This window comes from Hermetia illucens, chromosome 2, assembly GCF_905115235.1.
Source record: "Hermetia illucens chromosome 2, iHerIll2.2.curated.20191125, whole genome shotgun sequence".
Taxonomy (NCBI): Eukaryota; Metazoa; Arthropoda; class Insecta; order Diptera; family Stratiomyidae; genus Hermetia; species Hermetia illucens.
The window spans coordinates 80,262,464-80,324,926 of NC_051850.1; the positions used below are offsets into that span (position 1 = coordinate 80,262,464).

Genomic DNA, 62,463 nt, shown 5'->3' on the forward strand with positions numbered 1-62,463 from the left:
AAGGCTGCAATCATGTGTTGTGAAGAAAACCCGCGTTGGGTTGATGTTTTGTCTTTGGTTTTACTCGATCTTCGCACCAGTGTAGAAGAGGAGTTAAACGCTGCTTTCGTCAACATTTTATTCGGTACCTCCCTAAGGTTTCCGGGCGTGCGGTTCCTGGATGACAATAACGATAGCAATCCGCAAGCGTTTCTCAACCAATCGCGACTTCATCTGAGGGAAATTCGACTCAGGTCGTGTACACACGTATTCGTGAGAATGGAATCTGTTAAGAGGCCGTGTTCATAACTATCCACAGGACCTCACCGTGTAATCAAACGGATCTCAGCCACAGTATACAGAGTTGATCTGAATGGTCGAGAAATCAACATTTCGACGGAAAGACTGAAACCAACCTTTTTAGAAATCGATCCTGGCAATCCAGGACAGCATCAACCATCTCCGTCACCGTTTGAACGACTGCTTGACGTTGCTGATGTGTCACTTAAGGTTTATCCTACGCAAGCCCAACAAGACCATCGTCAACCGATGTTTCTATTGGGGGTTCTCAACACATAGGGTGGCACTACCAAGTTCTAATCCAGCGACCAATATTCTGCCCCCGTTGAATCCTCGTCTTCAACACGTACGGCATGTTTACCCTCCGAAACGTCGACGTGACAATTTTTAATTGTTACACACCATTTAAGGGGGAGTATTGTACCCGAACCACTATACATCGCTATTCAACATTCAGCCAACGATGCTGAGCAAAGCATATTAATGCGAAACGAACTTCTCCCCAGACGCGCAGTTCGTTAGTCCTTGTGATCATTATAATGCCTTAGTAAAATATAATAGTTACTCAAAATGTGCTGCTTTTATTAGCCTTCGACATTAAAAACACAACGAGAAAACCGCCACGACATACAGTACAACATGATGATGACGTCACACGGCTTAGAGTACAATGAATTCACATAGAATACTGAACTTTGGCCTTCTATAACTTTGACGGACAGACAGACAGACAGACGGACAAACAGTAAACCGATTTTAATAAGGTTTTGTGTTTACGCAAACGTCACTCAAGTTTCAGAACATTTCTCAGCCCCAAAACGTCTATGCTAATGTTTACATAATTCATAAGAAAATCGCAAAGCCCTTCAAATGCAATGCGCTTACTTTCCAGTCATAGCCAATCGTTAATTATCAATGAAAACTGCTGAATAATTCGTTAGTTAACTGGTTTTTCAATTAATTGATTTCAATGCAAATAACCCAATCAATCAATCAAATTATTTGCACATTTTCGAATAACAATTGAATTAATTCGTTAGTCATTAATCGCAACCAACTTTTGCACAACACTGGCCGCCTCGTACCCAACATCCAGTCATGATAACAAATCCCTCTGCCATCAGTGAGATTTGCACCGCGACCATCCGCTACGACCGCCCAGCGCTCTAACCACTTCAGCCATTCGAACACAAGTATAGTTTGCTTGGTTTTATTTTGACTTCTCACAATGTTTGCTCCGTGCTTCTTTTAATTCTTTCATATTTCAACTACTCCACCGCATAAGCAGCCCTAATTTTACAGTAATATAAAGCCTCCTTGTTTTACATTTTATTTTAGGAGGTTCCGTTTTAATGCATCAAATCATTTACAGCCCTGTTTGGTGTTACCAATAATTTTATTCATGAACTTCTTAAATTAATGCTACAATACAAATTGCTATAAATAATATAACAATAACAGTCCAATATCCTGAAAAAAAGTATGATTAATACCATAGAAAACATTATTTTAAAGAACGTACCCCAAGTTTTATCTTGTCGACTAACCAGCCCGACGTTCCGAGTTTCACTGCTGACACGAGTATTGGTATTCTCCATCGAATCAGCTAAAGTGTCAATGATATCTAGATGGAAAACAATAGCAAGTACGTTAAGCGACGAATTGATAATGTTTACTTTGGATTTGATATTTTGCAAATACTGTATTTTTTATTCTAACCCAAATTGCAAGATACTGTGGAGCCCGTTTAAATGCAATCAATTGTAGCTTCAAAATCTTTTGTATTTAACAGGGCTGTACATTTAGCCCGAACTCGGATTAATGCAATATTGTTCAATTAACCATCCTCTATATATGTAAAATATTGAGTTTGTCCGTTAAGGGTTGGATTTAAAAAAAATCGCTTAAAAATTAATGAATTTATTTTATTAGACAACGAAAACAAAATATATATTTCAGTCATCATTTATAAAATGAACAACGTAAATTATTCATAGAAATAGGGCGACAATAATAAACGAAAATGGGATCACTTAAGAAATTCATTGATCTTTGATTGTGTAAAATGTAAATTGATTGATCTTTTTAAAATGACTTCCTCAATCAAATGATGATGAGCATTTTCATTATTATGAAAATAATTCTGTTGTACAGAAAGTAGAGATAATGCTTCACCATATGTAGGTATTTTTTTTATATTTGGAAATTTTTCGCCTTCGTTATCGCCTTCATTTATTTCGCTGGCTGAATTAAGCTAATTGTATTTGGAGGCAAAAAACTGTTCTAAAATTGATAAAAGTTCTGTTTATCTGGTGGCAGTTTGCATTGTCCAGTGAGATCGGAGGAACTCGCAAGAGCCCTTCGGAAAAGGTACATTGATATCTGCGCTTTGCAAGAAACCCGATGGTCTGGTGCCAAGAGCTGCGACATTGAAGGCGAACGCGGTAAAAATGGCTATAAACTTCTCTATTTTAGTAGCCCACACACTCAATACGGTGTTGGCATTGTCATCTCAGAGGGCTTCCGTGATTCCATTAAAGAAGTCGAACGATTTGAGGATCGGCCGGTGAAGCTCACCATTATATCAGCTAATTGCACTTTTCACTTGTTCACCGCGTACGCACCACAGACAGGTCGACTGGATGCCCAGAAAGATGCCTTCTGGCAACTTATCGATGAAAAGACTTGTCACGTGCCTGCCGACGGCTATATCATCATTGCCGGCGGCCTTAATGGTCATGTGGGTGAAAATACAGGCGGTAATAGATGCCATGGGGGAAAGGAGATCGGAGAGAGAGTGGCGAGCGTATAATCGATGTACTTATGAATACATGGTTCGTCAAACGATTGTGTCATCTCCCTACATTTTATAGTGGGAACAGTAAAACGCAAATCGACTATTGTCATAAGACCCGACATTTTACCACTGTCACTGATTGCAAAGTCGTTCCCTATGAGACCATCGCACCTCAACATCGGCCGTTGATCGCCGTCCTCCGACATAAAAATATGTGTATCATTTTTATCTCAGGGAAATGATAGTTCCGATATGCTAGTGTTCCTCGAATAAGTGTTATGGATGCAGCTACTTTCATATTCTGAGTTTAAGAAGAGCCAACAATCCCCAATCAATTATTATCAACTTGCTACTTTCCCGCTCGCTTTATGAAAAGAAACTTTTCTGCGGACTGGAAATCTATAAAGCCACCCAGAAATTGCGTCGAAGTCATCAACGTTAAACATTTGACTGAAATTTATGGTAATTTCAATTAACATTAGGCTTTTGAAAATAGAGGGGTGTGCACGGTTACCCACAAATTAATACGAAGATTTTAATAAGTATTTGGTTCTCAAAATTATTATCAAAACAGAGACGAAATCAGAAAAACAATAAAAAATCTGTAAATAAATAAAAAAAGGTATGTATGATACATGTGTGTGGCATGGGACTGCTATCTTTTGTCTAACGAAATAACTTGAGTTTGCATTTAACCGTATCTAAATACACGCGTGCCCGTAACTCGCCTAAATTTCTTTTGCACTTATAAGATAAATTTATATACCTGGTGCACCAGGTTAACGCAGAGCTGCAAGCGACCAGGCGCGTGTCATGGGTTGCGGATGACATGGCCTACCGGGTGAGCTACGAATATCGCAAGTTAATCTTGTAAATATGTAGCTGCGGACAAACAGAACGTTCCTGCTTGTGTTCGTCTTTCCTTACCTGTTCTTTCCTTCAGGGGATGAAGGAATCGACGCGCCTATCGGATGAATTGCAGTGCACTGTGTTTCAGCGGCTCCCCTTCAAATACCTTCCCTATCTTTGGAGGTAACCATGGGGCATTGAAACATTGGGGCTCTGTTGCAAGGTTGACTGCCTCCCCAATACTTGGGGGAACAAAATTGGGGATAATATTTCAATTTCTTTTGATGGGACCCCAGGGACACGATGACAGTACCCAACACGGTTAAGGGTCGCTCAACAACATCAGAGCGACTCTTCGCCCTTGGATGTTTTGGCAGTTATGCCGTCAACGACCAGGGAGGAAAGACCTAGGCGTCGTATGGTTTGGACGAACCAATTCAATGACTCCGCGTCCGCGTCGTCCGCAGCTATTACCGTGTCACGGATTTGAAACGGAATCCATCGGGGTACAGACACCGACTACATGACGCGTCCATAACCCGATTTCCGGAACAGAACGTCGTCAACCAGTACCGGGTGATAGTGAATAACAACCATAATCAACATCTTGGAGCGAATAACAGAGATATGCGAAGAAGAACTTTACCGTTCTGGGTATTTCGACTCAACAAAGGAGTCAAAAAGTTGAGAAAGGAGAGCACTCCTTGGAAATCCATCACCAAGAGTGCACAGATGCGTTGCGAACATCATTGGAAACTACCATCTCTCCAATGATGGGCCAATCGAAGAAATCCTCGAGATGCTGAAGCAGAAACTTGCGGTATGCTTCAATCGCATCCGTAAACTCGATCTGGATCAGGCAGAAGACTTCTGGAGAAGTGTTTGGAGCGAATCCACTCGTTGCAATTTAGAAGCAGCGTGGTTCCCACACCTTATGCGTTCATGCGAGGCCCTCCCCGAAATTGCCATGCCTGACGTAACTGAAGTCGACGTAGAAACAGCACAAGGAAGGTAATTGGAAAGCGCCAAGAGTTGATAAGATTCACAACTTCTGGCTGAAGCGATTCAAGAGTATTCACAGGGTATTGGCAAATCATTTTAATCAGATGATTGTCGATCCGAAATTAGTTCCAGAATTTTTCACCAAGGGATAACTTTTCTCATCCCCAAGGAACAGGGTGCCTCTTGCCCTTCAAAATGTCGACCAATTACTTGTCTTCCTACCATCTACCAGGTCTTTTTATAGTTTTGTGCGCGAACATCTCAAAACATTTCGATGTTCATAAATTGATAGCTGAGGAGCAAAACGGATGCGCAAAAGGCTCCCGAGGCTGCAAAGAACAGCTTGTATTCGATACGGTCGCTGTAAGGCAGGCTGTCCACCAAAAACGAAATATCTCGACAGCATACATCGATTATAAATCAGCCTTTGACTTCATATCACATTTGCGGTTACTACAAGTGCTACGCTTGTATAAAATCGACCCGAATGTCGTCCTTCTTCTGAGAACAGTAATGAAGAATTGGAGCACGAAGCTATCGGTATCCTCACAAACGTGGCATTTTCAAAGGCCCACTGTCGTTTTGTTTGGCTTTGAATCCACTGTCCCATTTTTTGCATGAAAGCAAATATGGGTTCCAAATCAAACATGGCATATTGTCGAAATGTACATTAAGCCATTTAACGTACATTAATAATAATAATAATCGTTGGCGCAACAATCCATATTGGATCAGGGCCTTGAAGTGTGTTAGAGCACTTCATTCAAGACCGTAACGATACACTACAGAATAGCCTATAGGAGGCAATGTGGCCAGTATTGCGACCGAGAATATTATCCTGATTTGACTCAGGTTTTCGTTCACAGCTGAGTCGACTGGTATCCGACGGCAAATCACGATACAAATTCCACTGTCACCAGTGAGACTTGAACCGCGACCTTCCGTGTGCTCTAACTACTCAGCTATCCGGACAACTATGTACATTGACGACATCAAGTTGTATGCCAAAGACGAGAACCAACTTCGCTCCTTGCTGGATATCACCATCCAGTTCAGCACGGGTATCGGCATGCAGTTGGGTTTGGAGAAAGGTCGCATAAAAACAATTGTTCGGGCAAAACACACTCACAACGAAGGATACAGCCAAAATAACATACAAATTGACGACGTGTACAAATACCTCGGCATATTGCAAGCAACCACACCCGCTGTGGCAATAATCAAATCTAAGTTGCTGGGAGAATTTGAACGACATCTGAATCTTGTCCTTAAAACTGAGCTGTACGGGAAAAATAAAATTATGGCATTCGGTGTGATAAAGTGGAGTAATACGGATTGCACAATAGAGCTGCCGAAAAATTGAGGATCACTATCCCACGTCATCAGGGAGGAAGGGGGGTACTTGACTTAAAAACGTTGCACCACAATCAAGTGCATTTTCTTCGTGAGTTTTTCTATGAGAAACAATCCTCTAGCCAACTACATCAGGTTACCGTCATGGCAGATAATAAATTATCTCCTTTGAACTTGAGAACCAGAGAATGGGATCCCATGTCGAATGTTACTTCAGTCCAACAGAAGATCGACATGTGGAAAGGGAAACCCATTCACGGAGGTCATATAGAGAATTGGTTGTTGCCAGGCATTGACATCGAAGCCTCCAACAAATGGTTGACTAATGGTGTACTTTTCTATAAGACCGAAGCATTCCTAACTTCAATTCAGGATGCTTCGCTCCCAACAAAAAATTGTAAACGGTACATTCTTCACGACTCCTCAATCACCAACTCCAGTTGTAGGTTAACTGTGAAGAGGAGACCATCCAGTATCGAGTACACCAATCGTCATAACTCCGTCTGCAAGATTCTCCATCAAAATCTTGCGTTGAAGTATAACTTAATTGCAAGCTACCATGCTACCATCCTTATTATAAATATACTCCGCAGAGAATATTGGAAAATGATCGGGTCAAACTACTATGAGATCACACTATTGCCACTGACCACAGTGTTAATCATTACAGACCCGATCTAGTTCTGGTTCTGAAGGAAGAACGAGCGTGCTTCATAATCGATGTAGCCGTACCGTTGGACCGGAACATTGTTGAAAAACAGCACGAGAAAATCCGGTCGGCCTACATTAAGTTTGGTCTCGCCGTCTCTAGAAATAATGCTATTCAGATATATAAAATGTTCGACGACCAATCATACTAACAATCTTGTTTGTTGATATTTATCTACAGTTCGTTTCTGCTAGCATTCTTCTCCAAATTTGCAGCCGCTTTGCCAAGGTCCGTGACTCGCGAGAGAGAAGGCAAATGTCGTCAGTGGAGTTGATGTCTGAGGAAAAATAATATCGCCCATTGAATCCCTCTACTTCCACCAGCCAATTCAGTATAAGGGTCTAGTTATAGTCTCGTCATTAATTTGAAGGAAATTTTGAAATTTAGAAAAAGGTAGATTAAGTTCCCTATATTTTTTCGGATAGCCAATTGAGCTTGTCGATCGGAAAACCACAATCCCGTCAGAAAGCGCATCAGGAGAATTTGCCTGATGCTTTTCACAGACATCTTATCAGCGGAACGTTAGGGAATAAAACACGCAAAGATAATCTACTATTCAAGTAAATTGTTTTCAGGTCAGGGGGAAATTTAAATTGATTTACTAGACTACTTCCGATATGTTTGTAAACTTTTTTGGTCGGAATCGTTCAATTAAAACATTTTGATTCCATTTTATAAGAGTGATTTGGTTAGATTTATCTTTTAGAACGTATCAGAAAACTCAATGATCATTTTTCTGAGAGTAGCGGTGAGAAAATGAAACCCTGGGGAACCCCACTTCCATCTTCAAATTCCTCTGACAATTTAACTCGACATTTTACGCTGTCATGTCGCTTTGATAATCACTATTAATTTCTCTCATTCGTAAAGCACTCCAAGTGCACTCCCTGTTGACGCTTTTGAAAGCCTTTTCGAAATCGAAAAAGAGCATAAGGAGCAGTTTTCCTTAATGCGTTCTCGGATGATTTTACTTGGTATCTTCGCGACAGTTAGAAGAACTCATCTACCCAACCACTTAAGTTACATCGGTTGTTCTTTCTCGTATTCATAATTATCATTAAATCCTCGCTGATTTTGAAAGATCTTAGACTTGCAGAGGCTGCAAGGAGTAGTTCTAGGAGAGGGCATCAAGTTCGGCGCCTTTGTCTGATAACAAACATAATTTCGTTTGTATTTGGAGGAGCAATCGGTATCCGTTCCTTCCATCTCTTCAGTTACGCATCATGGTGAATGAGAAGAGTAAAGACTTACCACCACTTGAAAACTCTTTCGTGGTATGGTATATGGTAGCGCGATCATTGCTTGAGGACGCTTTTTGTTTCCCTCACCATCGCTTCTTATATTTTTCCACGGTAACAAAGCTCCAGAATTTTGCTGGCACCCCACTAGCAACCATTAAGAGAGCTCTCAACCACGCTTTAGGACTGGAGTGAAGGAATCGATGTACCTATCCGATAAATTGCCGTGATATTTCATTGTATTTCAGGGTCTCTCTTCCAGATACCTTCATTCAACGGACTCGCATTTAATTATACGGCAGATATAGTCATGATATTAGAATGTCATACGTTTTAGGTGATGTGGGGAAAAATCTCCCAAGCAGAATACTAATCTAAACTTCTTTAATGGTTACTTGAGACAGTCCCCAACTCAATTGGGAATCTCTTAACATTAGAGTGTCTTTTCGCCTTTGGCTCTTTTATCACCAAGGATGGAAGACATAGGCGTTATATGCTTTGGACGAATAACTCAATGAGTTTATAACTCGCACTTATTACCGTGCCATCGATTTAGAACTAGAATTTGCATGGTACAGATATTTCGTTTTGAGAATTGACTTCATGACCCATTCATATCATATGTCCCTCAGCTAAGCTCATGTTCTGGAATCTTCCTCCAAAATCAAAGAGAATTTTATAAAAAAATGCAAATTAGAAATAGCATAGCTTTCACACGGAAAAGTACTATCCTAAGTCATCAAGAAGGTATATGGATGCTTGATTTGAAAACATTTCACTACAATAGAGTGCATTCTCTTCGTTAATTTTTCTATGAAAAGCAATTCTCTTGCCAATTACGTCATGGGAGATAATTTGTTATCCCTTTTGAATTTGAAAAGCAAAGTAAACTTCGCCCCAGCAACAGGATCAACATGTGGAAAGAGAAAGTCAGTTATGAAGGACACCTAAAAGAAGGTTGCTGTCAGGCATTGGCATCGAAGTCTCTAACAAGTGATTGAAAAATGATCAACGAGTAGGCTTGATGAGCAGAAGCATGCTTTGCTAGATTTTAACACCACATATGCACATGCAAGATGGTGTACCGAGTACAGCAGCCCTCATAACTCAGTGTGAAAGACTCTCCATCAGAACCCCGAGATCCACATAAGCCGTTGATGATTCTTGATGAAAGAACCGCACTATAACTCCAGATGGAAATTGCTGTCATCCTGGCACCTTCGAAGAGTTCTGTGTTGTTACAGTCTGGCTAAATGGTCTATGTTTTCAATCTGCAATATGTACTGTTTAGAATATACCTTCCAACCGTTTCTTTAGTTTTGAACCGCCCTGTCAGTGCCTAAAGTTTTTTCGAAAATCGGCGTTTAACAATGAACTTTCACATGGCCGCATACCCAGCGCTAAAACGTATGATGTGGGCTTTTGAATGTTGTGGAAGAAATTGAACGATCTGCAAGTTAACACTTAGCCAGACTGACGAGTAACAGCACAATGGCTAAGAGAGCTTTATCTTACAAGAAATTTAAGAGACTGAAAAAGGCTTACCCCTTGATCTCAGAAAGGTGTTTGCACTAGCAACGATTTGAAAATTCTATCCGTTCTACACAATTAAATGAGCATTGGTCACGACTTAGTCTCTTATGAAAATTTGAAAAAAAAAATACATTAATGCTAATACAGAAATATCTCAGCATGGGATTGTGTAAAGCATATACTACTAAATATTAATTCAGAAAAAAAGTGTATTAAGGAAAAATGTTTCGCGATTTACCGTTTTGCTGTTCAACTTCCCCATTTAGTTGAGAGGCCAATTGTTTTTGACGCGCAATGCTGTGTGACAATGTTTCCAGACCCCTATCTTGATCTTCAATAATTCTGACCTGTGTTCGTCGCAAATCATCTACAGTTTGGGTATTCGGATCAATGATAGCCACATCGTCATCTTCTTCCCACAATCTTGACGATCCAGAAGAAAGGAGTGCATTTCTATCTGCTTGTCCTGTTGCTTTGAACTTGTTTTGCAGTTGATTCAATTTGGACTGTACTCCCTCAAGTTGTCGCTGACGTCTCTCGAGTTCTTCGAAAGTTCTGAAAATGGTAAAAAAAAATAACAAATTTCCACAATTTTAACAAATATATTATTCTTGAACTTACAGCGTCGATTTCTGCGATGAGAAGTCTAACTTTGCTTTAAGTTGACCTAATTCAGTCGAAAACTGTTTCAGTTGGATACGTATCTTCCCTGAAATTCTATAATACTCTTCTGATAGCTTCGGCTGGTTATCACGTTGTACAAGTTGCGACTGAATGGAGTGACTAAGACGCTCGCAGGCCTCATATTCCGTGAGCCTATAATTTTTATATTTATAAGAGAACTTTAAGGTATAGTACCTACGACTTTTTGAAGAGTAAAAGTACGGCAAAGTTGTCTGCTTCCAAAAAAAAAAAGTGTAAGAGCAAAGGTTGTACTGTTTGGTGCATTTATGTCAGTTAGGATAAAACACTACCATTTAATAGCAAAGAATAAGATTGATGGGTGTTTGCATTAAAATGGCACGCCAATCCCAGAACCCATTATGTAAACTTACGGTAATTCATTTATTATTATTAATTTAATTAACCGAGCTTTTTATCAAAAGCAAAGAAAAAATTTGAATTTGAAAATTAGATTTACAAGTGTTTATATAAGCACATTTGAATGGTCATTTGTCTCCTTTGTACTTAGCTCGTAATGTTAATACATATAGTTTATGAGACAATTCACTTTAGTATGATAATGACAATCAAAGTTTTAGAATTTGCAATGAAGCCACAACTTTGACCTATTATAACTTTGTTATTGATTGTTCCACCAAACTTGGTAGGATCATGCTCTATAGCCTATTCTAGGATAAAACAGGCAATTTCTAAGAAATACAGTTATAATAAATATGGTAGTATACTATTATTAACTCCATTTAAACAGGCTTCGATATGGAGAATATCTGGAGGCCCAGATAGCAGGTGCATGAACTACTATTTTTTTCAGATATTTGGGTTGGGTAGTTTCTGAGAACGAGTCCTTGACTCTTTTCGGACCCCCGCACTCCTCTCCTTTGCAACGAATACCAAAACTAACTAGCTGCTTCTGATAAAATCAATCGACACCTTTAATTTGATATCCCACTTGACCACATATATTCGATAAAAGAATTGTATACCCCGCTTTTGCTTGTAGGGCGATTCCCCTTAAACACAACGTGCGACTATGTTACCCACTGTATGCAAGGGGATTCACAGGTCCCACCTTTTTAATGTTCTGTGTAAAACAAAACCTTATTAGAATCAATTCGATGTTTGTTTGTCCGCTTATCTGTCTGTGACACCCCATTTATTCGGAAACGGCTGGACCGATTGCCACGAAAATTTGTGAGAGCGTGTGGTGTGTACATATAGCAAGCGACGATATTTTGTGTTAAGTTCAGGGGGGCTCCGCATACATGTGAATAGAGGGTGCAATTTGTTTTCGCAGAATGTAGCCAAGCCAATTAGTACTTTTCGAAACTGCTCCCACATTTAATATCGGGTGAAACGTAGGGTAGCGAGGGCTCAAAATATGATCCACAAAAAGTGTAACAGGTCTCGTTCTCAGAAACTAGCCAACCGGAAAACCTGACAACAAATCACAGTAGTGTATCTAAATGAAATCTAGGCCTCAAAATACATCCCGTTCCGATATCTGCATGGATAAAATTAATAATAGTATATTAGCACATTTTAGAAATTTAGCCGGAAACCGCCCTTAAGTTCATGCTAGAACTACAAAATTTTGCATTTGTATAATGGAGGCATTTGTATAATAAGGCACAATTTGGTCAAATTTGAAGAAAATCTAACTAATATTAACAGTTAATAGTTATAGAGGGTGAAACTTTGCCATTTGTTGTGAATTTTGTGCATTCTACGACGTGTATAACGTCATCATCCCATATCAATTCGTCAACACCACAACGAAATGAGTTCTTATGAATGGGGTCGGAAAGAATTATTTTTAGTTTTTTAGTCATTTGTATATCAATATTAATTACTCCAGACAGACGTGTGTGTATGTAGGTATATATACGTGCCAATGAAGTTGGCGGGTAGTTAATCCAGATAGATATATTAATACATTACACCAGCGGTGTTCAATGCTCGTACTATATATGTATATTTTTGTACAAGAAGTAAACCGGAAATATAAGTACTTTCAACTTATATATGCATAGATATGTGCAGTATTCGGTAATAGGCAGTTTGTTTGTTTACGGTGAGAATAGTATCTATGTCTGTAATCTGTACGCATATCTTGTAGTTTGGAAAAATATAAAGGAATATGTTGGATTTGTAGCTATATATGAATGGAAAAATGTGCGTAGATGTTTCTCACACAAGATGAACACAAAACCTCCATACCCAAAGCGCGACTTTCCGGTATTTCGACTTGTTACCTATTTCGTATTGATAGGAGATAATAACTGTGATAAGCAGACAGACAGACAATAAACCGATTTTAATAAGGTTTCGTTTTACACACACAAAACCTTAAAAATTACGTTAGTTGGTATCAGTAGGAACTCAAAGCACATACATATCTACACACATAGATGTAAATGAAAAAGAATCCTCTACCAGGCTACTGATATTATCATCAGATGGAAATAATTTGTACAGTGCAATATAATAAAACTCTCGAAGTTCGCTTTTGAAAGAAAACTGTTTTGTTTAGATGATCAGGGTTTTGCATTTCAATTAAAATCAAAAGTACTGAAAACTCTGCGTCATGTTGAGTGACGTCACAAGTCAAGTGAAGAAACTTCAGTAGACCGGCAGCTGGCGTTTGCTCATGAAAATATCAAAGTATTAATTAATTTTGGCAATAAAATATCAAACAAGACGATAAAAATTCGTTCCTCACCTTGTTACACAAATAACAACCTCGCCCAAAACTAAAATCCGGATTTTGCAAACAAGTATATATTGTGAAGGTCATTTCAATGTGAGTTAACATTTTATAAACTATTGTAAGTTTCCAATCTTAATTACTTGCAGTTGACAAATTTCAAAAGAAGCAACCAATGCACTGCATCATACACACAGCCATAACAGAAGCCCCCCCGGATACTGTATTCTATATGAATGTATTTAAATTGATCGTACACTTATTTTCGATTTACTCCGTGCATAAAAGTATACATATGTACATATAAAGCCCGTATATTGAATACCGTTTGTTCAATGTACAAATATATTTATCTGAATTAGGCACTACCCCAAAACTGCATTTACATATGCATACCATATAAATATGTACATATGCCTGGCTGAAGTAATTGATATTGATATATAAATGATTAAAAAACTGAATCGAAATGTTTCACTGCGACCTCCCATTTACGTGAGTTCACTTTGTTGTGGTATTGACGAATTCATATTCTATTCTAAAATATGCTAATGTACTGTTATTGACTTTATTTGTGCAAGTATCGGAACGGGATGTATTTGGAAGCCTAGATTTCGTTTAGATACACCACCGTGATTTTTTGGTTGGATAAGTTCTGAGAACGGGACCTGTTACGCTTTTTGGGGGTTATATTTTGAGTGCTCACTCCCCTACGTTTCAACCGATATCTAATATGGGGCCAGTTTTGAAAAGTACTAATTGAGCCCTCATTCCATACCCCACCCATATTCTGCGAAAAAAAATTGCATCCTTCACTTCGCATGTATCGGGAAGCCCCTTTTAAACTTAACACAAAAGGGCGACACTTACTATATGTAAAAGGATCCACAGACCACACGTTCTCACCAAATTTCGCGTCAATTGGCTTAGCCATTTCCGAATAAATCGGATATGACAGACAGATACATGGACAGACAGACATCGACTTAATTAAAAAAGTGACCACAATGAAACAACGGGACTACTTTAATTTAGCAACTTATACTTTCCGTGTGTTTGGTTCAAAAGTCTAGGAGTTAACTAATTACAATTATGTTCAAACCAATGTTCTGAGATTTAGAATTGCATTATCTAGCAGAATGCTAAAAATGGTGTAGAATCGTATTATTACAAATCGGCGTCTGGTTTGTAGAATTTTGAAACGTCGCCACGAACTCTCTCACGACGTGTAGAGCGGCGTCATATTTCACGAAAGCAGAAACTGTATTATAAGTACGTAACTCGCCAATGGGCTACCTTCTTATCCCTCCTCCCACACAAGCTTCATATCAGATATATTGTAGCGTGCAGTGCTGCCAGGCTCCGGGGATTACGATCATACAGAACTTCTGGTTAAAATACTGTTTTCACCAAGAAGCTAGAAACGAACTTTGGAAGTTCGAAAGGTAGTTTTCTTGGGGAGGGTTGACGGCGGATGAAGTGTGACCCATCTTACAAGTGAAATATGTGTAGATACTTTGACTGACAATCAAACCATAATCAAAACTTTAGATTCTCCAAATTATTGAGTCAGAGCAGGGCCAAACTGAACAGGTTAGCGGACATAGGACTAAAGAGGAGAATGAATGGACCGACGAACTGGTGAAACCTGGTTTCGCACTCTTGGCAGGGGGACAGGCAATCTATTCTTACTACCTACCAATCCCTTGTTAAAGAAAGCTTAAGTTCACTACTTGTATGGCATTCCATGATGTGGAGCTTCTTCATTTTTATGCTGGCTGTTCACTTCTTTGTGGAGTACAGGGCGTTCACAGTCTCGCCGTTCTTATTGTTTGTTCCCACTATGAGGCGGTTCTTCAGCTTTATTATCATCACAATCAGTTCTGCGCGAGTAATAAGTTAGACGTAGACATGTCTGTTCCAACAGAAAAGGAAAAATGGATAAAGTAACAGGAAACGCTCCAAAGTAAAACGTCATATAGCTGAAAGTTGCCATTTAACAAAGGACAAAACTCTACAAAACTGTGCTTTTACATAAAAAATTTCAACCGTTTCCTGTTTTCTCTCCCACCGTAAGTATGAATTCGAGCCAAGATATGAGATTGCCTAATCTAATCTTTCATTGTCAGGAACACGTAGATTAGAGGGCAAATTATGGATCGCTGTTTTGAGAAATGAGACAAATGTGGTATTTGAAATGAAAATTAGTTGCAGTAACTTTGGCTTTACCTTTTTCAACTGAATCATCTACTTCTTTCGATTTACTGGGATTTTCGAAGGATGAGAAAATGGACAATCATTCTCACTTCTATGTCAATGAGATAGTTTGACAATCTTCCTACTAAATTTTCACCTACCACAGAACCAAAGTCACTTTATTATAGTTAACAAAGTGCTATTAGGTCTTCTGGCAAAAGTAAAGCGCTCCGAAGTGCTTACTTTCAACCCGATAATGACTTTTCTTGTACGAAATGAGCGATCCCTTGTGTAGTTCCAAATTATTATTATCAATTCATCCAATGTTGTGACTATTTCCTATTATGTTGCCCAGATTAAAACCTTTATCCAGAGAAATTATTGATAATAACCAATAGTGTCCGACTGAGGTAACTCACTGCATAATTAGCTTAACTTGAAAATACATTGTTTAAAAACATTGTCCACAGAATCATACCAGGAATCCACGTCTACCAGCGACATACTCGTATATTTGCTCTCTTGAAACTAAATGCTACAGATCAAAACGAACGCCTTTTAATCATTACCGCCCGCGGAACAAAAGAGAATCCCTAACTACCCAACATCTACAAAACATATGACATCTCAAATTAGTCATGACAGACGGAATGAGCGATCTTCAAACATGACAGAAAGTAGTAAACACACAGGAATTTATACAGCTGCGCGCGATTTGACGATCGAAACCAACACGACCGTTGCTTGTGGGCATCGGCTTCCCGATGACGAGCGCGCTCAATGTTCCGTGTGCTTCTGAGCGTTTAACTGTCAAAACGGAATTTTGAACAGATGCATTTTGCGTTCACGATTCTTGCCAGCCTTGCGAAATTTTCTGCTTGGGGTTTGCGTCTAACGCGATCGTTCACTATATCAGTTTTCGATTGCAATTCGCGCTGTTACTTCATAATATCGGGACAGTATGTCAAATCAGCTGAGGAGAAAGGAAATTTTCTGTTAAATAACATTACATACAATTACATAAAGTATTTCCTAAATAATTACCTCCTCAAAATTCAATTTTGACAGTTAAACGTTCAGAAACAAACAAACCGCCATTCACCGCGCTCGTCGTTAAAAAGATGTCCTTTAGGCTTTGCGATGCTCCCGAGCGACATACGGCCGTAGTTTTATATAATTGGGTGCATAGTACATGTAATAAGTAGTACCCAGTGTAGACAGAATAGACACGGTAAGATCTTCAAGATAAAATACCCAGTCGCTCCTTAATGTCGTACTTTGATAGTAGTTGCCATACAGAATCCACAATTCCAGGATTTAGTTTTATCTTTGCAGCCCATTTCTTTAGTGTCGGCACTGCTAATCCTACGGCTTTTTGTATGGAAGCCTGTATGCTCGTGGTCCAGCAGAGCAAAAAGAAATGGCAGCAGAAATATCCTCACTATTTCAATGCATCTTTTTATTCGGATTTCCCATTTTCCGAATTTGCTCTTTCGTAAAAATACCCTTAAGTGAAGAAATAATACGGTTTGCAATTTGTAGACGTCTAAGTATGTTTTTCCGTTGTTGCCCCAATACTTCCAATTCTTTGCTACAATCGTGTAAATATTTTTTTTTAGATTAGTGAAACAAACCTAATTCCACCCTAAGGTTAACTTACTCTCTTTGAACTTTGGCACCTTTTCAAGTCGATTGAACAGGCGAAATATATTCTACTTTGTTTTGACAACTGACGAAACCGTCAGTCAAAATTTTTGATTTTTTCAATTCTTAATGCTTGGGGTGCTACGCTCCAATACTAGGGATCCATGGACTAAAAAACGAGGGAGTAAGTTGCTCCTCATTTAGTCCGGTCCACCATCAAGTGGATGGGGACTTAGGATCCCGCAGATCCTAAACAACAACCATATTCTACTTTGTTTTGACAACTTGCAATTTCTTCTCGCCCGTACTGCATTTATCAGCAATTAAATTTGGATTTATTTTGTTGGGGGATTTGAGGAGTGCTAAGCCCAAAATCAACTTAATGGTGGAGTCAACTTGCTGTGCCACTTTTTATTCGTTTACCCCTCGTTCAGTGGCAAGCACCCAATGAAAGAAGAAAAGCTAGAAGGTTTCGTCTAAGAAGGAGGCACGATGAATGAATATAAGCGGAAAAGAATACCTAGTTACTGCTTTTCGGGCACGCTGCTCACAACGTGAAGGCGAGGTGGCGTCTGATGAATTAGGCCTCCATTTTAGTAGAAGACGTCTGGCCTTTTTTTTGAAAATGTCATCTTCAAGTTGAATAACATTTTGCCTTCAAAAGATGATACAGTATCTTGTACCACCTTTTTTTGTCTCGTGGGCTTTACTGTTCTGAATTAGTCGGTTTCATTACCCTATTGCCGTAAAACTGTCCCGGAACAGCGCCGTCCTTAAACGTCTTTGCTTTGCAAAGTCTGCAGAAGTATGTTTCGGAGTTTACAATCGCCTTGCACAAAATGTTTTGGACAAATACGAGCATTTTTGAAGTCGATGCTCCTACATTTTTTAACAAGTTTTCTCCATTCCTCGTCCATTCTTCGGAAAACAAAAGAATCTCAAGATGCTTCCTCTTTTGCTTTTATAACTATCAGAATTGTTTACCGCACTTCACCATTTTCAATTTCTGACAAAAATTTATCTTGATGGAAACATTAAAACCACAAATTTTAACACTTCTCAACAGAATATTCGTAACGATTGTCAAATCGAAACGGACTGCTCGACAATCACGACCCAAGTGACGTCACCAAATTCAAATATAGTGGACATGATGTTCGGCTGATATTACCTTGTCTAGACCACAGTTAGATACTAGTCAGCTACCTCACTCCCGCTTGCCCCTCAAGGGGGGAAATCAGTGCGAGTACACACGATTTCAAATTGTTTTGCCCTTAAGCATGAGCGAGATGTACCGAAAACCCGATCAGCTGTGTTTGACATACCGCCCGGACTTGCCAATGTATTAGTGAGATTGGCAAGTTTTTGCTTATGTACAAGTGAATACGTGAAACAGTTTTTTGCTATATGCGTGAGCACGCCGTAGTACCACAATAGCAAAAGCTCACCGATCTCTCCCCTACCAATATGATTTGACGAAGATTATGCATTTTCCTTGTTTAGCGTCTCTGATGTGTACAGATAAGCTTCTGCAAACACATTTGCAAGTGGGGTCATTTTTGTAAGGGTACTGCCTATAGTAGATCTACTGTGGTCTAGACTGTGTGTACATATCATAGGCGCTAAAACACACATAGCTACTGCCAGATGTTGAGGGCCTATGATGTGTACGGATAAGCTTTACGAATACATTCGCAAGGGCGGTCCATTGAGTGTTGGTACTGAATATTAGATGTACTGTGATTGGGTGCATTGTATGTTATGTGATTTAATGGAAAATTCTCTTTGTTTCTCAGCTGATTTGACATTTCGCCTCCATGTTTTGAAATAACGATTTCGCCGCGAGCTTCCCAACACGCCTACATCAGAGGCAGAGGCGCAGAGACCGCTCTCCATGAGAAAATTGATGTGTTTACAGTGCAAGCAATGTACTCTAGCTGCCTTCTGGATATACAGAGAGCATTCACCAACGTTAGTAATAGCGCTAACACGGAAACCTGAACCATTATTGGATTGGAGGAGCATTTTACGCATTGGGTTATATGCACTCAAAGCATCACTACGAGTGCACATGCATCCGGTGTAAATTCTATTTTTATGAATGAAATCGACGAAACTAATGCAAGTGACATCAATAATTAGTATTGGTAACTGAAATAATGCCTTTCACAATTCTCAAAGCGAATTCATTAAAATTAATTAAATTGATTGTCGAAAAACGAACTTCGCATGCGCTAACAAAACGCAGCTTTTATGTTACCGAGAAATTCAATTTTAACCTTGTATAAAATTCAGCCAAATGAATATTTAAATCAGCCATTTCGACTAGTCGTTATCTAAACCAAATGTCTGGCAGATTATCCCTCAACAGACTTACTTTAAGTTATGTGTAAATGGGCTGCTGTTCTTGAACCGAAATGCCAGACTCTTATCATGAAACCACGAAACTCAACAAGGCCAGGCGCAAGTTAAGACGTAAATCGCCTGCGAGCAGGTAGAGCGAAAGTTGAGGCGTAGTTCTATCGCCACCGTATCTTATAATGTACAGGATTCCTGCTTATATACATATCAGGTCGCAGTCGCTGGTGAAAACAGCAGCATGAAAACATACCATCGCAGCTCACAAGCGCTCTTAAACTGCGCCACGTCAGTTTGCCACGTCAGTTTGCGTGCAAACATTCGCTGTTGTATGCATTTCCTTCCTTCAAGATCCAACCTGCATCTTAACTTTGGTTCGGTCTAAAGGAAATGCACAGCAAATAACCAGGTAACGTCTGGAAGAAACCCATAATACAATTTTCCCCCGAAAATTCTTAGATTTTATTTTCGGCTATATCGAAGTATTGGTTTTGACTGTTCAATTTATTGATTCCCATTAATATAATCTTAAGCTGTATTGGTTATTTTAATCGAATAAAATAAAGGCAGATTTTTGAAACTTTATTTGGAGATACATACTTCATGGAAAGGGAAAAAAACAACCGGAAACTAGAAACTAAGCGCTGCAGGTAGCCAAGGTTTAATAATTTTACTGTGATGTTGTTATTCTATGATTCTTTAGGATACAATAAATTCATACGAAAAAGCTCGACTTTATGTTCCTAGGATAAACTTATCGGGGACGTAATTTACAAAAAAGAGAGTAATGGATTGTTATCAATTTTCTATGAGTAGATATCGGGATGAGGTTTATTTTGAGAATTTTTCAGGTTGTTTTGTTTCCAAGAACCGACTCTAATATGATTCTATGTTACACCGAATCAGAAACCGAAATAAGTTTGTGAAAAGAATCTCTTCGTTTTGAAGTTCACACGGAAATAACTCCGATGAAAGTAAATGAATTATCTTTCTAATTTACTCTGGCAGTACTGGCAGAACCTACGCACCTTGACGAAATGGCATTTAGTTAAAAATTTGACATTCCCGTAGTTCGTGTTTGTTTTTCGCGACCATATTTCCTTAAATTTTGCGTCGAGAAAGCGCTTCAAGTGCTCGGAAATGATTGCAAAGGGCAGATGAACCATGTTGCAGTGATTTCAAATTGAATTACCTTCGTTTTTTTGCGAATACGGTGCAAAACTTTGTGTAATTGTGCATAGTTGGCGTGACATACTAAGTCTCCGAAAATCGACTTGTGCAAAGAGCAGTGAGAAATACCCTGATTTCAGGTTTGTATGGTTGACGTGGAGTACGGAACGGTGTTTCTCCACTGGTGGACTTCGTTCATTGCTTTTCACAAGCCATCTTTGTCGATTTCTAGTCATTACACTAAACAGAAAAAGAGGATTATGGTTTAATTTTTCCCTTGGCTTGCGTCACGGCATTATTGCGAATCGTTTATGGCCATTTTGGTGTGTTTGTGATTACATAGTTTTGCAATTATCAGGATTTGATTAACAACTTGCGGAAATTCTTATCGCTTTGGAGTATTGCTCATGTGGGAACTGGTTATTTTCTGCTCAAAAATGAAATACGGTTTTTACGCTCTGACCTTGTAGGAAGCTGGTATTGATGTTTTTCAGACTTTTACTTTGTTGATCGTCGCGTAGAAATAACCAAATACTGACTTCCCCACGCTTAGACAGTATTGCAAATTGGCAACCAAGCAGTGCAGAATGGAGTGCAATGCTTGATTTGCTATCCACTTGATGTCCAATGTAATTTGTTTGTGGTACGATGTGGTGAAAAAACCTCTTTACTTAGGAGGAGAGGAATGGGTTCGTCGTCCAGTATAGAAATTAAATCAAAGGGGTCCCATTTCAGCAAGTAATAGTGGGAATGGAAGAATATTACTCCCGAAATTTAGATGGCGCCAAAAGAATATATGCGTTCATATCCTAGTTAATGGATCTTATTTGAAATTGTATAATTGAACAAAATGATCAGTAATTTGGTCCACCAAAACAGACATTTTAGCTGTAGATGCCTCTTTTCCATATTTTCAAGGTTTCGGAAGCAGCTAATATGATGGAATGGAAAATTTAATAGTTTCTATGTTTTCAGTATATGTGATATATTAATATAAAATTTATATATAATATTATAGCAGTAGACCTTAGAGATATATAATATATTAATTTTTAGCGTTGCCATTCTTTGCTTTTTGCTTTGCAGGAAGCTACGATGCATTCAGGCGTCTCACGCAATTTTTTTTAACATTATCCATTAAAATTTATCGATTAGTTTGTGTTCTATGTAAAGGAGTCCCTTAATAGCATTTCACACGTTTCCTATTGGTTTCAAATTAGGAGAATTTTGCAGCCATGGAAGCAAAGGGATATTCTCCACTAAGCACCATTTTGTGCTGAGTTCAAGGAAGCATAGCTCCTCATACATGCGAAGGAGGGTGCAAAATATTTTTCGCAGCATATAGCCATGTGGTGTATCAAATGAAAAGGCTCAATTAGTACTTTTCGAAACTATTCTATAGTAAATTAGCGCGAAAGAAGTACAAAATTTGGGAGTGGTATAAGGGATAACTTTGTGAAGTTTGAAGGAAATCTAACTATTATTAACAAAGTTATAGAAGGTGAAACATTTTATGTAAATTTCCTGCATTCTAAAATGTGTATGACGTCATCATATCAATTCGTCGGTACCACAACAAAGTCAGTTCATATGAATGACGGGTCTTAGGGAAACATTTCGTTTTAGTTTTTTAATCATTTATTTATCAATTATTCGAGACAGACATGTATGTATTTATATCTATTAATGAAACTTTGGGATATTGCCTAATTCAGATGGATATATTTGTACATTAAACCAGCGGTATACAATATACACAAGTTACATGTATATATATATGCTTTTGTGCATGAAGTAAGTTTATATACGTGCATATATAATACAGTATCTGTCATAGGCAATGTTTGTTTGTTTAGGGTGAGTTGTAATATGTTCCCAGTTTAAAAAAAAAGGAAAGGATTATTTTGGGTTTTTAGCCATATACAAATAGAAAAATGTGCGTAGAAAGTTTCACATATAAGATGAACATAAAACCTTTATAGCCGAAGCATCAGCTTCCGGTATTTCAATTATGAATTGCGCGATGTGGAATGGGCGCCATATTGCATACAAATGAACGAAGATGTCTAAAATCCGATTTCATCAAAAAATGTGGCAGAACGATGGTCTCCAAATTTTTCTTATACATATTGCTCCTTTCTCATGGTTTTTGAAGTTTTGAATATTCCTTAACGGACTCAAGTCTCGCTTTCTTCATTCTCTTTGTTAAGTGTTAGTTTTTTACTGGCCCCCTGCGTTGAAAGCCGGCGTTCTCCAATCTCCTTCACAAAGTTCACTCCAAAACCTTACGCCAGGATCATGAACCCATTTATTGAACTCCCACAAAGGAGCCGTGTCGTTCACAGTAACAATTGCAACAATTTTCCGTTGTGGCCTAGGCTTTGTTTTTATTTTCGGCTACATAAGGTGAATCTCCCTTAAGTCGATAAATTTCTCTTATTGACTGATACCGATATCCTTTGAAATAGAGTTAATAATAATATATTACTCTAATTTTTAGTAACTGACGGTTCATCAAGTTCATTCTAGAATCATGAAATTTTACAGCAACATAGGCTATAGTATGGAGCATAGAGCTGTGCAAATTCAAGATTTTGAATGTCAGTATCACGTGAAAGTGGATATTCTCACACAATATATGCATAAACGAGTGGTGGTCACTTTCCATGTGCTATTCCCATATAGCAACACAGAAAGAACCTTAGCACATAACAGTCTCGACTTTATCTTGGTGTTGAAATAACTGCCGTCACGGACAACAAGAAAAAACAATATCCATGACAAGATGCATCTCTGGCGGACACTTTGAACTTAAAATTCCTCTCAGATTATACTTCGGTGCAGCATGTGATATTTTACGTCTTCATATGTGGCTCTGGTAATAGTTATTAGTTTCTGCGTAGAGCACGCCAGATACATTCCCGAAAGCTGTCTCGAAATCAATGAAGAGCAGGTAAAGCGAAGATTTAAATTCCGCGCACTGTTTCAAAATGATCCGTAGGGTGTCGATGTGTTCAATGCAGGACGATCCGGAACGGGAAGAAGCCTGCTCTCTGTCGATCAAGCTTTCGAGATGTTCTTTGATGCGATTATTTTGATTATTTTCACTATTATCACATCCATTTCTGAAATCATTGCGTTCTGTGGCATCTTCCGCTCCCCTGACCAGCGCAATAACAAGTTCGCTTTTGTCACGGCACACATTATGTTGAACTTCTCGGAATTTCGCGCGGTATCGGAGTTTGAGCGTGTCACGCCCGTCATCATTCGCAGCTGTCAATAGAGCATACATCCACTTTCGTTCGTTCCTGCAAGTCCTCCTACTTTTTGACAGGATAAATTTTGCGGAACGCATGTTCGGTTCTGGCAGGAAAAGTTTTGTGTGTCGAACAGCATTTAGGCTCTGCCACCTGTCATTGTGGGAAGCTTGTTCCCAATTTTTGAAGACAACATTAGTCAATGCTACTGATGCCCCAATTGCTGGTTCCCGTCCCGGCATGAGGGAGATTGACTCCTCTTTCGCTAAAGCATCCGAGATTTCATTTCCTTCTACACCACAGTGACCAGATATCCAGAGTAGTTCTACCTTATTGAATCTAGAGATAGAGTTCAAACCGTTTCTGCATTCCTGAACAATTTTCGAGGTGATCAAAGGACTACTCAACGCCCTCAATGCAGTTATGCGCGCCAGTTTGCTGCCCTTAGGATCGCATAAACTTCGGCTTGAAAAACCGTTGCATATTCTCCCAAAGGAAAGGCCCACTTCTCGTTTTTATTCGAGAGGTAGAGTCCGGCTTCAGAACCCTCTTCTGTTTTTGAGCCATCGGTGTAGAAAACTTCCGTTATCCCCCCACGCATTCCTCTGGGACTTCCCAGTTCTCTCTACGCTTCAGGGTAACTTCATATCTTCTACCAAACAGAGGCAACAAACAAAGAATCGGAAGGCATTGTAAGAACTGGATTCAATACTTCCAGTAACACTTCCAATGCTCTGTGCCCCCACATCCGTTGTTTCCCCATAGATCTAATCGAATTAGTCTATGAGCTGATCTCATTGAGTGCTTTGAATAAATATATGCAGGGACTGCAAATTGAGTAATGCATTTAGAGCTGCGCCGGATATCGTGCTCATGGCACCAGTCATATCCACACACACACAGTTCTTTGCAGTGTGGCTAGCTTACGGCGAACACCTTTGTGAATCACCTTAACCCACCACACTACGGATGCATAAACGAACATCGGCCTAATTATAGCGGCGTGTATCCACATAACCACATGAGGTCTGAGTCCCCATGTCGCACAGCCCAGCTGTGAGAGCTCATTTCATCTTTACTTCTACATGTTTGTTCCAAAGAAGTTTTTTATCTAGAGTGACTCCCAGATATTTTACTTCTTCGGAGAGTTGAAGGTTAGTACCTCTCATCTCAGGGAGGCAAAGTCCATCCAGTTTTCTCCTCTTCGTGAATAATACGACCATTGTAGTTTATTTGGATTAATTGAAAGACCCTGTCTGAGGCACCAACTGTGTATCAAATCAACGGCACGTTGTATATTCCTACACACCATTCCAAGATCCCGATCAATAGCAAGTACAGCCACGTTATCAGGATAAGCTTGAGCGTGTGTTGATAAATTTTGCCCTTCGCATAGTAGTGAGTCGATCAGCATACTCCACAGAAGTGGCGAAAGCACGCCTCGTTCGTTGCTTCTGCAGTCAGATAACGATCGACACCCACCTCAGCGCACAACAATCTCTGCGTTAGCATAGCATGGATCAACTTAATTAAAGCATCATGAACACCATGCGCTCTGGCGGCATCACCAAGTTTTTTGAATAGGCACACAGTTAAAAGCCCCTTCAATATCCACGAAAACCCCCATCGCATACTCTCCATTCAAAGTTGCATCTTCTATCTTTGTAACCAAAGAATGAAGAGCAGACTCACAGCACATTCCACGCTGGTAAGTATTAAGTGGGTGCGACCTAAGTGCTTTTCCACGAATGTGGTGCTCCATCAGTCTCTCCAAACCTTTCAGCAAGAATGAAGTCAAGCTGATCTGTCTGAAGTTCTTTAGATTAAAATAGTCATCTTTCCCAGGTTTGGGTATGAAGACTACCTTAGCCTTTTGCCAAGAGGAAGGCACGTAGCCCAGAGCAAGACATTCTCGAAAAATATTTCTTAGAGGTTGCTCTAAGTGCTCCATACCCTCCTTTAGCATTGCCGGATAGATGCCATCCATGCCAGGTGCTTTGAAATGTTCTCACCTTTTCATGGCTAACAACCGCTTTCGCAGTGTTCCTGTTCCCATTGGAGCATTTGCATGTTGGAGGGGTTAAAAGAACCGTCAATTCTCCCGCTGCCACTTCTCCCATTCGTTCTCTCAGGTGGTGTACTTCCAGGAGGGCCTGTACTGAATTCAGTCTGAGAGAGTCCAACTTGGCCGACTCGTCCCTTTTAAGGACTCTGCATAGGCTTGAATTCCTTCTTTCGCCTTACATTTCCTCATAGTACGCTGCGGTAAAGGAGTCTCGTTTCGAACACCTAACGAGGCTCTTATATTCACGTTGTGAGTTCCTGAAATTTAACCAGTCTTCGTTCTTTCGTACTTTTGCAAGTACCGTTCGGAAGTCGCCTGGTTGATTTCCTGAGTTTTTGCAGTTCTTAGTTCCACCAAGAAACCGGTTTACCACTTTGGGAAATAGGACAAGCCTTTTCCTAGCACTCTAAAAGTGTGCAGTTCAGAGTTTTTAATTCATCTTCTAGCGCCAAAGGAGTCCTTAGTCGCCTAGGGAATTGTACTTTATTGTCAAGAAGTTAATTGAACTTTGTCTAATCTGTTTTCCTAGGGTTCCGTCTTTGTACTGCAGACTGTTCGCCCGCAATAGTCAGATTGAATTTTAGGTATCGATGATCTGACAGTGAGACCTCGTATAGCACTCGCCAGTGTGTAATCAACTCTAACACTTTTGAGGTACAGATTGTTAGGTCAATTACTTCGCTTCTGCTCGGCCCCACGAACGTAGAAGCGCACCCTATATTTGCAGTCATAAAACCAGTTGAAGTGATGAAATCAAATAGCTTCTCTCCTCTTGGATTGCATTTGTTACTATCCTAACAAATATGTTGAGCATTCGCATCGCAATCTATTAAGAGTTGGAGACCACTTGATTCTACATACCCCACCAGATCGCTAAGCTCTTGCGTCGGTAGAGGATACAAAGAATCATGTGGTAAATAAGCGGAGGCAACTATGTTTTTCCTCTCGCCATTTATCTGATATTGTATGACGACCGAAGCTAAGTCCTGGGAACAGAACTGTCCAGCATGGTTGCCCTCTAACCGTCATGGCATCAGGACGCAAGCACTCGGTTTTATGGATCTTTCATCATGGAACTGATCCAATGCCACAGATTCTGTTAAATCGAACCCACGGCTCTTGCACCAGAAAAATGTAGGGGAAGTCCTGAAGGTTTGTCAGTCTCGCTGCCAACAGATAGGAGAAGGCTTTGGCATGCTGCAGGTTGATTTGGCCAATCTTTATGTTTTTCGATATAAACTGAGTCTAATGTGTTATGGAAAACAGAAGCGTATACCGCAGTCCGCGTATGACGGGGTTTCCTCCGCACCGTACCGCCAGAGACTCGATATTCTCTCATGTTTGATTTCTCTGAGAAAAGCAGAGTACCGCAGTTCCCATGTCCTCATCCATGAAAAATCTCATCCCGCAGAGCATTTGTCTGTTTTCCACTTAGCACCGCGGGCAGCTCCATTGTGCGAGAGCGCACCGAAGATGCTGCAATTTACTCCATATTGTTTGAGTCGAGGACCATCATTGATCTTCGCTCTCAGAATGGAGATGATGCTCTACAGTTTCCTGATATGACTGAATTTCAGTCTATCTAGGAAAAAGTGGAGCAGCATATGGTGACTTCCCCTGACCACATTCAGACTCAAGACCAAGTTGAAACCCTCCACGTTTGAGGGATTTGTCCTTCCTGGCATTCATGAACTTTACCATCCAGTGTCCAAAGTCCATGCCCGAGTTCTGTTCACCCAGTATGCGGATGATGTCCTCTGCCTTCCTTCGAGGGCCCGGTAACCAACATCTGACATGTTCTATCCTGCATAGCTCAGTGTTCACAATAGTGAACTTGGGCCGACCGCCGGAACTCAAAGCCGGGATTACCTGCTGGAGCCACTTTAAGGCAGCCTCGTCAGTGCACTCCAAATGGAGAAGCCCATCGCGAAAACCTTGATTGTTAAATCGTGACTTCGTTCCATGTTGCTGCATTTTTTTCTACAGGCATTCCCGGAGGATTGTAAATTGCCCCTCTGACATTTTGCCATCCTTGAAGGAAACTCTCACGGCAGCTGTAGCTTGCGCATACGTCCTCTTCCTTCCCGCCGTCGTGTCCCTATTCCTATGGGAGGGACCAGCTTCATTGAGATCTCTCGCTGATTTGATCACCTGCCGGCACAGGGGGCCTAATCTTCTACAGATTTGTCAGTAAGGGGTATGAAAGTAGTGAGGCCTTCAAAATCCGCGCCTCGGCCGCGACATGATTGCTCATGCTCGCAGGTGGATTCGTAGTCTGTGAGTTTTTACCACTTGGAGAGTTTAAATCCTTCGTTTCCATATTCATATTTTGGACACCCTTAGTGTAGTAGTAAACTACTACAGGTTCCTCCACCACGACAAGGTGATGTCCGAGGGGGAGTACATATGTCTTACATCCAGTAAATGATTGACGACAAATGATTGAAAAAAGCTAGAAAGGGAGAAAAAGAAGTTTCAATTCAATCTCCATTCATATGCTTTCACTTTGTCGTTGTGATGATGATCTCATACACCTCCTAGAAAATAAATTCACATAAAATCGAAATCTTTCATGGTGGATTCCTTTCAAAGAATTATGTCTTGTAGTGTCCCTTATACTGGTGCCAAATTTTTGTACTTTTAGGATGAATATAAGCGGCATTTTCGGGTGAGGGTGGATTTCGGAACGGATGTACCATTTTTTTTTTTAGATTTCATCGCTGGGTAGGTTCTGAAAACGAGACCCGTTTCACTTTTTGAAGGTTTGCATTTTGAGCCTTCACTATCGTATATATCACCCAATATCAAAAGGACCAGTACCAAAAAGTGCTAATTGAGCCCTTTCATATGATACTCCATAGCATTCCCCTTTCGAATTTTGGGGAGCCCCCCTTTAAACTCAACGCAAAATGTTATACGTAAAGGGATTGACAGATCATGTTCTCAGCAAATTTTGTGACGATAGGTTCAGCCGCCGTTTCCGAGTAATACAGTACATATATAACAAGTCCGGAACCCGGAAGCTGGACGCTTCAGATACGAAACGTTTTGTGTATTTCATAGTACGTAGCATATATTATGTGAGAATATCCACTTTTCGATGATATTGATATTCATAGTGTTGAATTTGCAAAGAAGCGAATATTTTGACGTATTATAACTTTGTTAGCAATAGTGCGATTTCCACCAATTCTGGTGAGATCATGCTTTATGTTATATCCCTTATTGTTGCGAAATTTCGTTGTGCTAGCATGATCTTAAGGAAGGATTTGCCAGTTATTAAAAATTATAGTAATATACTATTATTAACTTCATTTGTACAGATATCAGTATGAAAGGTATTTCGGAGACCAGGCACCATATAGTGCCAGCTTCCTCATTTTTTGCAGATTTTTCGGTTGAGTAGTTTCTGAGAATGACCCGCTGAAAGAATGATCACTTTCAACCCCCCGCACTCCCCACCTTTCTAACAAATGACAAAACTAAGACCGGCTTCGAAAAGTACTAACAGAGAACTTTAATTTGATACCCTACATGACTATATTTGATAAAAAAAAAAATTTACACCATGTCTGTCTCAGACATCAGTCAGTCTGTATCAGACAACAGGCAGACAGATGTCTGTGCCTAAAGAAAACAAGTGGTTGGGCAATTGACTAATATAATTGGCTCTTATGAAATACGCATATCTAAATATTTAAATTTCTAAATGGAGAATAGTACAGCTCATAGTGCATATATATATTTGTGGGCATCTCAGTTCGCAATTTCGGCTTGCAATCGACAAGCTTTGTTCACAAAATATAAACAACCAATCAAATATTCCGCTTGAATGTAATCCACAGTTGGTGCATCTGTAACAGACTCACGGTTCAGAGTGAAATTATGCGGTGTTTCCAACGATTAATTAATTGAAATAATAAAACTTGTTGTTTCTTTTTCGTTGGTGTGGGTATTTATTCTTGCAAATACCGATATTTCGGGAACCACTTGTTCCCTTCATCAGTGCTAACAAGTTTGCTCAGCAAACTGTAGTCGCAAAAATAAATATCCACACCAACGAAAAAGAAACAACAAGTTTTTTATTATTTCAGGTTCTATCAGTTATGAAGAATTCAAGAAAACCGATGGTAAAGAACAAGAGGTACGATGTGTGACGTGATTAACCAATTTCACCAATTTTTCGTTGGTGTGGATATTTATTTTTGCGACTACAGTTTGCTGAGCAAACTTGTTTGCACTGATGAAGGGAACAAGTGGTTCCCGAAAGATCGGTATTTGCAAGAATAAATACCCACACCAACGAAAAAGAAACAACAAGTTTTATTATTTCAATTCAGACTCACGGTTGTCCCTAGGAAAATTGCACTAGAAACATTCAGAGGCTCGGTTAAGTACTACTGGAGTAATGAGTACGACGCTGACCGTAGCACTCGAAGCTGTCCTAAATCTACCATCCATTTATTTGGAAGTGAAACGGAAAGCAGTTAACGACGCATGTAGGCATGATACTATTGCCGGCAACCATACGGCCATGCGTCCATCTGTAAATTTCTGGCTCTGATGCCTGGCGATCATATGATTTCCAAATTTATCTTTGAGAAGACATACTCCGTCGTAATGACCAAAAGAGAAAAATGGTCAATAAATGGCCGACGGGTCAGTTATACAAGATGATCAATAGGGGTGTTCTCGGGAAATCCGATTATGGAACTGGCCTGCCTTCTTGGAAAAATGACGACCGTATTCCGGAGATATATATCATTTCATTGGCAACAGAAGAATGTTTGCGACAAAAATGTGAGGGTGGTACCACTCGAATCTGTTCTAATAGTTAGGCCGCGTTATCAGCGCTAAACAGTAATGGCATATCAAACCAATTGGTGTGAAGTTGCCGCCAGGTGCTGCTTGGCCGACTGAACGGAACATTCCTGATGATTCCTGGCAATAGGAATACTCACAGACTGGCTACTCTGAAGGATGCAACCAAATCGAGAAATTTGAACTCTCGTCGGCAGATGAAGATCTTGGCCCACTAGAGCGGCATTTTTATTATCCCTTAAGAAGTTGGACATGAAAACTTTGGCAGAGCTTCTAAAGGGACACTGCTCCTTAAATACTACATAGAAAATATTCGGATGCTGGTCAATGTAAGGAGGAGGAGGAGATGGCCTTGCACTTCATATTAATGTCCTCAAATTCGCTAAAGCCTGCTAATGTCGCAGGTTGGAAACCATTGAATAGGCGGTCTCCAGAGATAGCACAAAAGGCCGTTGTGCTATTTCTTTGAAAATTTCTGAAAAAAGAGAAAAATCGACTGATTTCAATTCAACTAGCAGGGGTTCTTAAACTATACAACACGTTGCTTGTTACAACTAATTTAACTACTAGTTATTTAGCTACGGGAGTTACCTTCGATAGAACAGTTGACCATGGCAGTGATTACGGTGATTATATGATTTTAATTACAATGATTGCGACTAATAGTCATTTCTGATACGATTATAATTCTTCATTATCATCAACAACGAGAGAGTCATTGTCCCGTCTAGGCTTGCCTTAGTAAACAATTCTAAACATCCTTCTTTTACGCCAAGGTTCCTCGATTCTATTTCCCTACCTGCTGCCTGACGTTCTAGTATATGCGATAAGATAATTCTCGCCCTTAATGTGTAACCTATCCACTGCCACTTCCGCCTTCCGTTTACATCTGTTCGGATGCCAGGACTGTACTCCGACCAAATTCTTCTTTTGCAAACGCACTTCAGGTCAGCGTACTCCGATGATACGACGAAGACAGGTATTGACGTTCCATATGTTACTTCCATGTAACAGCACAGAAAGAACACTAGCATATAACAGTCTCAACTTAATCTTGGGGTTGAGATAACTGCATTTCCAAATTTTAGACCAAGGAGCCAAAGCGGATCTACTGCTGTTGATGAGTCAGGAAACATAAAATTCTGACAATGACTTCTTAAACTGAGTGGGAAATTTAGACGAAAATGGAAACTTTGACTAATTTTAATAATAAATAAGATGCTTCCTTCGTTATTTATTATTTTTGCTTTTCGAAAATATGGTATGGTGATTTTTTTCTTTTTTTCGAAGTACAATATTTTGTAAGAAATGTCAAAAATTATCGCTGGCGCTATTAATTCAAAAATTCTCTACTTCCAGAATGAGTGAATCTACAATTTTAGGAGATGCCCACAATTCATCAGCGAAACCCATTTATGCCGTTCATGTAACAGCAGTTCCGCAAGTGGCTTCGGCGATAGACCCATTGAGTCATGTTGGCGATGGCATATTTCTACAAACGAAAACAGCACAGGGTTTGGCAGGTGCTTTCGTCTGGGTAGCTTTATTCCTCACATGTCAACAGGTATAGCTTTGAATGAATTATCAAAGTAAATTTACTAAATTTACTTGTGGAGATGCAATATTTTCCAATTTGCAAAAAATCTACATATTTTTAAAAACGAGAAACTACTAATTTAGAAGCATTTTTTTAAAATATCCATTGAAATAGATCTATCAACATTTGCGATGGTACACAAACCCCCAAGAGCAGCGATGGATAGTTAGAATACTCTTTATTGTACCAATTTATGCAACATATTCTTGGATCAGTTTACTATTTTTTAATTCTGAAAGCGTCTATGTGTATTTTTTCACAGTAAGGGATTGCTATGAAGGTACTTCAATTATTTCTTAAGTATTAGAAATTTTTCTAAAACTTCTCTATTATAGCCTTTGTAATATACAATTTTTTATCTCTCTGTTATGAATATTTGGGTGGTGAGGGGAACATCATGTCCGAAATAAGAGGGAAGCCGATTAAGTCCTCTTGTTTGTACGGCACTTGCTGTTTGACAGGTAAAACAATAACATATTTACGCTTTAACTATTCAATATTTACATGCAACTCGAAATAGGGAAAACATACACAATCGGATTCTTGCGATTCTGTAAACAAGCGACTTTGCAATTCTGCTTGGTCAAGCCGTTAATGGCGTTCATCATTATATTCTTACAAGCATTTGGCCACTACCACGACGGTGACTGGAGGTATTAATAATTATATAACACAACTATCTTGAATGTAGTGTAATCTTTGATGCATTCAAATATAGCGCTGATGGTGGATACATTTATATAACGATTATCTACAATATTTCGGTTTCGTTGGCTTTATATGGTTTATACTTATTTTATTTTGCAACGAAAGACTTATTGACACCATTCGAACCTGTTCTGAAATTCTGCACCATCAAATCCGTTATCTTTTTATCGTTTTGGCAAGGTAATTATCACACCGATAAAATGTATTTGCGAAAAGTTGATATCAGATATTTCATAGGAGTTGGGCTAGCCATTCTTGAAAAAGCGAAGGTTATATCTCCTATCATCGACAGTGACGGGGCTCAAACATCAGCTGGTACAGTGTCAGCAGGATATCAAAACTTTTTCATTTGTATTGAAATGTTGTTTGCCGCTATTGCTCTCAGATACGCATTCCCCTACCAGGTCGGTGTTCTATTTTCAAATAATGCGAAACGAAACTACAATTTTTAGCCGGGAAATGTTAATATTAATTCAAAATTGGTTATAGGTTTATTCTCGTAGCTGCATTGGTGATGCGCATGGACGCTCTGTTACAATGCAATCAATATCAAGCAGCCTAAAGGTAAGCAAGCAGTTTATTTAGTTTTCAAATTTATAAGGAAGTTCTTGTTTACAGGAAACAATGAATCCAAAAGACATCATGACTGATGCTATACATAACTTCCACCCACAATATCAACAGTACACTCAGTATAGCTCAGGTAATTGTGAAATTATACATTGTATCGTTGCATGATTTAGTTTATTTTGATACGAACAGTTGTGTGTCGCTAGGAATGCTTTCTGTTTATTGTTTTGTGATTTGTGTAAAAGTAATTTCGTTGTTTTTCCATTTATGAAATTAGAAAAAATTACACACCACTGAAATCTAGACAATTTTTCCATTTCACCTTAAATATAGCAAATAAAACCATGAACGACGCTTTCTTCATTAATCCGCGTTAGATTAAATATCCACAATCGCCGAGGAGAAACGTCGTTAATTGTTTTATTTTTTAATGTTTATCACTAGAAACCTCGGAATCTGCTTAAATCTAGCCTTAAACCTGTAACGAAGAGCAACGTAACCACAATCTTGTTGGAGGAAGACTTATTTAGACAAATAGTACAGTAGAGTGGAGTATCAAATGAAAGGGTTCAATTAGTAACTTCCGAAAATGATCTCATTCTAATATTAGTTGAAATGAGTGACTTCACTCTAGAACTATTCAACTATTATTAACAAAGTTGTGGAAGGTCAAAGTTTTGTATTCAACAGATAAAGTGCACTCATATGAACGGCAGAGTTGTAGTTTGGACATTGTATTAATGAATATCTTGAATTTTTAGTTGGATACGTGTGGAAAAACGTGCATAGATAGTTTCCTCTACAAGATGAACACAACACCTTCATAGCCCAAGCTGCCGGTATTCTCAGTATTTCCTGGTATTTCTCAGAAACGGCTGCACCGATTGACACAAAATTTGGTGAAAAGGTGGGAAATGTGAACGTCCTTACATGTAGTTAGCTATATCTTTCTACGTTGATTTTAAGGGGTGTGCCCATACATGCAAATGGGGGGAGGTCTTAGTTTTGGCATTTGTTTGAAAGTCGGGAAGACGAAAAGGGTGATTTTTTTAACGAACCCATTTCCAGAAACTACCCACCCGGAAGATCAAAAAAATCATAAAGCTCCCTCGATACAGTGTCCCGCCCAAAATGCTCTTCACGGTGATATCTACTCAAATTAAGTTAATAATAGTTTGTTACTATTCACTAGAAACCTCCGAGAGTCACAAAAATTTGCAGTAATGTAGACTATAGTATGAAATATGATATCCCCAATCAATCCAAATACCGATAAATTTATAGAAGGTCAAAGTTGTCTTTTCCGTGTAAATTTGCTGCAAATCCAAATTCCTAGTTATCAATATCATATTGGCTAATGAGTAGTTTGACATGCTAAATATTACGGGCTGCGTTCAAATGGGATAGTTCTGCAATCAAATATACTTACATAAATTACAAACAAAACCTTTCATACCTGAAGCTTCTAGCTTCGAGTTTCCCGATTGTTTAAACAAATTTAAAGGTGATTGAATTAAGTATTTTCCGCTTAATTCGATGGCATGGCAGCACCTTTCAGATAGTTTAATTATTTCGCGCTAGCAAAAGTTTCTGCAGTGTGGCGGGTATATCAAAATCGCTTCGTGTCTTTATTGGTGTTCATCAAGCGAGCGCTCCCTTTCCAACTTCCAGCACCAACACCGCAATATCGTCCGTCGGTCTCTATGGTTCTGAGTATTGGCCGACTATAAAAGAAAATGAATGGCGTGTTGTGGTAGTGGAGATGAAAAAGTTTGGTCGGACTAGTGGCGTGACACGTTTTGATCACATCCGAAATGAGGATATTCGCGATTGATATGTAGAAATCGATCGTAGAAAAATTGCGAGAGAGACATCTTCGATGGCATGGTCACGTAATTCGCGCTAACGAGAATTGACTCGCCAAGGTTGGTCTGAGCATCGAAGTCGATGGTAAGCGACCAAAAGGCTGGCCAAAACAACGGTGGCTTGATATGCTAGATGGGGATTTAAAAGTCTCGCGACTACATCTAGATGAGTCATTTGAAAAACCAAATGGTGAAACCGATCACGGCGTGCGAAGAGTAAAAGTTTTTGCCTTTCTTGTTAAAAATTTGTGTACGGACTATTCGACTTCATTATCCATATTAAAAATCTTCCTACTGCAAGCATTTTGTAAAGAGCGAAATAAATGGTAACCCAATGAAAGCTGGTCTACATCATGGATAGAACCTTTCATTCAAGTCATTATAGTTTTTGACGGGTGGTCAGACTTGTATGAGTTTTGGGGTTTTTGTGGTACAATTCAAACCCGTTTCGATTTGCTAGTTGACAGCACTCTGTAATTTGTTAAGTTAATGACGGTAGACTCAAAATTCTTCTCTTCTTCGGCAGTGCCTCATAATAAACGACTGCTAAGTTGATAGAACTTTTTTTCCTTTCCATGGTTACCACATACATACAGTACACTATGTAGGTGAGATAATTTTGTTTAGCTTTTATGGAACTTAACGTTCCATTTCTCGATACGCTGAGAACGTTCGCAATTTCGCGAGTTTCTTTCCGGCGATTCGATTAGTATTTTTATCCTGGAAACATCAACTTCATCAGGCCTACCTTTGGTGTACTTACGCTTTTTTTAATTAAAAAATTACACTGCAGCTAAAAGTTCTCCTTGTCGACTTGCACTTTTAAAGTTGTATCTTTTCCTAGTACAGTATGCTTACAAATGATAGAAACACTATAATTTCCTATAATCTTCTTCTGTTAAAAATATTCAAATCATTTAAAAAGAAACAAAAAAATAATTTTAATATTCAATTGACGTTTTGGTGCAGTAGAAATAACTTAGCTCTTCTAGTATATCAAAACGCTGAAATTTGCTAACAGAACGACAGAAGATTCTTCTTTTGACACTGCTTTCTCTGTTTATAGTTGAAAAATAGGTTCTATCAGAGTGTAATTATGCGGTGTTTCCAACGATTAATTATCTGAAATAATAAAAAATTTGTTGTTTCTTTTCGTTGGTGTGGATATTTATTCTTGCAAATACCGATATCTCGGGAACCACTTGTTCCCTTCATCAGTGCTAACAAGTTTGCTCAGCAAACTGTAGTCGCAAAAATAAATATCCACACCAACGAAAAAGAAACAACAAGTTTTTTATTATTTCAGGTTCTATCAGTTATGAAGAATTCAAGAAAACCGATGGTAAAGAACAAGAGGTACGATGTGTGACGTGATTAACCAATTTCATAATTTTTTTCAGAGTAGATGTTTTTGTTTGAGGCAGTAAAAACAAAGAAAAATTTTCGGGGAAAGTTATATTGGATCTACAATTTATGAAATCAGACGAGAATATTTGCCTCTTTTTCATTTAGAGCATTGTAATGTATGCTGTTTTTTAACTACCTAGACGTTGGTTAGGGCACCAGAATGTGGGGAATTAACGGTATATTTATACGACTATGCTCCTTTTCTTTCAGTACCCCCAAGAATTCTACTGCATTAAAATGAGTAATGGTTCCTCGCATTTTTTAAGTTCGTGCATTCAAATTCAATTTTTTTAAGAACAACACGAGCTTTTTTAAAAAAATAGTTTATTTGGTTTTTTATATACTTTCATCCTCTATGTCAACTATTTTATCTTTTCTAAAATCGGTTCCGGGATGGCCTTGATGACGCGTGTCACGCTGCTTTTGATGTCTGCACATAGTCAGTTGTATTTATTAATGTGATGGTTATCAACATCTGTGAGGTTTTTGAATAATTGGATATTAATTCAATCCGTGATTTAGTAAAAAAATTTCGCTTTTTTCTCCTAAATTGCTTCCATTCTGCAAGATGATCTTTGCAGAAAGCATTTAAGAGCCAAGCATTGTTATAATCGCTAACATTAAATGTTTCAAATATATAATTTTGCACGTAAGACTTACACTAGGTTTAAATTTTACTCATATCTCGCTAAGAAAACCCGTTTGCTTCATTCAGTAGCAATAACATCGCTGAAGCTCAAATATGTGTTCTCTAATCACGGCAATCCACATTTTAGTGTTTATTCCATATTAGGGGTGGTGGTTTTTTTCAATGCAATGCAGCATTTACCTGAATATATAAACGTCAACTTATTTCAATATTATTTCAGAAGTAACATCAAACCAACGATATGAAAAACTCTAACGATCAGCGACGCTATGCTTGTGACTTTTGCCCACTGTTTTTATTTAAGAGGAAACAAGAGATTTAGATAATTCGAGATTTGACGATAAAACGTAAATGTTAATGCCACCTAATATTCCTTCGCTTAAATCACCCCCAGAGCAGGTCATGTTCGCTTTCTCAGAGTTAAAACAATTACTGTATATTTCGAAGTAGCATACACGATTCTATATTGCGAAAGTATAGTTAAGTTTTAGGACCAGGACAACGCTGCAATTTTGCTTATAGGCTTTAATAGAAACACCACAGGTGAACATATACTGTAATGAAGTTGATTATTTATATATAACCGGTAATGTTCAATTCCTCGTACAGACGGGTTTCATTTTCATGAGATAGTTCTATCGACGATTACGAACCCAATAATTATGCTACGAAAAAGTCTCTTTAAAACGAAAAAATACAATGGTGCCTAAATCTATGTGTTTGCTAATTTCCTGTGGTGGCTGGTGGTTAGAATGATATGAAGTAAAATAGTATGAAGGATTCCTTCCTCCAAAACTGTACCTAAGCAACTTAAACCTTTCTACATATTTCGTAGCATTTTATGGTAAAAGTTCAAAATCGAGCTTTAATTTACAAACGGAAAATTATAGATTAAGTGACGTTGGTCGGACTTGTACATTGCACATGCAAATAGAATCTGTGCTTAAGCATCCCATCATGAATGTTTTGACATAATTTGCAAAATTTCTTATTTTTTCGCAACACAGGCAATTATGAAAATATCAATAATCCTAGGTTTCGTAGAGATGAATTCCTAAATCGTTTAACCAAGAAATGTTTAATTTAAAAAGATAATTTTGACTCCTTGAGTGGTTTTATTTGAACCCAACCCCATGTAAGCAATAAAGACTAAAGCAAATATTCGTTTCAGCATGAAAAGCATGTCGAAGCTGTATGTATTATAATTAGTATCTCTTAATGTGAATGGCGCAGCTCTTTATGGTAAAAAAGAAAGTAAATGCAGAGAACCGTCTTTGACTAATATCGAGCATTGCCTTCGTTGTATAGTTCATCCATTAGTTTTAGTTCTTTTGTATTATGTATGTTTATATTAATGTGATATACTTTTTTTTTTGTTTTTCTGCTCTATTAATGCAAAATCCTGAAATATATTTAGCATTAAATCATTTTCACTTGTCTTTTATTCTTTGGAATTTATGTAGCTTTTTTGCAAGGCAAATATTTTACGTCGCATGATGAGTAATATGGGATTGAAAAATCCACAGATAATACATTCATTTTATGTAAATAGTGTCTTTTTCACCCCAAAGGTATTGTTCTTTCTTACTGTTGTCTGTGTTAACCCCACATTCTTTAATTGGGTTCACTCTCTTTTTGCATCACTTCTTGATATAAAATATAACTTTAAGCCGAAATTAATTTATAAAGGTTTTTATTTTAAACATAGATAGGGTTCTGATATAGCGCCTCACGAAAATTTGACATTCCTGGCAGCCCCTCTATTGTTTAAAACATTGATCGTTTCGCAAACTTTGGTATATTCTTGGCTAAATCATTTTATAAAATAAGGCAAGCAAAAACTCCCATCACGCACTTTTTCCAGTTGTAAGGCATTCGCATACCAGTGTGGAATTTATTGGTAGGACCTAAGAGCCTTAGTAGCCGCTTGGTTGTCGATTAGAATGACGATGTTCTGCCCCTATCGTTCCTTTCAAGGTTAAAGGAGGCATATTTGCCTATGGCATATATTTCTGCCTGAAATATGCTGGTATGCTTACCCATTGGTTAAAAGTGCGCTTTCCTTAGGCCAATGATCCCGGCAACTGTTTCCTCTGCCTTAAGGGATCCGTCAGTGTACCAGGCAATCAATTGCTAGTTTAAGCCATATGTCAATACCACGCTCTCCCAGTTTGCCCTGCTGCTCCGATGTGTTTCAAATTCCTTATCGAAGTGAAATCTTGTTATGTTATACCTTAGTATCAGCAATTCCAGATGCCGCCTAGAAAGAATATCAATATGGCTTCGATTTAGCCAGGTCGCCAATTCACTGGTACTTCCGGGCATTATGAAGATCGCCCTCCTTGCTCGCATCTGCGGCATTTCCCGTTTCCCTGACCAGCGCAATAGCGAATTATTTCTTGTTGTACCTTACGCTGAACTCGGAATTTCGCCCGGTATCGGAGTTTCAGCGCGTCACGCCCGCCATGACTCGCAGGTGTCAATGGAGACTTCCGCCCCTTCCGTTCATTGATCCGGTTCCACAATTTCGCAGTCAGGTAGATCTTATGACGCCCCTTCGGGACGTAGCCGACGACCTGTGTAGCACCCGAGAAAAAAGAGCATTCTGATGGCTCCTCAGTGCTCATCGATATTCTCAGGCGGTTTGTTCAGTATATCTGCTTCGATAAGCAAAATAGTTCTCCCACTGTCGAGCGACAGCTGGGTCATACAAGCAGAAGATTTTCAACTTAGGAGGTTGCAGCTCCCCCCGGACGCGACATGCAAGCGAACGTGACCGACCATCAGATGGTGATCCTTTTTGAGGTCGATGTCAGCACCTCTCCTGTTATGCACACCCAGGAGACAACTCCTCCCTCATTTGTGGATTAGAGCATCTCGTATATTTGTGTATGATGTGTTATCGAATGCTCCTTTGGTGTCCAATAAAGCACATAGTGCTATTTCTTCTGTTTCTATGGTATCGGGTGCTGCATCCGCCCACTGATACAGGACCGTTTCCGTTGACCATCCTGCCCGGTAAGCGTGCTGATATGATTGTAGGGGATTGCCCATTAGAACATTAGTTCTAATATTGCTGTCTATGATCTTCTTTACCGTTTTAAGTACGAACTATGTCAGATTGGTTTGAAAGATTTAGAGTGGAAAGAATCCTTTTTAACTGCTTTCGGAATTCCCACTGCAATCTTACTCTAACTTCCGAACATCACTCTTTCGCTGCTAGTTTTCAATTCACCTTTTCCCCCTTTTGTCCATTGTTGGGGTATCAGGGAGTATGCTTTTGCCTTCTGCTGCGTGGTACCACTTACAGAATGGACGCATGGGGAAATTTGACTTCTCTAATCTCTGAGAATTTCTGCGATGCTGTTAAAAAAGTCAAGTGCTTTGATAACGACACGTCAAAGACAAATTATCCCGATGTCTAGAAAGAAACCCTCTGGCTCGACACAAGAAGCTGCAGCGGTCTTGACGATTATATCGTGATTGGAGGAACCAACACGATAATGCCGGTGGGAAAGCAGTTGGCAGTTGGTACCACTGGAATGAAGCTTTTTGCACATGCAATAAGGGTGGCGACGTATCAACGACTTTGCTAGCACTCATGATCTTGTATAATCAGTACATGTTCTATTAAGCGCCCATATTCTCATCAGATCATGCCATATGAAACTATTGTACTTCACCGTCGTTTGTTGGTCGCTGCCTTGCATTGCATATCAAATTATCGCTGAAAGAATGCCAGGCGGCAGGACGGTGGCGATTTCTTGAGGAAGAAGATGAAAAAATGTGACGTGTCTGACACGTGATTGTCGAAGAAACATATAATTAATCAAGTCAAGAACACGATCCACCGGATAATCTACGCAACTCTTGGAATCACAAAGAACGATAAACGTTTGATTAACCGTGATATTTAGTTCTATATCGGGAATGTGAGAAGATGCTGCTGTATCATACGTTTTTCGATCGTGAGTTTCAGGAGAATTAAAAAATCTATAAGCTTAACAATAAATTGAATACTCGTGACGACGAGAAAGATCGAGAGAGATATCGAGATATCGATATCGATCGATATCGATTTCACAAAAGCCGACATCAGGATATGCAAGATTTCTGTTGTGTTAATAAGGACAATAACTTTTTAAAAACTGAAAAGCAACCGACCAATCACGGGAATACTTCAAACATATACCGACGGAAAAAAAATATTTACCCACCAACCCTGAAAACAGCATTTGGAGCAATTCCACTTATAAGCTTCGGCAATCAAGCCAATGTGGCCGGGGAAACCAACAGGATCTAATGAGATTGCGATTGGTCTCTAGAAAGTGAAGGATTGGGATCCAGTTCTCCGTTTCAGTAAGCTCTTCAAAAGATTTACTGGAGAGGGAGTCCGGCATAATGTTCCAACTATCCTTGGATTCGATTGATATCCCATACCATAAAGACTTTTCAACGGATTCTTGGCAACTGTTTAACTACTGTTAACCAAGCCGGATTTATCAAGGACTGTGGCACTTCTGAAAAGATGTTGTCCAGGTCAATGGGATCTAAGAACCCCTTGACCCCATTTACAATCATCGTTAAAAAGTTTTGTGTGCCTACATTGGGGAAACTCACGTCACTAAGTTAGAACCATGCAAGTTTACACGTCTTGCGATACGCATAATTGTCATATGCTAAACCCTTAAGCCGTGTTATACTAAGCTCCCATTAGCAATAAGCAATAATAAATAATTCATTATCCATAACGGAAATGCATCCTTTATTTCAAGTAACAAGGCTGACATTCATTTTTGATGTGTTTTATGAGCTCGAGTAATATTTTAACTATCATCCTAGATACAGGAACATCTTAGTTTTCTTTTTTTTGGTAATTTGTATATTCGTCGTGGATAAAATACGAATCAACAGTTTGCGGTGGGCGAGTCACCACCTAATCCGTATGGATGAGGATGATCCAGCCCGGAAAGTCTATAAGGGCAATATCTACGGTAGAAAAAGAAGACGAGACAGATCCTGCCTGAAATGCAGCGGTGGCATAGGTCAGGATGCTAGGCAGCTTTTAGGGATATCGAATTGGCGGAGCTCGGCGCAAAACCGAGGTCTGGACTTTTTATTAAGGCAGGTCTAGACGGGATACCGGTTGTTGCGCCGTTAATGACGAACAATTACTTAGGACAGCGTATATATTTGTTTATACCAATGAAGTTTGCGGGTGGTATCCAATTAAGATGAATATGTATGTAAGTTAGTACTAAAGGTATTCAATTTACGTACATATGTATAAGTATGATATATGCACGTATGTCTTTGTGCATAGTGTAAAAAGAAAGTATTGAGATGAATCTAATCAATTGCCTACATATATGTATGCATCAGTGTACTGTATATGTTGGGCGTTTCAGATATGAAAGGTTTTTGTCTTTAACTATATAAAAAAAATATACCCCCTTTTGAATGTATGAGGATCACCCCCCCCCCCCCCCTCCTTTTTGCATCTTTCTTATCTAAAAGTTTTTATTTTCTTATTCAATATTTACAGCAAGGCGGAAATCTATGAGTGATTTATTCGTCTCCATCTCCCCGAGAACTACTTTCCAGAACTTATTATAAATCAAAACCATATTGAAATCTTTTTATTGGCCGTCTGTCTGTTTATCATACGCACCTTGCTGGGAAATTTACTGGAAAGGTTGGAAAACGCCACGCATGCAGTGAGTGATTTCGTTCACTATGAGTTTAAGGAGGCAGGAGCCAGTGCATATAAATGGGTTCACCAATGCACCAAATATAGCCACCTCTGGCTTCCGACTTATTTAGTTTATGAATTGCTACGTTGAAGTTCTTAATGTGTATTACCTCCTCCTACACAGTTAAACAACTCCGGATGAATCTGCAACAGATTGCGTTAATAATAGACACGTATGCTTCAGTCGTCCACATATTTATACATATATTTACTGGATGGCCCGCCACTGCCTCATATAACCCTTCCCTTATTTTTCAACCATTTTAAGATCTCCTTCGAGTTATGACGATTCTAAAATCCAAATCTCCGAGCGTGACTTACTAGTTGTTTATTAAAGTGACGTCAGTAGAAAATTAATGCGATAATGTAGAAAGAAGAACCCATGTGGCTTATGTGGAGTCTCGATTTGCGCTGACTGAAGTCATATTCTAAAAGTAAAAAATTCCAACTTGCTTATTGTCAATGAATATTTATTTATATTCGTATATGTATTTCGACAGCCACTTGGCTGCCTTTTTCATCCTGATTCCGATGGCTGTCCAAATACATACACAGAGATAAATAAAAATTGAATGTTTTACTTTTACTTACTGGAGATATTTTTTCTTAGATGAGAGGCAGGAAAACGTTGTTTCGATATTGTAGAGAAGATTAACAATATAATAATAATCGTTGGCGCAACAATCCATATTGGATCGGGGCCTTGCAGTGTGTTCGAGCACTTCATTCAAGACCGTAACGGTACACTGTACGAGGCAATGTGATCAGCATTGCGTTCGACCGAGATTATTACCCTGATTTGACTCAGGTACTCATTCACAGCTGAGTTGACTGGTATCCGACATCCAGTCACGATTACAAATCCCACTGCCACCAGTGAGATTTGAACCGCGACCTTCCGCTACGACAGCCCAGCGCTCTAACCACCCAGCCATCCGGACACAGATTAACAATATATCAATGACAATTACAAAGTTTGGTGGAAATCCGATTATTAACAAAGTTATAGTGGGTCAAAGTTGTCTTTTTCTGTGAATTTGTTGCACCGCATAGAGTACCAAAATGACGACGGTTGAGTTGGTTGAGTGTCGGCCTCTCGATCGCGTTACTTCTGGTTTGAATCTAGCCGTCATAAATGTATAAAATCAAGTGCAAATGTTATGATAATGAAAATGAAGGACAGTCTTATTGAAAATTAAATAAAGGGATAAAAGTAATAATAAGGCGTAAGAGAGAGGAGAGGATTGGAGTGAACGGCCTGACATTTTAAATTCGTATACACTATGGCCCACTAACTGCACACAAAGACATTTTCTTACTTATGAAATACACATGCCTGGAGCGGCGAGCTTAAGTTTTTCGTTAAAAAAGAAGTCATAACTATTTTAATTCTACATACTTATATCTATATTTTGAGTAAAAAATTCTCACTTCTTCAGTACCTTTTAAAATTTAAAATGTCATAGTCTTAAAGTCGGTTTCTGACAGTATCTTGACTACGAGATTCCGAGCAACGAGCATCACAATTGTACAGCGCTACTTACCAAATTTCCGATACACCTTGCTCGGGCATATGATGAGGAGACACGATTCGTAACAACAACGGTGAAAATTTGTAGATGTTTGCAACCCTCACCGCCTCGTCATCGGCGACAACTATTTTTATCTGGTAGTCGTTTACTTTGGCTTGCTTTTTGTTAGTGCGTTTGTTCGTAAGAGAGCAACGCACTTCCCCCTAGTGGGAACATTTACCATTTTCAAACTAAAATAAACTAGTTTATGCTCTGAATAAGCTGTCCCATGAATCGAGCAACTTTACTTGCCGAAGGTACGGCTTGCGGTGGTGTTGCTTTATTTGGTCTTGTCTGGATAGGGCCTTTCAATTTGGGTGTTCCTGATGAACAAGAAAATAAATTGAGAAAGCGAAATTTGGACGCTTCAGTTAGACAAAGTTTTGTATAGATTGCAGAGTTGAGCATTATTTAACAAACAAGAAGTTTATATTTAATTGGTACTTTTGACATTGTTTGAAAAATGAAATTTTATTGGACAGGGTTCTAAGATGATTGTCCAATAGCCTACTATGAGCAAAAATACTTTCGATTTATATATGCGTCTTTAGGGTCTCGTGCAAAAAAATTGCTCATTTTCACGGATTTATGTCAAGAAATGGTAAGTATCAGTGGCCGCTCCGGCGTGCCCAATTGGCGCTGCGGGCACCGTTTTGATGCCACAAACTCGTAAGACCGTGACTGCTGTTATGGGAGCAGGGAGGCAGAGTCTAGCCGGCTCGGATCTTCAGAGCCAGCCTGTAGTATTCACGAAGGAAAGCAGCTCTCCCACCCTGCAGCTAGAAATCTCTCTGAGGTCCCCAAAGAATGGTTTACCCAGTGTACGTAGCCTGACTCTGGCTAGAGCTGGGCAATTGCAGAGAAAGTACATGAGGGTTTCTCTTTCTTCTCCGCAGCTTCGGCAATGTGAATTGTAGGGTATGCCGAGCCTGGCGGCATGGTCCCCTATGGGCCAGTGCCCCGTGCAGACCGCCGTAATCTTGAATGCATTTGCACGCGTCTGGCACAGGAGTTCTCGTGATCGGGCTATATTATAAGTGGCCCAAATTCTCCTTGACTTGGTACAGCTCGTAAGCCGTCGCCGTCTTAGGTAGTGCGAGCGCGATTCAGCGCGTCTCTGCGCTGCCCCAACAGCCTGGAAGACGTCGTTGCTGAGTACAAGGCCTTGATGGCCGCTTGGCTGTTGGTCAGAATGACTATGTTACGTTTGGGGCTCGAATCTCGTTCCAGCCTTCGACGAACTTCCAATATCGCCAGTACTTCCGCTTGGTATACACTCGCGAAACCTGGGAGACCATACGACTTGGATACCCTGTGTGTATTCGAGAAAACTCCCGCGGCGAATTCATAGGCCATCTTTGATCCGTCGATAAAGAATACTGAGTCATATAACCTTGCAACACGCCACCGGTCTTTCACTTTGCCCTGGTTGGAAAGTCCGCAGCAAAGTTTCTCGTGAAGCTCAGTTTGCGTGTGGCATAGTCCGTGGGGAATGCCCAGATTTCCCGAGGTACTTCATCTAAGAAGTTGCTGGGGCCGTAGGACTTCGCTGCCCAGCATCCGGACTCACGTAGTCCGACAGCATCGTATTTATGGGGAGGAGATGCAGGAGTGCATTGAGAGCATCCGCCGGCCAAGACTGCAGAGCCCGGTTAGCACCTGCACACGCGGTTCTTTGAATCCTATTAAGATTCATCATATTGTATTTTTTTCTCAAAGCCTCCCACCATACAATAGGATGGCACGCATTACAGTGGTCTACATCCAGAGAAGCATCCTCGGCCAGAGACGCTATATCCTTGCAAAGGTTCTCTTCTAGGCAAAGAAGGCTATACAGGCCTCCTTAACCCTCAGTTCTATGTCCAATCTTTGGATCCAGGATTACACCCAGATACTTTACATTAGAGGAAAGAACCAATCTTTGTTCATTCAGCGGTGGTAGATGGAATTCAGGTATCCTTGGTGGTGAATAGCATCTGTTCCCTGTTGGTTGGGTTTATGCTGAGTCCGCATCTTGCGGCCCACAGGCACACCTTTCGCAACGCTCCATCCGTGATGTCGCTCGCGTTCGTGTCAAGAAAACTGTGAAATTTTTTTGAATCATTCTAACATCTGATAGTACATAGATTGAACTTCAGCAATTTTTTATTCTAAAACATTATACAGTTATGTTACACATTAAAGAAAATGTATTATTTTTATGTTTTACGGTAACCAAAATTGTGGCGAAGTTGATCATCTGAACAGTAAAGACTAGTATTTGATCCATTTGATTTAAAAGGATTTTTTATCGAAACAAAATCAATCGATTAAACATTACATTTTTATGTATTGAAAATGCCATTTTGCCACGCTGTAGTAGTAGTTCATTATGGACAATTGTCTTCCAATTCTGTCTGTGCATATCCCTAAATTCCCCGGGTGATAGTTTAATCGGCAGTGGCCAGTGAATATTCCCCTTATACTCCGGAGGTTCTTCTTAGTGAGGTTTAAACGGTGTTCTGGCCGCTTGCGTTCGTATCCTCGCTGGAGCTGGACTGCTTTATTTCTGGTAAGTTCGCTCAGTATAGTTCCCTCAGCCGTTTCTCTCCATTTGTCTATGTCATAGCCAAGAACACATTTCTGATTCCACAGAAGGGTTTTTATAGGTATTCGTCGGCTGCCTCATTGCATTCTTACGCAACATGGCCTCAGAGTATTTTATTGTGCGAGACGAGTGTGTTCAGTCTTTAAAGGCTTTCCCATAACAATTTGGAGTTTTTCTGGTTGGACCTAAGTGCCACCGCTAGGCTGTCGGTCAGAATAGCAACGTTCTGCTCACTATAGTCCCCTTGGAGGTTGAAGGAGGCAAATCTGTCTATGACGTATATTTCCGTCTGGAGTGTAGTGTGCCTACCCAGTTGTTCACAGTACATCTCCCTTAAAACCAGTAACCCCGGTGCCCGCTCCATCTGCTGTGAGGGATTCGTCAGTGCACCAGGTAATCAGTTGCTACTTTAAGCCGAATGTCACATCCATGCTATCCCAGTTTGACCTGTTGCTCCAACGGGTTTGAAACTTCTTATTGAAGTTAAACCTCGTTGTCATTTTATCCCTTGGAATCAGTATTTTGGAGTACCGCCTAGAGGGAATATACATTTTTCTTTGATTGATGTAGCTCACGGATATTCCCGGCCATTCTGAAGATCACCCTCCTTGCCTGCATCTGTGTGCGCAGATGGAGAGGAGTTAAGATTAAAACAATGTCGTTCTATTCCAGTATTTATTAGCCTCCTAGGAGTTTATCTACTAAAATACACCACATAAGCGGTGATGTATCTCACCCTTTGTACAACCTTGAAAAGTTTTCATGATATTCTGAATTTTTACCTGTCGGAATTTCTATTTGCCTATTCTCTAACAGTCTACCCATCCAAAAAGCCAGGATGTTTCCCACTCCCTTGCGAATCAGGGCATCATCTATCTCTATGTGCGCTTTGTTATCAAACGCTCCTTTGATATCCAAAAACATACAGAGTACTACTCTTTTGTTTCTATGGCGTCTCGTAATACATCCGTCAACTGATACAGGACAGTTTCGGTTGAGTGTGGTTCCACAAATGCAATTCATATGAAAAATATGCTGTTTCTTCTTCTTTGTTAGTAATTTGTATAAAATTTCCCCCTTACGACAAAAATCAAAAATTGCCGGTTTCAGCTTGTAACTTTGAGAGATGATTCTTGGGACCGCATTAGTAAATAAATACCAAATGCAAAAATGCTAACTGGGAAAAGTCCCCTTAAGTAATATTGAAATCCTATATTGGTTTGAGATATGAAGAGGATACATTAAAGTGATATTGCCACAAAATCGTATTCTTTACTAAACTTCTGTTTCACAATTAACCAAAGAAAATGAAAAAGTCCAAATATAATGTCCCGGTCTACCCCATTTAAGAACGAATCTCCTTAGAACTATTAACCTCGGTAAATACTGGTCCAACTCAAATAGCTAGAGATTAAAGTTCATTTTCCGGGAACTTCCCTCACTATTGGCGTTCTTGAACCGAATATTAAGAAGGTTCGGGAACAAACGGGCTACCGGCTCTACTACGGGCTTGGGACCATCACATTACAAGTGTCGGCTCCTAAAAGACCTCCCAACTATCTTGGCTAACAACCTATGTGATGGCGACACCACAACACGGACAAATTGACCATAAAAAACCAACAGGGAGATAAAGTGATTCTATGGTGCTCTGCTTATTTCCCTTATGACGTAAACGAAGTACCCAGTGGAGAGCTTCACCAGAGCTCACTAATACGCCAAAAGTAAAGGCATGGGAATAATAGCAGAATGTGATGTTAACGCCCACCATATATACTGGGGAAGTTCCGACATCAACGCAAGAGGGTCGAAACTATTGGAGAAGATGAACCCACTTTCTTCAACGTGGTTTGGCAAGAGGTCATCGACATCACGGTGGCATCCCCTGGCATTGCGGCTCTTGGCGGAGAGTGGAAAATATCAAACGATATCACGCTCTGGGATCACAGGCGCATTGATTTCGTAACCCACTCCATTTCGGAATCCACGTAAGACAATTGCATCAAATCCATTGCTGGAATTGAGAAAACAACTAGTATGCGAGAAGAGTGAACCACCATGGTGGAACTCGGATTTGGCAAAACAGAGGAGAAAGTCAATGGTGCTCGGCAACCGAGCTTTAAAATCTGATTGAGCCGCTGGCTGGATTTGGTATAAAGTGGCTCAAAAAGAGCATAAGGTCGGCCAAACGATCATCCTGGATACGCTTTTGCGAAGAGATCAACTCTCTTGAGGCAACCTTAAAGCTAAAGTGGATCCTTGTCTAAAAATGTAGCCAGCAGTATGGAGCAGAAGGCACACAGAAAGCGATGAAGAAGCAGCAAACTATTCACTTGAAGTGGACTTCCCAGGCGGTATTCAAAATTTCATCTCGGGGCCGACAAATACATACAGCCCTCAACCGAAAGATTGGATTCTGGCATGCAAAGTAGTTTCACTGGAACGAGCGAAATGGGCATTTAACTCGTTCCATAGATACAAGTCTGCTGATCTGGATGACATTATTCCTGCTCTAGTAATAGAGGGAATGGATGCCTACCACACGCTTATATTCCCGCCAGCTGCCGTGATGCGAAGGCAATATTCTATGGGTATTATATTACGGGCAATATCCAGGATGCCAGACAGCTGCTAGTTATATCGAATTGATGGACCTTGGCGGAAAACCGGGATGTCTGGAGTACAGGCCTTGACCGGACATCGGTTGTTCCACCGTTGATGATGACCATGATGAGAATGCGGTAAATTCAAATGGAATGGAAAATTTGGACTTACTATAATTTTGTTAATAGAAGTGGGATTTTAATCAAACTTTCCAGTAGTATGTCTTATAATTTACATTCATGTCGAATTTCGTGGTTATAGGAAATTTTTTGATAAATCTCTAAAATATAGCAGTACATCATTGTTGCACATTGCAGCTATTAGAAATGGGATTTATTTTACTAAGACGAAGGGTACCACTTTTTGAACGATCACTTTTTGTTCTAATCTCCACTAATATACACTGAGATGTTAAGTTTCGGCTTCGTTATGAACCAAGCCGGGCGCTGCTATTTATGGCACTCGTCTAATCGATCCGAAGAATTTTCACATTAGATATGGCATTCGATTGCACAGACCAACAAATCATCGAAAGAAAGGAAAAGGTAAAAAAAATAGAAAAACTATCATCAGACAAATCGATTGCTAGCCAAATGATCCCGGGGCCCCGGGATTTATATATACAGTGGCCGCTCGAAAATAAGAACTCGCAGAAATAAGAAAAGCTTCGAAATAGTAGAGAGTAAACAATTTATTTACCTGTGCCGCTTTGAAATTAGAACAAGTTGGAATACCGGAAGCTCGCGCTTCGGATATAATAAAGGTTTTGTGTTCATCTTATGTAAGAAATTTCAACGCACATTTTTCTATCCGTATATAGCTACAAATCCAACATAATCCTTCATATTTTTCCAAACTACGAGACATACGTACATATTACAGCCATAGATATTACGCTCACCCTAAACAAACAAATTGCCTATTTCTGAATACTGTACACATATACAGTCTGTTATATAAGAGCGTGGTCACTGTTACACGTAGATAAAAAATCAGAGCGTCCTGTTTCTTTTTCTATGACATAGAGGGCACCTCAGTCCTTCATGCTTTTTGTAAAAAGTCAGCTCTCTGTCAAATTTAGTCTTCAATTGAGTGGTTTTTCGAAATGAGTGCTGTTTACGCCTCTTGCTTTGAGGCAATTTTTCTGTTTGCATGAAAAAGGACCCAAATTAACGCAAACTGCTGCTGCGAAATATATGGGAAAGTCGAAGAAGTTCGTTAGCAAGTGGATAAATCGCTATAACAAGGTCGGTAACGTTGATGATTTTCCTGATCGCGGAAGTGCAAGCAAAGTCTCAAAAAAAGACGAAAAAAAGATTCTCGTATTGTTCTCGAAAGATCCAACTTTGACTTTACGTGGAGCTGCTGTGAAATTGAAAGCAAAAGGTGTTGACATATCTTACGGAACGATTCGCAAGCACTTGCTTGCCAATAAACTGAAATATCTGAGTACTTTGGAAAAACCAGTGTTGAGTGCAAAACACGTTGAAAAACGAGTGGAATGGGCGAAGGAAAACTTGGACCGCGATTGGAGCAACGTAATTTTTTCTGATGAATCCTCCTTCTGGGCATTTCCGAGCATCAAACACGCCTGGACAACCTCCACCAGTAGGATGCTTCAACGGACTGTTAAACACTCCGTCAAGGTCCATATTTGAGGGTGCTTCTCAAACAAAGGTTTCGGTACTTTGTTCTTATTTACCGAGAATTTAAATGCCGAAAAAATGAATAAAATATATCAAAAGGCTTTGTTACCATCTGCTAAGCAATGGTATATCAAGAAAAATGAAAGCTGGATCCTTCAAGAGGACAACGATCCGAAACATCGGAGTCGAGCGTGTAGCGAGTGGAAGACGCAAAACGGAGTTGTCACTTTAGATTGGCCATCTCAGTCACCGGATACAAATCCCATGGAAAATGTGTGGGCTCTGATGAAAATGCAGCTTCGCAGATGCAAGCCATGTAATTTATATCAACTTTCTTGACAAATTCGGAAAATTTGGAGGTCTTTTCCGGTAGAATATGCAGAAAAACTAGTGGAAAGTATGCCCCGACGGACGGTGCCAGACCATAATTGACAATGCAGGAGATTGGACTTGCTACTGAGGTATTTGCATTGAGTATTGACGACCAAATTATCAATAAATTTGCGAATTTTCGAAAAATCAATTGTTGTTATTATTTAACAGTGACCACGCTCTTATGTAACATACTGTATGCACGTATATAAATTGATCGTACCCATATTTCCGATTTACTTTTTATATCTATTTGAATTAGGCACTACCCGCAAAGTTCATTAGCACGCATATATTATATACCTACATACATACATGTCTGGTTGACAAATAACTAAAAAACTAAAACAAAATAATTATCTGGGACCCAATTCATAAGATCTCATTTCGTTGTGGTATTGACGAATTGATATGTGATGATGACGCCATACAGGTTGTAGAGTGCACGAAATTCACAAAAAATGGTAGTTTCACCCCCTATACCTTTGTTAGTAGTGGTTGGATTTTCTTCAAACTTCAACTGTGCATTATGTTCTTCTTTACACGCATGCCAAATTTTGTACTTCTGGGATGACCATAGGGGGGGGGTTCCGGGTAAATTTCTAAAATGTGGAAATATACTAGTATTGAATTTATATGTGGAGATATCAGAACCGGATATATTTTGAGGCGTAGATTTCGTAGAGATGCACCACTGTGATTTTTTTTTTAGATTTTTCGGTTGGATGGGTTCTGAAAACGAGACCTGTTACATTTTTCGGGCGTCATATTTTGAGCCCTCACTCTCCTATGTTTCACCTAATATCAAATATTGAACCAGTTTCGAAAAGTACTAATTGAACCCTTTCATTTGATACCCCACATGGCTACATTTTGTGAAAAAAAAAATGTGCACCCTCCATTCACATGTATGAGAAGCCCCCCTTAAACTTTACACACGATGGCGCCACTTATTGCATGTAAAGGGAACACCAGATTACATACTCTTACCAATTTTCGTGACAATCGGTCTAGCCGTTTCAGAATAAATCGGGTGTGACAGACAGACGGATACCGACTCGATTCTAATAAGGTTTTGTTTCACACAAAACCTTAAAAAGTGGTTTTAATTTCCGAGCTTAGTTCGTTCGTTCATTTTCCGTTTACAATGTATACCTTTATGTTTTATTTTTCCCATTTGTCATATTCGCGTTTTCCTTTTGGTAGGGTAGGTGAATGCGTCTACCCACTGAGTGTTGAATTGCCCTAACCGTACACCGTTGGACTACCAACTACCATCGTCGGACGACTAACCTGGAGCCGCTTGACACATTACCTAGGGTTAGCCTTCCATTCTCCCGCCTTAGGGAGCCTTCAAGTCAGGCAACTCTTTTCACCAAACGAAATGGGGACGGGGAAGGGAATTGTTAGTTCGAAGGACTCTCTGCCTCCTGATCCCTCTGGCGGCCGAACTAAGTCTTCTTTCGAACAAGAAGAGCTCAGACATAATTCGCTACAAGGCTCCATCTGACAGTGTTGACGAGAAAGAGCTCCCATGTATCTGCATAAAGTTACTAATGAATCCCATCCCACCTTCCGCAAGTAAAAAAGGTGTTATCGGCGGATCCACGGCTACTTTGGTTTACTGGAAAAATTCATCTTCTTATCGGGCGTCGAGATAAGCCAATTAACCGTTGGTTATGATTCTATAACCAACTCGCCTATCCACACCGGATGCAGGCTCGGATTCTGTTTTTAGTCAAGACCACTACTTCGGTTTTTTCACATTGATTGCCAAGTCTACTTTGCGCTTTTTCAACAATGCCGCAACATCATCCTCATGATTGATTGGAGGAGTACCCTCCGTCTTACCAGACTATCATAAGATTAATTTCAGACGTCAGCGCCTAGGATGGGTCCCTGTGCTATCGCCGACAAAATCTCCATCGTTCTCTCACATTTCATCGTCTCATAGAACAGGGAACGGTTTCTCAAATAATATCTCAAAACTGCAAGTGGCAAACCAGCATGTGGAATTTATTTTCTAGTGTGCCTAGCATATCTGCAGCTGACGGGATCGAAAGCATTCTTGACATCAAGCGTTACGAGGGGCACTACTCGTCGAGATCAACTTTGGGTGTCTCGCCTCAATGAATAGCATCCACAACCTCTATGACAGTATCCACTGTGTATCTCTCTGCTATAATACGGCAACACGTATCGTTTCAGTCAGTCTAATGAGGCTTTCCGAGCATTTTCCGGTTGTGGACAGTATGCCTTCCACGTCTTTGTCGTCAACCTGAATGGGCTCAGTAGAGAGTAATGAATGCAGAATTCTGCATTAAGTGCCTAGCATTTCCGCACGGTCTCAATTCTTCGGGTCTATAACAACCTGCAAGGCTCCATCTCATCTAAACGGCGGGTTTTATCTTTTGTTTTTTTTTACGCTGTGGGAGTTTCCTTTAAGCTGGTTTCTACTTTGCTATTGTGGTACATGCCCCTCCTCTTGGTCATGTAAACCTTCTTATCGACTTCGACGTTCAGACCAATCTCGGCAAAAGAGTTTTCGATCGCGGATGTCCTTATTTCTGATGTGGTCATGGCGTACTACGCTACTGGCCTAGTGCTACGTCTTCGCCTCCATTACTGCGAAGTGTCATTGATTGTCTTTTATAGTCAGCGAACACTCAGAAACATAGAGTGCGGCAGGACGGATGACACTGTAGTAAATTTTGGATTTGAGACGTTTGTTGAATCATCAATCACAAAGAACGCCTGTTGTCGAACGCCACTTCATCCAAGTTGTACATACTGATATGTGAAGCGGTTTCATAGCGCAGTTCACCATTGACCCGAGATATTTAAATCACTCAATTCTGAGCAGATCAGTTTCTAACCTATTGATTCAAATGATTGGAAGCGATTCTCCAAAAATTTTAAAAATGCTCAATCGTTTGGATTTATTTTAGATGTTCGTTGAGAATGTGGCTCTACAAATGATAAGTCGGTACATTCTATCCTCTGGATGTTAATATATCCGCATATACTATATATCTTTTGGATGTCCGGATGGCTCAAGTGGTTAGAGCGCTGGGCTGTCGTAGTGGAAGATCGCGGTTCAAATCTTACTGGAGGCAGAGGGATTTGTAATCGTGACTGGGTGTCGGATGCCAGTTGACTCAGCTGTGAATGAGTACCTGAGTCAAATCAGGGTAATAATCTCGGTCGAGTGCAATACTGAACACATTGCCTCCTGCAGTGTACCATTACGGTTTTGAATGAAGTGCTCTAACACACTTCAAGGCCCTGATCCAATATGGATTGTTGCGCCAACGATTATTATTATTGTCTTTTGGATATCAGTAGTGAACACAAATTTCGGCAGACGCAAAGGAAGGAGAATAGTAAACAATTCACTTTAAACGGTCGAAGATAATATCATTTAGCGAAATTCCAATTGACATTTTTTGAGAAGCATTAAATACTACACGGGTCTTATCAGTACTGCTATCAGGTTTCAGTACACAATGATAAGGGATGAAGTAGTGTGCTGATTATAAGTTCATTCACTCTCTTTCATAAATTCGACGTACTGTACATTTGCCGTAATATTTTTGGCCAATCATCTTTCAAATGGTAAAAACTTATTGAGTGCAATCTGTCGTGAATCACCAAGAATGGATAAGGTATCGACAAACTAATTATGAATCGACCTCCACTACTTCTTGTATGTTAATGGTTGAGTATAAGCAAATTTATCAGGTTTCCAAAAACGTTCGATCAGCTCTTGAGTTTATTCCTCATCGTCGCTGAAAACTCCACACGTTACATGGTTTGTTACCACTTGGTTGACCTGGTTGTTTTGAAGAATGGGTAAGTTGGCGGCTAACTTAATGAAGATAAATTTCAGTTTCAAGCAAAGTCATCTGGTATGCTTTACGACAACACTTAGCGCCAGAAGAACTTGTGCGCTGGGTTCAATTGCTCTACCATGATCCGAAAAGTAAAGTTCGAAGTATGACGGGTGTATCAAAACCGCTTTGTGTCTCACCACTACTCTTTGTTCTTGTTATGGATACCGTCACACTGGATATCCAACAGATGATGTTTTCCTAGCATCTGATAGCAAAAATGATCTCGAGCAAATTGTCCAAAAACAAAACTGAATTTTTAACGACCGATCCCCATGAAACAGGCACTGTCAGCGGCAGTGATCTGCCCAGAACTGAGCAATTTCAATACCTCGGGTCAACGCTATCAGCCAATGGAGAGCTGCGTTATGAAATTGCTTCACGCATTAACGCAATCTGGCTGAAGTGGAGTTCCACAACTGGTGTTCTTTGTGATCGACGTATCAACGAACATCTGAAATCTAAAATTTACCGCAATGTCGTCCGTCCTGCCGCTCTCTATGGTTCTGAGTGTTGGCTAACTATAAAAGACAATGAACGGCGTCTTGCGGTAATGGAGACGAAGATGTTACGTTGGACTTGTGGCGTGACACGTTTTGATCACATCCGAAATGAGGATATCCGCGATCATTACGGGATTGCTCCGATCGTGGGAAAGTTGCGAGAGAGGCGCCTTCGATGGTATGGTCATGTAATTCGTGCTAACGAGAATTCATTTGCCACTGTTCACTTCTTTTTAACACTCAAACTTTTTAGTTCCGCTTCTAATTTACACTTAATTTACACTTACACTTACGTTTACGTTACTTGACACTACTTAAACTTTCCATACCTTTCGGGTTCGCTTTTAGAAATCGACCCCCTCTTATATTTCCTTATGCTTATTCTAGACCTACCTTAACCTACTTTCTTATTCTCATCTGCCGACCCACGATTACCTCAAAACATGATTAAGTGGTCAGTGCTGTTATGCAAACACTCAGCATTTTACAACACAATACTGACCGACAAGTATGTTCCGCATATTGTAATACAAAGCTCGCACTTTCTATCACAATATCGATTACACACTTCTATAATAGATCGCGCCCAATGAGTCACCTCAGCTCTAAACATCGAAGTCGATGGTAAACGACCAAAAGGCAGGCCGAACGGTGGCTTGATACGCTGGATGGGGATTTAAAAGCCTCGAGATTGCACCCAGATCAGGCATTCGATAGAGCCAAATGGCGAAACCGATCACGACGAGCCGACCTCGCTTGTGAACGAAAAAAAGGCTGAAGAAGAAGAAGCCAAGTCTTTCTGTGTGAGATAAATGTTTGTGGCTGCCTCAAACAACACAGAGGTATATGTCTTTGTTTGAGTCAGACAAAAGTTCCCATCTGAATTGTACTTGGTCACATATACAAGAAGTTCACATAAGCAATTACCATTGATGAAATACACACATGTATACTATGTATGTATGTTTCTGAATTGGAAATATAAAGCTCATAGACGTGATCAGTACCTATCCAAGAATTCAACGGCTCTTATGTGATTAGATATTTTAATTCGAGCGAATTATTATGAAGAATGAGAAATATCGTTTGCTCCACACAATTAAAAAAGCCATTACTCTCACCAAGCATCGAAAATCATTATCCCTAATTTCTTCAAACTCACCTCAGGTTGAAATTTAATATCAATATATTTAGTAAACAACGAGATTAGGCGGTTGCGACTGAAAATGCAGTATTATTATTACACGATTATGATTGGAATCATGGAATTGTAATCACATAATCATTGACTATGATTTTACTACCCAAATCTGATTCATGTGCACCCGAAGCCAGCCAAACGAACAGGCGATCATAAGAACAATATATTCGCAAGCGATACTCGACGGCGGCACTCGATAATTGCCGCCGCGACTTGTATTACGGAGAGCGGTGATTTTTATGTAATGTGATATCACATTACTAAACATTACCTACCACAAAAGTAATATCACCATCTATTGGGTAATGCGGTGATATTAAGTAATGCGACGATACTCGACAACGCGAGGTTGTTATAATGTTTGGATCACGCTCGGTGATGGTAATGTCATATTACACTTTTAGATGATATTACTTTTATGATTTTACATGCACTACGTACCTATCTCTATCTGCTAGTAAATTGAGGTATGATATTTCTCTGTCCAGCACACTTATAAGGAATCACGTACCAATTAGCAACAAGATATTTTATTATAACTCCATGTGTTTTACCGTGATGAAAATATTCTCCCTTCTAGCTGTAGCTATATGTACATACATTTGGGTGCACCTAGTACACATAAGGCAAATTGAAAAATATTCTATGAATGAGATTTTTTTATACATATAATGGTTCAAATTGTGTTGCATAATTCCAACATAACATTCTCATTTTTAATTTTTGTAGGGAAGAATTCACGAGGAATACGAGTTTCGTCTTACGACCCAGATGACCCAGCATCACAATCTGTAGCAACAGGGAAAATAGTTGCTCCGAAAACCCTAGGGAATCAGAGGAAATTCACACCTGGTCAACGAGTTGCAACAATAAGTCAAAATTACAATGAAAAAACGATGCTACTTAGTAGTGACGATGAGTACCAGTAAAATGTGTCACCTTAATTCCGGCCGAGCAGCTAGCAAGGGGTCATTAAAGAGAAGATAGTAAGCAGCACAACTTTCAACTAAATCAAAATTACGAAAATAAAATTGATATAAGGATGACTATGCTATCTTTCAGTGTATATGTGTCAAACAGTATGAACCGCAGAGTATAAAAACAAATCCTTCCGTCGCGAGAAAGCTTTGTAATACTTAAAACATTTAATAATGGGAAGGGTCGAGGGTTATACTAATCGTAGTTAATAAATTTTAAAAATAATGTACTTAAGTCGCAAGATTACGACTTCACTATTTATTTTTCTAAATTAATCTTCAGAAGAAATCACATACATATATTATTGTTAACCCTGATAATTTATTGTTTTAATTATTTATTAAATTTAGTTTAGATTAATTCACCTGTCATAGTTCCATTCAAGATTTGTACAAGATCACGAGACTATAGCTCTCATACATGTATTAATTGTTTCTTGCTTTTGCGGAAGAACATTTTTAAATTGTTAGAGGAAGATACTGGACAGTAATGAATTCAATATTAAATGACTGTATTATTAAATTCGCTTAACAACTTTTTCTTTAACAATCTTACCCTTGAATAAGTCTTTATTATTGAACTTGGCGCTTTATTTATATGGTTGCCATTTATCTTTTCGCCACGCCCGCACTCCTCTACTGTTCTGCGCCATGTGCTTTTGAGCGACCCACTCGTCGGCCATCCTGAGAGAGTGGATTCCACTGCATGATATAGCTCGCAATGAAAGTGTCGCCCCTCCTTAATGTGCCAGTTATTCATTGCTACTTCCGCCTTCTGATCACATCGCCTTCGGATGCGAGGCCAGTACGCTTACCAAATTTTATTTTTGTAACGGTATCAGACACGCGTACTCCAATGATACGACGCAGGCAGGTATTAACGAAAGCTTGGAGGCTTCGAGTGACAATGGAGGTCACTTTCCATTTGATCCCATATACATAGAGACACAGAAAGGACACTAGCACAGAACAGGCTCAACTTGATCTTGGTGTTAAGATAACTGCATTTCTAGTTCTTAGCGATAGCAGCGAAAGCTAGTCTAGCATTGTTAATGCGTCGGGCAACATTAAGTTTGGGGCCACCGTCGGCAGAAATGACGCATCCAAGATACACAAATTGATCAACGCCTTCAATGCTCTGCCCATTAATGCAGATAGGGAGAGTGTGATAACCCGTTGAGAGCGAAGAGAGAGCAAACAGATGTCATCATCGGACAAGGCAGCGTGAAGAACGTCATCGATAACAAGAAGAAATAATAATGCGGCCCTGGTCAACTCCGCTTTGGACATAAACTTCCTCTGAGATTTCGCCTTGACGCAACACGTGACATTTTGCGCCATCATATTTTTTTTTTTTTTTTTTTGTGCGTACACGGAGGTGGAAAATCTTAGAAAGACACGTCCGCCACAGCTCCGCCGCCCGAACGGCGGAACAACTGCGGGCGCGTGTGGGATTCACACCCACTAAAAACCACCCCCGGTCTCTCCAGCCCCAGCCCCGCGGGACCACCATTGAGGTATTACTTCGCGGGGTAGGTTTGCTCTTAGGCACTCATCCTTCTCCTATTTGCAGCTTTCCTCCTTCTTTGTTCTTTCAGCAACTTCTCCTGCATTTGGATGATTGCGGAGCTAACCGCAAGCCACTTCTCCTCGGACTCCAGCATCTCAGTAACCAAGCTCTCCGGGGTCCCGCTCCTGCCCAGCACCTGGTTTAAGCTCCTTCTCTCCATCGCAAATCGTGGGCAGTGAAACATCACATGCTCTGGATCCTCCGGTATGCCATCGCATCTGGGACAGTTCGGAGAATCATCCAACCCAAAGCGGTGCAGATACTGCCTGTAGCAACCACCGTGTCCCGTGAGGAACTGGGTAATGTGGTAGTTGGTATCCCCATGTTTTCGCTCAAGCCACACCCTAATGTTGGGAATGAGCCTGTGCGTCCACCGACCTTTCGCAGACTCGTCCCATCTGCGTTGCCAGAGATCAAGCGACTCTGACCTTGCCGCATTTCTACGCTGTGCATGCCCCTCCATATGTCTTGCATTGTACAGGACACTCATTTCTTTGGCCAGAATGGCAACCGGGATCATGCCTGCCACCACCAATACTGCCTCATCTGATGTGGTTCTAAAAGCACTGCAAACCCTCAAAGCCATCCGCCGGTAAACCGAGTTCACCTGCTTCCGTCTCTGAGAGTTTGCAAGCGCCTCCGCCCACACAGGCGACGAGTAGAGCAGGATGGAGCGCACCACTCCGGCTAGCACCAACCTCCGGCAATGTTTCGGCCCACCAATATTTGGTAACATTTTTGCAAGTGCCGTGGTGGCACTGGCTGCCTTTTGGCATGCATACTCTAGGTGCTCCCTAAAACTCAATTTGGTGTCAATTATTACCCCCAGGTATTTGATAGCCGGCTTTGATACGACCGTATGTCCACCGACCTCCACTTTTACAGTATTATTTTTCCTGCGTTTCGTTATCAAGACCGCTTCCGTTTTCGCGTCCGCCAAGGTCAGCCCGGCCTTTTCTAGCCAGGACTTTACCGCTCTCACTGTTTCCGTTGCGTAAACCTCCACATCTTCTGGGTGTTTTGCTGCAACAACCACAGCTAGGTCATCAGCAAAGCCGACAATCGTAGTCCCCTCTGGGACGGGAAGAGCAAGCACGCCATTATACATGATATTCCACAACAGGGGACCAAGTACCGATCCCTGTGGTACCCCGGCTGTGACAATGTACTCTTTGGGGCCCTCATCCGTCCCGTACCAGAGAGTCCTCTCTGAGAGGTAGTTTTCCACCAAATTCGCTAAGTATCCGGGGACACCTATGTCAGCCAACGTCCCTTTAATTCTATTCCAGTTGACCGAGTTGAATGCGTTTTTGACATCCAATGCCACCACGGCACAGCAGCCGCCAGAAATCAGTGCACCTTTTGCCAGGTTTACCACCATGCCAATTGCGTCCACCGTAGAGTGGGCGCGTCGGAAACCAAACTGGCGTTCCGACAAACCATTGTTGGCTTCGACGATGGGCAGGAGTCGGTTGTAGATGACTCTCTCCATCATCTTCCCCATTGTATCCAACAGGCAGATAGGACGATACGACGCTGGGTTTCCAGGTTGCTTGCCAGGCTTCGGAAGCAACACCAACTTTTGCTTTTTCCACTGGGCAGGGAATATTCCTTCTTTTAGGCACGCCTCGAAGGTGTTGGCGAAAAGGTCGGGCCTAGTCTTCACTGCCAGTTTCAAAGCTCGGTTGGGGATGCCATCCAAACCTGGGGCCTTGTTGTCACCGAACCTACCACATATTTCCCGCAGCTCCTCCACCGTTACAGGCGGTATTATGCCGTCATTTGGCTGGACAAAAACTTGCCTTCCCCTATTTTCGTGGTGAGGGAACAGAGTGGTAACAATCTGTTTCAGGAGGCGCGGACAGGTCACCTGGGGTGATTTCCGCAGCCTTTTCATCACCACTCTGTAAGCCTCGCCCCAAGGGTTTATGTCGGCATGGTCGCACAGCTGTTTGAAGCAGTTCTTTTTGCTCCTCCGAATGGCTTCCTTTAGGCGGCCACGCAATTGCTTGTGTGCCTCCTCTCGACCGTCGCCACCGGGTTTTCCCCTGAGCCTCTGGCAAAGCCTCCTTGCCCGAAAACATGCGGCTCGCAAACTTGCGATTTCATTGTTCCACCAGTAGTTGGGTTGCCTACTGGGGAGCAATCGCCTTCTGGGCATAGTAGCATCGCATGCTTCCGTCACCCATCGAGTGATCTGGGTGGCTTTCTCTCCAGCCGTACCATTCAGGGATATGTCGGATTTGAGCACCGCGGAAAACGTGTCCCCCTCGAACGCTTTCACTGTCCAGCCAAGCATACCACCCGGCATTTTGCGAAAACTCTTTTTCGAGCT

The 62,463-nt window shown here is 40.2% G+C and overlaps 2 protein-coding genes and 1 long non-coding RNA gene across 5 annotated transcripts; 1 reads left to right on the top strand and 2 right to left on the bottom strand.

The window, feature by feature from the left end:
• Positions 1 to 1,656: 1,656 nt before the first annotated feature.
• On the bottom strand, positions 1,657 to 17,810 carry LOC119648646 (syntaxin-8). The gene is made up of 7 exons (XM_038050418.1): positions 17,005 to 17,810; positions 16,389 to 16,935; positions 15,823 to 16,317; positions 10,382 to 10,576; positions 9,999 to 10,315; positions 1,802 to 1,903; positions 1,657 to 1,749 (listed from the first exon to the last, which is right to left on the bottom strand). Exons 3-7 carry the CDS (start codon positions 15,846 to 15,848, stop codon positions 1,691 to 1,693), a joined length of 699 nt encoding a protein of 232 aa, XP_037906346.1. The 5' UTR covers positions 15,849 to 16,317; positions 16,389 to 16,935; positions 17,005 to 17,810; the 3' UTR covers positions 1,657 to 1,690.
• Positions 17,811 to 20,381: 2,571 nt separating this feature from the next.
• Positions 20,382 to 59,081, top strand: LOC119647582 (transmembrane protein 184B). 3 transcript variants are annotated; one of them, XR_005248903.1, is made up of 11 exons: positions 20,382 to 20,656; positions 32,019 to 32,223; positions 32,371 to 32,536; positions 32,592 to 32,717; positions 32,777 to 32,909; positions 32,975 to 33,144; positions 33,202 to 33,368; positions 33,454 to 33,528; positions 33,583 to 33,667; positions 58,311 to 58,567; positions 58,644 to 59,081. XR_005248903.1 is itself a non-coding variant. In XM_038048590.1 (10 exons), the coding sequence occupies exons 2-10, from the start codon at positions 32,020 to 32,022 to the stop codon at positions 58,508 to 58,510; spliced, it is 1,326 nt and encodes a 441-aa protein (XP_037904518.1). In that variant the 5' UTR covers positions 20,382 to 20,656; position 32,019; the 3' UTR covers positions 58,511 to 59,081. The 3 variants fall into 3 exon arrangements, 2 of the variants coding, with proteins under 2 accessions (XP_037904518.1, XP_037904519.1); XM_038048590.1 differs by having other exon boundaries at positions 58,311 to 59,081; XM_038048591.1 differs by lacking the exons at positions 58,311 to 58,567; positions 58,644 to 59,081 and adding an exon at positions 37,676 to 38,884 and having other exon boundaries at positions 20,383 to 20,656.
• On the bottom strand, positions 37,173 to 45,440 carry LOC119647583. The gene is made up of 3 exons (XR_005248904.1): positions 44,752 to 45,440; positions 37,467 to 37,635; positions 37,173 to 37,281 (listed from the first exon to the last, which is right to left on the bottom strand). It is a non-coding gene; the product is annotated as an uncharacterized LOC119647583 (long non-coding RNA).
• Positions 59,082 to 62,463: the final 3,382 nt, after the last annotated feature.

Excerpts from the sequence above, each read along its gene's own strand:
- LOC119648646 (XM_038050418.1), bottom strand. The coding sequence starts at position 15,848 with ATGTCGCTGGTAGACGTGGATTCCTG. Across the intron at positions 1,904-9,998 it reads GGAAGTTGAACAGCAAAACG|ATATCATTGACACTTTAGCT; the intron begins GTAAATCGCGAA and ends TTTTCCATCTAG. Across the intron at positions 1,750-1,801 it reads TCGACAAGATAAAACTTGGG|GATATTGGACTGTTATTGTT; the intron begins GTACGTTCTTTA and ends ACTTTTTTTCAG.
- LOC119647582 (XM_038048590.1), top strand. The coding sequence starts at position 32,020 with ATGAGTGAATCTACAATTTTAGGAGATGCCCACAATTCATCAGCGAAA. Across the intron at positions 33,369-33,453 it reads GATACGCATTCCCCTACCAG|GTTTATTCTCGTAGCTGCAT; the intron begins GTCGGTGTTCTA and ends AATTGGTTATAG. Across the intron at positions 33,529-33,582 it reads CAATATCAAGCAGCCTAAAG|GAAACAATGAATCCAAAAGA; the intron begins GTAAGCAAGCAG and ends TCTTGTTTACAG.